General features: G+C 29.2%; 3 protein-coding genes, 1 long non-coding RNA gene and 1 pseudogene across 5 annotated transcripts in view; 1 reads left to right on the top strand and 4 right to left on the bottom strand.

The window, feature by feature from the left end:
* The window catches only part of LOC111042933 (ATP-binding cassette sub-family G member 4-like), a 23,975-nt gene extending 13,137 nt beyond the window's left edge, over positions 1-10,838 (top strand). Inside the window, exons 4-11 of the mRNA XM_022327675.1 lie at positions 2,993-3,138; positions 3,904-4,142; positions 7,981-8,100; positions 8,158-8,303; positions 8,531-8,699; positions 8,780-8,880; positions 8,970-9,125; positions 9,861-10,838. Coding sequence (XP_022183367.1) covers positions 2,993-3,138; positions 3,904-4,142; positions 7,981-8,100; positions 8,158-8,303; positions 8,531-8,699; positions 8,780-8,880; positions 8,970-9,125; positions 9,861-10,259 — 1,476 coding nt within the window. The 3' untranslated portion in view covers positions 10,260-10,838. The remainder of the gene's footprint in view (positions 1-2,992; positions 3,139-3,903; positions 4,143-7,980; positions 8,101-8,157; positions 8,304-8,530; positions 8,700-8,779; positions 8,881-8,969; positions 9,126-9,860) is intronic.
* Positions 10,839-10,973: 135 nt separating this feature from the next.
* Positions 10,974-21,470, bottom strand: LOC111042961 (cytoplasmic dynein 2 light intermediate chain 1). The gene is made up of 8 exons (XM_022327722.1): positions 20,872-21,470; positions 20,043-20,145; positions 18,279-18,380; positions 16,210-16,446; positions 16,032-16,100; positions 13,922-14,079; positions 13,712-13,856; positions 10,974-11,292 (listed from the first exon to the last, which is right to left on the bottom strand). The coding sequence occupies exons 1-8, from the start codon at positions 20,889-20,891 to the stop codon at positions 11,125-11,127; spliced, it is 1,002 nt and encodes a 333-aa protein (XP_022183414.1). The 5' UTR covers positions 20,892-21,470; the 3' UTR covers positions 10,974-11,124.
* Positions 21,471-32,744: 11,274 nt separating this feature from the next.
* On the bottom strand, positions 32,745-50,418 carry LOC111042959 (elongation of very long chain fatty acids protein 6). Of its 2 annotated transcripts, none has more exons than XM_022327719.1 (2): positions 49,527-50,325; positions 32,745-33,912 (listed from the first exon to the last, which is right to left on the bottom strand). In XM_022327719.1, the coding sequence occupies exons 1-2, from the start codon at positions 49,844-49,846 to the stop codon at positions 33,393-33,395; spliced, it is 840 nt and encodes a 279-aa protein (XP_022183411.1). In that variant the 5' UTR covers positions 49,847-50,325; the 3' UTR covers positions 32,745-33,392. The 2 variants fall into 2 exon arrangements, with proteins under 2 accessions (XP_022183411.1, XP_022183412.1); XM_022327720.1 differs by lacking the exon at positions 32,745-33,912 and adding an exon at positions 40,861-41,425 and having other exon boundaries at positions 49,527-50,418.
* Positions 50,419-53,182: 2,764 nt separating this feature from the next.
* On the bottom strand, positions 53,183-55,136 carry LOC111042957. The gene is made up of 3 exons (XR_002605517.1): positions 54,947-55,136; positions 53,833-53,873; positions 53,183-53,734 (listed from the first exon to the last, which is right to left on the bottom strand). It is a non-coding gene; the product is annotated as an uncharacterized LOC111042957 (long non-coding RNA).
* A 15,337-nt stretch (positions 55,137-70,473) lies between these two features.
* On the bottom strand, positions 70,474-71,795 carry LOC111042926 (annotated as a pseudogene).
* Between the last annotated feature and the right edge of the window lie 294 nt (positions 71,796-72,089).

The raw sequence follows: 72,089 nt of genomic DNA, 5'->3' as shown, positions 1-72,089 counted from the left end.
TATTTTTGTTCAAAAAAGGACTTATTAAAACTAGATTAAAGTTATTTATATTTTTAAACAAGTTAATATTACATTTTAACAATTATATGAAATAGGTAAATATTCAGGAGCATAATAAAATTAAATCTTCAAACCACAATATTGAGATTCATTTACATTTTTCCGAACTACATTTTAGTAAACTACTCACGGATTTTCATAGAAAATTATTCTAGATAACCACCAATTATATATAAACATGATGTCATACAGGAAAATTATAAGCAATTTATTCAATTTTATACTTAATACGATCAATAATTATAATACATACTAATGGACTTAGTTTCGGTACCTATATTATAGGTAAGCCTAAATTATAGATCACTACCTAATTATTATTTATTCACCTTAGAGTGTAATCTCTATAACTGGCGGTCATCATAACCGCACACTTCAAAAAATAAGGTCATCGTTCAAATCCGCACACGTCCATGTATTTAATGCCACACATTTTTCCCAAAATCACACCGTTCAATGCCATACCCGCTGAAATGCATCAATAACTCATACATTTATCTAAAATACGACAAGGCGCCAAATTATAACCGTGGCAAAGGGTGGCAAATGGGGTTCATTCCAAACGGCTCCCTTTGAAAAATCTTTTACGGACAAGTAAATTCCCAAACTGCTGATGTCAATACTGGTATACCGATTTGAAGACGATATACCAGTAATCGGTATACCGTACTTTTAAGTTAAAAATTAATTATTAAAATGGAATACCAAAAATATAGGACAAATTGATAATGTCGAAAATACCAAAACATTGAACATAATTTCTATACCAAAATGTATTATATTATATTATATTATATTATACTCACTCGTATAATCGGCTAGCGCGTCATAATCGCCGCCGTTGCTTGCGTATAATATAATATTATGACGAATTATTTAACCGGAGCCGTTTGGGAATTGACCTTTTTGAAAGACGGGAGCCGTTTAGGAAAAACGAAAGCCGAATGGGCTACGTCCGTCAAAAGTTGTAACACTTTAAAGGGAAGCAAATGTTTAAATATGTATATGTTTAACGGAGGTGCCAATAATTATTACCCTGGAGCGCCATTGAATAGTTAGCACGGCACTGCACCGAAGAGTAAATTAACCGTACACACTACACGTTAAGTTAAAGATTGAGGATAAAGAAATAGCCACTTCAAAATATGTGTAATAATCAATTCATAAACGATGAAATAACTTTGATTGACTATTTGAAAACTCTTCGATATAAATAAATTACTCCAATCTAAATATTAGATCTCTGATACCTATTTTATTTTATCTTATATCTATATTTTTTATTGACTTATATTAATGCAATTATTAATTACGACAATTTATTTAATACTGATAATGAGTAGGTATTTATATGATTTCTAACTATCAATCATCTGATTGAAATGTGTGCGGTATTGATTGTGTATAATGTGCTGTTATGAACGGTATGTGTGTGATATTGAACAGTTATAAACTCTAAAACAGATTATTTCTGAATGGTATTATATTATATTTTATATGGGTAGGTTCTCCCCCAGTTAATAGTATTACGTTATATCTATGTCTAAAAAATTAAGATAATATATTTTTACTTTAATATCTCTGTTTGGCTACAATTAATATAGATAGGTAAACCTACATTTCTATAACTTTTAAATTTCTTGCTAGAAATTATTAGTTCATTATTAGCATTGCAAATAGTACAATTTTAAACAACAACTCGACAAACTCCTAAATCATATACAGCTTCAGGCATATATTGGAGTATAACATAATAATTTCCTAACTTCAACAAAACTTAACCTGTATTATTTGATATTTTAAAAACCTTGTATTTCCTCAATGCCAATAAAACCACATTTTAATTTTGTATTGCTTTAACACGTATGCGGATATTAACATTTTGACAATATATTGGACTTTACGATGGTGGATAACACACGGGAAATAGCCTCGATAAGGATTTAGGTATAATGCACTAAATATATGTAAGCAGATATTATCATCAATTATATACAACAAAATATGTAAAAAAAAAAATTGACTCGCCATTGATTTCGTCAATTATAAATCATGATTGCTAACTATAGTTCAGATAAATAAATAAAATATATAATTATGTATTAGGTATAGGTCAAACCGTAAAAGTAAAATTTGGGAAAAAAGGGCTAAATGATACATTTGTACTTTTTTGTAAACTACTCATAATCAATGAATATAATCGCAAGATCTGTTATTTAAATTTAATAAACAAACATATTGTAACCAATTTAATCATCTCAAATCACTGTAAAATAAACAGATTAAGTAGCTGATTGAAAAATGTAAATAGAAACATAAACCGAAACACGTTGCCCTAGGTCGGGGTGACATGTTAGTATGTTACAGTATAGTTGAGGTAAATCATTACACTTGATTATAAAACTAAAATAATTATTAATAATGTGAATTTAAAAAAAATATATTTATATTTATTATAATTTCTAATCAGTTATCATTATTAAAACCTTTAATTTCTTTAATCGAGTGGGGCGAGTTAACTAACTCTGTAATAATCTAACTTTAACATTGTATTTTTTAGCAGCAGCTCAGTATGTCATATAATTACTATAAATTATTGAATGGTATCTTCCACAGCTCTCTCTTAATCATCTTCTTACGTATATTGTAACTAAGTTTGTTTTGAATTTGTAATTTCTTACTATTAATATACCTATTAAAAAACGTATATTTGACTACAATGTAATGTAAGACTGATTTTGGTGTGTATTCGTTTTGTATTTCATATCCCCCAAACATCAATTTACGCAGTCTTAGATGTAACGCATAGACCATTCCGTACGTGATAATAATTCCGATAAAATAACACTGTCAACTACTAAGCCACATGATCACTTACTCGCGCATCACGAGCTATGTATACACTAAACAGGTAATTAATTCTGTCTTGCAGGTGAACGAGGTGCTGGAACTCTTAGGGGTATCGGTGTGCCGTAACACGTATGTGGAGAAATTATCCGGAGGTCAGCGCAAACGTCTGTCCGTGGCCCTCGAGTTGGTCAACAATCCGCCGGTGATATTTCTAGATGAACCCACCACGTGAGTATCCATCACAAATCATAATAATATTAAAATTTTGTAAACATTAATCACCTACACCGCGTTCCTGAATTTTTTAAAATCCGCAATCGAATATTGTCTCACTACACCATATTATGTTATTCGAATTGGTCGCCTAAGTTACTATATCAGGACAAAATGACAAAATAGTAGTTGAAGTTCGTCGACTTGGAGGTCTTGTGATAGGGGCTATGTTTCGTGCCAAATTCCAACTATAACCTACTTATTACCAGCTATTATGCGCGGTAGTGTATCCGATCAACTCTTGGAGTATGCGAAAATATAAAATATGACTGCGCGAATAGATTGAAGCCTTATTTACATATTGTTAGGTACAGGGTGACTAGAAAGTGTAAAAATCTTTTATATACCATTTTTGCAGTATACGGATACAGTCGTGATTTTTATAATAATATGAGACGCGTAGTACTCGCATACTCCGCAGTAGATATACCTATACAGAACATGCTTCAGACAGCTTTCTAGAGATAGTGCGCAAATAATATAATACAAGTTACCTACATGTGATATTTTCATTACACACTAATGCTACAGCTAAATATTCATTCGACCGCTAAAACAAGTTTTGATTGTCAAGGTCGAAAATCGACAAATATCGTGTGTATACCTACCAATAACTTTAGATATAATAATAATATTATATTTCATATTTTATAATTGTATACTATTTACTATGCATATTATAATATTACTGTGTTTCCTATTCCTCCGTATTATTCATAGTGGGCTGGACATTGTGGCGATAAAGCAGTGCGTCACCCTGTTGGTCGATCTCGCCAAACAAGGAAGGACCGTGGTGTGCACCATACATCAGCCCAGCTCGTCGTTATTCCACATGTTCGACCACGTGTACATGCTGGCCCGAGGCTCTTGTATTTACAACGGGTCGCCAAAACAATTGGTGCCGTTCCTGGCACAGGTCGGACACGTCTGCAAGCCCACACACAACCCAGCAGATTTCGGTACGGTGCCAGTGATTAAATATTTTACTCTCGATTTTCGATTTTTACTGTTGGGCACGGATTTGTGTGCACTAAAAAAAATGACACGAAACACGCGTGTATGCCCCGAAAATGGCCAAATTTTCTGTAAATATAATTTTACATAAGTACCTACTCGTATGCAAACGAGTACAAATCCGAACCCTAAAATGATCGTGGATATTAGTCTACGGGTCTTACTTTTTTATGCAAACATAATATGTTTACACAGATATCGTGAACACGTGAATTTAATAAAATAAGACACGTATGCGATTAATATAAGTGAATTAATAAAATATGCTAAAACACGTTAACACAATAACATGTATCGGAATCTTTTCACGTGAATACGTGAAAGCGTGTACGCGTGGATTACGAAGCCCTATTAATTATACGATTATTTTGTTAGCTCGTCATCTTCGTGTTAATGAACACCAGACCTGGTAAAGGGACCAGTAGGGTGTGGCTTGGAACGGGGCCCACCAAGGATATCGAACAATAATGGGCTCCTGGTGGGTAGTTTTTTTCTATAATATAATAATATAAAAAACAAGTTCAGAACAAGCAGTTCATTGAGGGAAAATTTAATTAATTGAATGATTTTGAGTTCTGAAAGTGATATTTTGGATATAATAAATATCAATGCAAAAATTGAAGATTTTAAAAAGTAAGGACCTATAGCTAAATACAATTTTATTTTGCCTATCTTCAAAATATGTTTTTTGTGGGTTAGGTTCTAATATTTTGATTTTTATATTTATGTGCCCCTAAAAGTTGTATGGTCTATAATTATCTTGATCCGAACTTGATGGCCACTGGTTGAGTTATGATTGGGTCAATCATATAGATAATGGTGAGGGAGAAAGTCGTGATGGATTCTATAAAAATCCTAAGTGGTGTCTACCCTGATAGAGATGTATACAGGCATTTAACAAACATTTGACGAGTTTAAACATAACAATACCTAAGAATTTAAGTGACAAGAACAATAAGTTTATTGCCACGTCTACAGTATTCTTCGAAAACGAGCAGTCTTTCAATGACAAAATGTGTCTTGTCCCACGTCACAAATTTCTGACAAAACTGACTTAGACGTCATATATTTGTACTTTAGATGCACACTGAATCGAATAACATTCCATAAACACATCTCAATGACAATGACTAGTTATTGTAGCCATAGCCCATAATACTATAATAATAATTATAATGTAGCTATTACAGTATGTACATTTGTGGCTTGACGAGTTATCTCGCACGCTGACACCAAAATAAAAATAATAACAACGTCGTATACTGTTAAGGAAATATATTAATGTGTACAACTATCAGATAAAATATATTTTACATTAAGACGAATGATCTTTGATATCTTTTATGGATTATCGCTATTAAACTTTTACCATAATCTAGCTGGGTACGTCAAGACAAAAATATGTACCTGCAAATAATACAGCTCATTATACCTATCGGTAATGTCGGCATATACCTTTTTAGCAACACGATTGGGCATAGAATATTTATGCGATATTTCTACATTCAAATCGACATTTTGAAATGTGTTATTCAATTGTTTAGGCTTACGCCAGGAAAATCGACGATGGAGTCTATATTTTGTATGAGGCAATTTTCGGAGAAGTAAAAAGAGAAGAAAAGCCATATTGTGTGTACTATGTTTATAGATGTGGATAATTCATTGTCGTTAGAGTATTCCTCCAATTGAAAACGAAAACTCTGGATAAAATGAATTCAATTGAACATATTATTTTCATAAAATTACTAACTGCTAAAGAAATTAAATTAAATATAAACAAACTTTTATTTAATATTCAATTATTATTCCATTTAAGATAAATTGGAAACAGACACCAAGGTATAACAATTTAACAATTTTAACTTCGCGATACATTCACACCTATCCTGATTATTTATGTATTTATTATTATTATTAACAGGTCAACAATACGTTGCATATAATGATGAAATCGTGTTATTTTTCAACTCGTATCATATTTGTATTTTTGTAATTATTTAAATCAGTTTTTTTTTTTTATCATGCATAGTTCAGAATTGTTTGACATGTCTTATGGCAACATTGCACAATTTGTCATGCTCAATCAAGAAGGTTTTTTTTATATCATAAGAAAGATGCTTTATGCTCAATCGTGTGATAGCCAATAATGTCGCTCGTGCAGTAGCGAATACGATACTTTTGTACTTTATGATAGGGACGGTGAATAAGAATCAGTCCATGTACAATAATTGACATTTTAAGATTTATAATTCTCATATTGTTATATCTTTTTTATTAAAACGGTCAACGCCATCAATCCAGTTTAATTCATTAGTTTTAACGCACCTGCTTTAATTACAGAGAACCAATTTATGATTATTGTAACAGTCGTATAATATACTAATATAGTCGTACTTTGCTCAACTATAGGCAATAATTATAATTTATTGATTAAAAACAATTACATTTTAAAAAAATCTCAGTAGTCATGATAGTTATACCGATTTCATTATTACATCAGATGGCTGAGAACCGTTACAGCCTTGGAGTAAATCGAACAAATTTGGATTTTTTTAAAATCTTAAGACTTACGTTATGAACTAAATGGCCTTGAAGTTCAACTACTAGTTTTTCCTTTAAGATTATTACCCAACTAATAAAAATATACAATAATAGTAAGAATGTATTTATTCTTTTAAAGCGCCAACATTTATACATAATTTACAATCAATAATATGATTGTTTAGGTATATTCGTATATTATTCATACCTAAATAGATTTAATCAACATTTATCTATCATCTAAATAAAATGTTTAAGTATTTTATGAAAAATACCAAATTTTTTTTTAGATTATTTAAAAATGTAATACAATGTTTTTCATAAGTAGTTCGTCTTAAGCAGTCCCCTTTTTTCATAATGAGTAGGCAATATGTTAGACTTATATTTCATATTGAGAAGACAAGCAATATAATAAATGTCTTGTAGTGTATTCTTATGACATAAATTTCATTGGCAATCACAAGGCACGAGGCATTGTGTTTATAATATAAGGAACAGATAGTAAACTCCATTCAGAATATTATTTCGGATGTTATTATTTAAGTAATTAATGAATTTCTTAAAAATGTTAATACTTCTCAAGAAAAGTTTCGATGCAACTGCTAATGGTACATATTTATAATATGATTTTTATAATGGGTTAAGAGTTTAAAAGTTCTTAATTTCAAATTTAAAGCATGACTCAATTTCATATTTTATATGCCAACTTAATTTTAATACTTTTCAACTAAACTACTGCCAGATACATCTTTAGTGAGGAAATATTTTATACCTAAAATGATGGATTAAAACAATTTTTAAAAAAGCTTAAAATTGTATTTTTTTCAAAGGCATAGTATTATAAAGTTAGAGATTAAAATATTGAAAAACGAAGTTCAATACGGCCTGTAGAATTATATTATCCACTATAAGAGCAGAAAAAAAAGATCAAATTTAGTTTATCCTACAAAAAAGGATCATTATTTCCAATAAAGTGTACTTTGTTAACAAAATTACATTAGCATTGGGCGCTTTAACCACAGCTGGCTAAACGTATTACCCATAAAACGTTTTTTGCTAGTCATGCATAAAGCTATCTTGTCACTTTGCTCTCTATTACAATATTATTTATTTAATTATAAAATATGAAAGCCAGCAAATGGTCAAATACAGTGTATGGAAAACAGTGCTGTGTGTGCTTATATTAAACACAACTCAGTGTCAGACAGAGTATAACATTAAAATAATGTAATTTTTTCACAGTTTTCGAGGTATTAGACAACGATACAATTGTCGACTTAACGAGAGAAATTCAAAATGGAAAAGTAATATTATGTGACGATTTAGATGAAATGGAAAATGGAATGGCAACTTCCAAACTTTGTAAGTGTAACCCCAACTCTTAACGAACTATTTTTTTATACATAACTTATTGTTTAGGTCGTACCGACACGCTTATAACATTACCACCGGTATTTGATGACGTGGACGAAGTAGATCAATCCGAAGCGGAATATCCATCATCTTTCAGTACACAGTTCTCTATACTGTTGGCCAGGAAAACCAAACAATTCTGTAGGAATACCGTAAGTTAAAACATACCTGAAACATTTTCACATCCTCGAGTATTTTACCATTTTCTCACTTTGTTCTTGGAATTGCCAATACAAAACCCCTTAGAAATCGTTAGCATTTCACATTATTTTGATCCCAGATTTCATATTCTATACCTACGCGATTCATTGAAACAATCACGTTTGAATTTTTACCTTCTACCATATTTATGGATTCTTTTTAAATATTTTATATGCAGACTGGACTGTGGATATCTTTTTTCCATCATACATTCTCGGCATTGCTTCTCGGAAGCATTTACTATGGAATCGGATCAGATGGTAATCGACCATTTGAAAATTTCAAGTTTTGTATCAGTGTAATCGTGTTTTTTGTTTATACTCACGTTATGGGTCCAGTACTTACATGTAAGTAAACAGTTCAATATTATTAATTAATAAAATATTATAATATAACGGTTGTTGATTTTAATTATTTCATATTATAGTCCCGTCGGAAGTTAAACTATTGCGGCGAGAATACTTTAATCATTGGTATAGTCTCAAATCGTACATTATTGCATCCACTATTACATCATTACCAAGCATGGTAAGTAAATATTTTTAACTACCTATGTTTTAAAATATTAGTTGCATACTTTTATTTTACATAGTGCTTTCTTTTACATTTCTTTGCAGGTGATATTTGGATCGCTATTCCTTTTAATTGTATACTTTATGTCTGCACAACCAATAGAGTGGATTAGATTCAGTGAGTTTATGGCTATAGGACTATTTACTGGTTACACATCCGAAGGATTGGGAGTTCTCATTGGGTCATCTGTAAAAAATTCCGTAAGTAAAAATGTATACAACGTATATTATATGTATTAATATAGGTAACAAAACAATTATTAAAAAAAAGAAAAATCGTAAATCGTATAGAAAATTATTGCTTTTTAACATGTTTATCAATATAAAATGTCTATGATTTTTAGTGAAACCAACTTTGGTTCCAGAAAATAAGCAATATAAATTAAGTGTAAGTGTATAACTGCGCATCATTGTTATAAATATTTTATTTTATTATAACTGAATAAAAATTGAAATATCTTTAAAATAAGTAGTAGAACAATAATATTGTTCAAGATACTATAAACTTAAACTTAAACGATTATATAGGTTAGGATAATAAATAAAAATAGTTTTGCTTTCTGCTTCATATTTTAAGAAAAAAGGGTGATTCTCTTAAGTAAAACAAATTATTTATTTTGATTACTAGTTACTACTACAAGCATTTTGCTCAATAACAGCATTTAATATTCTAATATAATATTTTAAAGTTAGAATCATTCAAATTTAGAACGAATATAGGAAAGATTATAAAAATTAAAAACATAATATTATACAACATTAAGAAAAAAAATGCATAAAAAACTCAGTCTTACAAACTATAATTTAATTTAATAAAAATATAGAAAGAGGGGTAGGTACCTGAATTAGCGATGGACATACAGCGTACCAAATTTTAATGGATAATGTATCAATAAATAATGAACGAAATTGTTGTTACATACTCGCAACTGGCAGACCGGCGCCGTGATGACGCCTGCACTACTGGCGCCGATGCTCGCGCTGGCCGTCTACGGAATGGGCTACGGGCTGGCCATCGAGCCCATCATGGAGTCGCTGATGGCCACCAGCTTCCTGAGGTACGCGCTGGTCGGCGTGTGCACTTCGCTGTTCGGCAACAGTCGAGCGGACATGGCCTGCCACAACGACGACGTTTACTGCCACTACAAGAACCCGGAACTGCTGCTCCGGGACCTGGGCATGAGCGGCCGGTCGATCGTCAACCAGTTCATCGGGCTGGCCCTGTTCGGCCTGTTCTTCAGGCTGGCCGCGTACTACATCATCAAGCTGAGGATGATGAACAAACCACTCCGCAAGATACCGTTGTACTTCAAGAAGTTCCTGCGAGGACAGTGATCCCGCGACGACGGCGGCGGCGCGAACAACTTTTCGCGCGGTCCACTCATCCGTCTCGTCGTCATCATCGTTATATATTGGATACATAATATTATAGTACTCAGGCCTAAGTCACGTCATCGAATGTGAGTCCTTCAAAGTGATTCGACTTAGGCACCGCACAGTAGTCCTGTCCATATAGTAATATTGTAACAACGATGACTCGCACGTTTAACATTATATTATTTAAACGAGACAACTCGATCGCTCGTTCTACAGGACGTCCGACGAGTATAGGTAAAACGATTAATATTATGTTACCAATATTATTTTATAATATATTTTTATTTATTCCATCGATTTCTATCACGTCGGTTTCAATTGTACGTAATCGACATGTTAGGTTATATTCTGTAAGTTGTATTTATGTATGATATTTATGTGTACCTAGTGCCTACGTCTTGCCTTGTTTTGTTTTGTTTTTTTGTACGTTTTATACCTGTTACGAAGAGTTTTTAGTATTTTCAGTGTTCAAAAACTTTTCATAATTGTCCACAAACAGCTTTAGCTCCTAAAACATTAATGTTTTAATCACGAAAATCTTTCTGGTTTACAACAATATCATAATAATATTAGAGTAGGGCATTATTTGAGTACATTTTTATTTATATAAATAACATTTATTCGAATACATTTTTTGTATTGTTATTCGAATAAAAATGTACTAGAAATATTTTCAAATATTTAACGAAATATTTTTTTAAAAAAACCATTGTGTTCAAATAATTTTTCGAATAATCATTTATTCAAATAATTGTAAAAAAAATCAATCAAACCATTTTTATTCGATAACATGGTATTCGAATAATTGTTTATGTAAAAATTGTCAAAACTCTAATAATATTATATATTCGGTCATGGAAATATTTTTATCACAAACCTCTTGTTTTTTTTTTAACGATTCGTCTATCAACGGGTCGGCGTAATTGGGGTCGTTTAATGGATCTGTATTCTCTGTACTTGGTGCTTGTGTGATACCAGATTCTAATGGCATCTATAAATGTAAAAAATAATTTTAAAGGCTAAAATAAATAAAACAAACATAGATCAGTAATCTATGTTTGATAAACACATTTATTTATCAATGCAACATATAAACAAACTGTATATGATAAATGTTTTTTATTTATGTTAAGAAAACATTTTTTAGAAAAGTATAATTATTATTTATTAATTTATTATATTATATATTATAGCTCTATCCGATCTATATTTATTATAAAACATTAATTTTGTGTCAGATGTTTGACGATTATTGATATAAATAATATTAATTTAATGTATTATTAAATTTAAATAAAACCACAAAATTAGTAAGATATTTGAAATCATGTCGTTTAATTGTAACCCCTTGGCCTCCATTAAAATAAATCAATATGAATATATGTTCCCCTTACTAAAATTCTAATAGTAAATATTTGATAATGAAATTAAATTTAAGTGCAAATAGAATATTAAACATGTTAATAACTTTTGTTATAATGTATATGTTTTTGAGAAAGAAGTCTTCAAAGTGGGCTCGATGATTTTTTTTTAAGCATTTGAAGTTCAAATTTGGACAAAATTAAATATTTAGACGAAGGATAACAATTTTAATTATTTTTATGTAATTCAAAACTATCATTCGTAGGAACTTCAAATTTTTGTGTACATCATCACATTGTGTATACCTACACAAAGACATTATTAAAAAATTTAGATTAATTTTAAGCTATTATCGCCTACTTCTTCCACGAATCTGTTCGTGTCGTTTTAAGGTAAGTAGACTAAACAGTTAATAACAATAATAAATCATAAAAATATATACTATTATAATAATTGTAATTAATATTATTGTAAAGTTGTGTTTACGAAGTTAAAAAAATGTAATCAAATCAACCAACCGTAATAGAAATAGTGAAACGAAATTACCTTAATAGAAATATCAAAAAAACATATTAAATATTCTTAATAGTTAGTAATACAGGCTGACAGACGGTCTTCGCACAGAATGGTTTTTCGTATGTAATGATCAATCATTGAAGTCTCAAGTTATACACATACATTACAGTGAATTACTGAACAACAAAGTACCACTCGACACCTACAGTAGCTACAGCAGACTGGTTACCTAATTTCCTACTTTCTCTACATTTGAATTTATAATACTTGTATGTAAGCTGTAACTAATACTAATTTGATGTTTATTTAATAAAAATATTACGTTCATGTACGTGTTCATTACATTATATTTCCTTAAAATATAATATTAGATTCTAAAATAAATCAACTTTACGATAACAACTGTACCAACACCTTGACCTTCAATTTCAAACTCATTGCTATAGGCAGTACCCTATCTTCTAGATTAGAATTATATGTGCCATGATTTTATAAAAGCTGTTTAAGAATACTAATTTTCATAGTCGACTTGACGATTATACCATTTCAATAATTTATAATTTAAGCATGGCCTATAGCTTAAATGATTAATGTGTATATCAAGAAACCAGTTAAACGCCTTTAGTACCTACCTGCCACCACCTTTATTTCCATAGAAAAACTCTGCGTCTGCGCTGAAACAATAACCTTCTGGATGTACATACTACATATAACATCATATTTTCATAAATCACAAGCAATGTGTTACTTTCTTATAGCAAAAATGCACAGCATTGTATCATATTAGTGGATTTATATATTTTAGAAAACAATCCCAAATTTCTTTTTAGTAATGTTATGGTCACAATTACCTTGACTTTCAAACAAATTAATTATTGATTCATTTAATATTTTAATATTGTGTATACCTAACGATATATCATATACATAATATATATTTAATATTCAAATATATTATTATGAGTGACATAACATTTGCATGTTAAACAGTTAAAATAACTAATAAGTTTAAGTAAATTTCAAAAATCAAAAAAGTATTAGTTATAGGAATACATTTCAAGTTAAAATAGGTACCTAACAACGATTTTCAAAGCTATTTTTAAGATGTTTTCTGAGCGGAATGATGAATGTATTCATAGATTTCTCTAAAATAATTATAAAATTTAAGATATTATGTTATAAAACTTGACATGTAGCTCATAACAATAATTTACTAAACATAAATGTTTCAAATTTTAAGTTATAAAATCTTAAGTTACATTGCTTCAAGTTGCAAGCACGAAGCACCTCCAATCAGCTCAGATAAACCACAGCAGGCAAGATTTAATTTCGAAGGTACCTAAATCTACTTGTGCAAATAAGTTACTCCATAATATATAACAAATCCGGGTTTACTTAGTTTAATAGGTATTAGGTATTGGTAGTAAGTGGTAGTATTGAATTGTTTTTTTCATGCTAAAGTAATTGTATTGCTACAACTATTTAACTTAGTATAATATAAGATGTATTAATGTATTAATATAGTTATTGACCTGTTTAAAATTAGAAGCAAATACGCTCTTGTACTTATGCATTGACCTAATACTTCCAGCTTCGTTGAGGTTATCTATTTTATCAAAACAATCGGAACCTGCAGGCACTAAGAGTGGTTTATTTGAATCATAGATATGGTTCTTTCTGAAATAATAATTAAATAAAAAAATGTGTACAACAAAACTTGAAGGTCGTGTTAGTTAACTTACGGATAAGGTGTTCCAAACCCGTAATGTGACATCATCTCTTTGGATATCTTCACCAGAACTGCGTCGTTTACACCGTAGAAGATCAACGAGGCTCCGTAAGTGTGTGCCACGTATCGTAGACACTGGCATAGCACGCGTTTTTTAGCAGGTTCGAAATTCTAACAAGGTTAATTATTAATATAAACAATAATTCGCAAGTATCACCATTTCATTATAATAGTAAAATATACCTATACGCTATGACCAACGACACCAAAAAATAAACGAATAGAAATTCATATTAATAATAATTATTGTATAATGTTGTATATTGAAAATTTTAGTTAAAATGTAAATTATTATCAATTTCTCCGTTTTACTTATTAGTTGTTGTTCGACTCCCGACATCATGTACAAGGAACTACTGACTAACAAACTACCTGTTGGCTACCTATACTTCTTTTTCACAACGTCATTAAATCGTCTTTAAATGCCTACATCCCGTCAGAAGTGTGCCCTTCCCTACAATCATAAATTGGTGGACTCCCTTTTCCACCATATGAACAACTTATAGAATACCATTCGAATAGTATTAAATGATTATAGCTATTATAAGTGAGGACAAATTATTAATTTGACTAATAAATACCTAGATAAAATAATATCACTTACGAAATTAAATAGACAAATTCTTGATTTTTTTTTTATTCATGTATGACATTTTTTTTGTTTGTGAGTGAAAAATATTACAATTTGAATACAAGGTTCCTCATAATAGTTGCAACGTGTTCTTACCGCAATTAATAAATATTAATAATATAGATATTGGTAGTAACTTTGCTATTAATTATTATTAAGTCATGTACATAAGCTAATTTAACGAAATTCGCCAAAAATAAATATTTTTTTGTAAATACATATATTAATTATTTCTCAGTCAGCAGTACCTACATTGAAAAAACAGTTTAGAAAAAAATAATCTGTATACCTAATACATATAGGTGTACATTATATGAATTGCGATTATGATTTTAAAAGTTGTAAGATACTTCGCAAAAGTAAGTTTGATGGTTTTGCAGAAAAAGGAATCCACACATTTATGATTTAGCTGAAAAGCGAATTGGCTTAAAAGATGAGGAAGGTATACTTTTGGCGGGAACTGACCGTACTCCTACATAATAGTCATATTAACCGACACTTATCTGCAGAGTTAAGTTAGATTAAACAACTATCAATTCATACATTATCAATTAGGTTATATTTTTAATCATTTTTTTTTTACTTTTACTTTTAACATTTCAATACCAATATGTACTATGATGGGTTTTAGATTCTGAGCGGAGCTATGAATGTATTGATTTTACAATTATGAGGGATTTTATTTATTTTTTTATGAGTCTGAATACACTTTTTCTAGTAGAAAAAATGCTCAGGTCATCAACTTTGATAGAGGTTTCTGGTAAAAAAATCTCGATAAATTCTTAGTACCTGCTATTTTAAATAATAGGGGAAAAAACCAAGTTCACCAAACATTTATTTTAATAATAATTTTGAAATTTCAACAAACGTTCATAATTTTTGTTAGTTAGGTATATTTTGGTAATTTGAATAAAATATTTTAACGATTTTTAGTGCAATAAGTCTCAAACGCAAGTTATTATGCTATATTATTATTACTGATGTTATTTTTTCGACGACAGTGTTGCGCCGTTTTATCACATACTAGATTACTTATCCTACACTGGGACAAGTTAATTTAACGCAACACAATGCGTCATCTAATATATTAAATTTTAATAGCCACTCGCCGGTGTAACAGCTTTTAAATTGTAACTATTTCAATATCAATAATAAAAATTAGTAGGTACATCTTCTAAGGTACTGTTTGTGAACAGCATCCTCCACGGGTTATTCATATAAAATTTGTATCATTTACCATTTAACAAATTTCCCTATTATTTTAGTTAACATATTGTAAATATCTTTAAAAATAAAAATAAAAAAGGTACAATATCTTACTAAAAATATTTACATCTGAGGAACATTAATAGGTTTCTATTGGTTATAATTAGTATTTTGTATAAATTAAAAACATTATTTTAATTATGGAAATTTAAATTCATTTACATACTTGATATACATCGTATTTACTTCCAACGATCATTAATGGTATGGGCAATGGAAACATAAACTTTTTATCCTAAAATGTATACAAAAACTTCTGTTACGGTTTGCTTTCGTAAGAAGTTATGCAAATTGTAAATTACGCAAATGCAATATATTTACGTATATTATTAATTAGAACAAACCTCGACATTTTTGACATTAATCTGATTATACTCTTCAATCTCTGGTACATCATCTAAGTGTTTCTTAATTTCTTCTAGAAGCATTTCCATAGTGTTCCAAAGAATATCAGGCTTTGATAGATCCAATACTAACACGACGCTCAAACGTCGGCCTCTCGTTTTTTGTACTATCACGGATAATAGATCTTTGAAAACTAAGCCACCACCCAATTCCCAAACATGACAAATATCCTTTGTCTGAAACACAAAACAAAAATTCTTATGTTTTAACTAGGTATACATTTACATTTCAGATTTCCACGGTCTACGAACTTTCTTGTTTTTCACCAAATTAAATAATGATAGCGAGGTAAAACAATTTTAGTAGTCATTAATAACCTGCACGGCTACATCTAACCACACGGTAAAGTATTTGAATAATTTCAAGAATTTATATAAACTTATATGATCATAACGTGTTAACCACACGGTCCACACGGCTTACACGAAAAACAGTAAAATTGTAATACCTATAGTAGATACCTTAAATAGGTATAAGTACCTAAGTTTAAAATGTAATTAAAACTCCATATTATAATAATTGTAATAATTGTATTTATTGTTACATTTAACAAGAAGTAGGTACCCTCTGAAATGTTGGTACTCCATGTCGCCACTCATCGTTTTAGTTTTAAATTATGATAAATACAAATTATTTATTCAATAATCAATATTGATACAACTTCACGGGTCATAGTGCATATAACAATATGTTACTTCCAAAGATCATTAATGGTATCGACCAGGGGTGACCAGCGATAAGAGAGTCACGAGCAGCACAATATAATCAAAAATAATATGAAAAGTAAGAAAAGGAATAATAGGTACTTACCTGTTTTATATCACAGTAAAATGTTAAGAAGCAAGACACTCTTAGTATAGATAGAAGGAATACATGTAATTTTTATCTTGAAATGTACACAGTAACTTGTGTCACATTATTTTAAGTTTTGCTCTAAAGTAATTGGCAATTTTATAAAAAAAAGTGATGCCAAAATAAGGAGACGGCGTAGTTGGGGGAGCGATTGCCTCGAGCGGAACCTTTTTATTCAAACCGTTTTTTGGATCAAAAATCTAAATGGTAAAATGCAATCTGGATTCTTGACTCTCTTCTTAGGTTATATTTATGAATTTATTGAATAATCATTAATTTTGTTAAATCGTATACAGGTACCTTAAATCTAAGGTTAACACCGCCATACGCCTTTATCATAATAGAATATTATTATTCTGTGTCAGTTTGAATAACTAACTAAACACTGGACAGTTATATGTTTCCCCTCTAATTTTATTGAATATCTACTTAAGAGGACGTATATCAGTAGAATTGGTTATATCCGTCTATTTCAGTATACTTCCAATAGTATGAGTTCCGAGTCAACATTCTATCAAATAGACATATTATACATTTATACAACAATTAATTATATAATGGCATCCTTTTAAATAAAATGCTAATTATAGTTAAAATATTAATTAATATTTAAAGCCTTTTTAAATTTTAAGTGCCGAGCGGCAGAAACCTAATCAGTTCACTATAAGGTACAATCCTAATTTATTTTAACTACATTAAACATTGGTTTTACACGTATTTACATTTTCAACTGTACCTTTAGACATCAGTACATCACGTGATAAACCATTTCTATTTTCTTTAGGTAGTACGTGTTGTACACTTGTACGGTTATGTTCAGTTGGTTACTTCAATGCTCACAAAAAATATAACATATAATTTTAATATTAACACGCGTACCTTTAAATTGGATTATTTAATTGTGTTATATAACAATAATATCTATATATTATTCTCTAAAACTTAAAAAACAAAATGGCTTATTTTTAAACAATTTCAACAGCATGGAGACAGTGGAGACACTAGGAATGCTAAATTCCCAATGAGTATCTGCTTTTAAATAATGCTTACATTCATATCCGTCTGATATTATTTACTTGTTTTCAATCCGAATTTCCCACATAACATACCTAGCTATTATTTTAGACTTTTAGTAGTAACAATAAGCTAAACTTACTAAACTTTTTCCAGATCTTCTTGCAAATGAATATTCCAAGGCCAATGTGGGTTTTGGTTTTTCATTTTTGTCAAAAAATGAATGTATTAATGATGTTTTACCCTAAAAAAATAATCAGTGTCATCAACGAATAATTTTCAAAAATATTTTTTATTATAAGAATATCATATTTAAGAATTTCTGAATTAATTTTAAAAAATGATATAACTGCTTATTATTCAAATATTTTAAGTCATGTATTCACTACTCATATTATTGTTTTTAGAAATATAAATTAAAAAATAGTATGATCAAAATGAAATAAAATAGAGATTCGATTCCGCCTGTATATTCCACTAAAGTAGATCAATCGTACGTCGATTTATTGTACCTATTATTCTAGTAATCGAATAAAACTTTTGGAAACATAATACTTTAATTCGTATTGAATTTTAATTGAAAATAACTTTTTAAACGGCCAATAATATTGAACTAAAAAATGTATTTTAAAAGACGGTCGTTCTCTATTATTTTACTTTATGACGAATTCATATAAGTTTCTGAAATCGTATTGGATAAATGGATTAATTAACTCTATTAGCAAAACATTGGAACTTTTAAAGAAAAAAAACTAACAAAATAATTCATATTTTTGTGGTGCGTTTTTGGTCAGTGTGTGCAAGTACGAGAGTTTCCGCTATTTTTTATACATCGCACTGACATATAAAATATAAATGATTACTTATTACGCACAGTGTACACATTTACACAACACGAAGGCAACTAAAAGAAAATTGCCTATCTTGTACTCCTTCAAAACGGTCTTCATCAAACCCCTTAAAACAACAAAATTTACTTTATGTATTATTAAGAATCAAATTAACAATTACATAGGTTACCTATTATACTACTACCTAATATATTAATCTTCGTATTAACCTTAAAAAAATAACATCAAAATATTTGCATAAATTAAATTATATTAAATCACAACGGTAAGTATACATTATAATATATGATGCAATAATAGCTTAACAGTAAAATTAGTAAAATTAGGTAGCTGTATAGAAATTGACTATAAACTTATGAAATGTATAGCGAGTACCCAACTTAAATTAATTGAATCTATTATTACACTTTTTATCATATTACATAAAATAAAATGCGGGAATTCTGTTTTTTCAATGTCAAAGTTAAGCAGAACTAAAGACCAAACATGTTTAGATACCTAGTTGTATAAATCGCTTCCTCCTTATTATTATAAGAGAAAAATGTAATATTATAGGTACGTCATACTTTTCAATGTCAAATATTACCAAAATCTATTATTCATTATTTATAAATAACCATAAACATATATAACATAAATATAATATTATTTAAAATCAATCTGTAAACTGTAAACAGTCATTTTTAAAATAAGGTTATAAACTAGGCCTATAATCACGGTCAACTATATAAGTTGAAAAATAGCTAATATTAAAATAAAATAATATAATATAAATTGTTATTTTTTATTAGTGTAAGTATTGTATCGTAGAAGCTTTTTGTTGTTCTCGATATAGCTTCAACTTTATCGGAAATTTGTTTTTCTACATCTATTCATTGTACAGATAATCATATTAATAATATGCTCAACGTCTTAACTCAATGCACATAAAAGATTTTTGTTTTTTCAATTCCATTATGCAGATTTGTTTGTTTTGAACATTTTAATAGATGATAATAATAATATTATTGTTTTATTGTAGGCACTCGACATATAAATAATGTATGAAAACTTACTGCATTTTTACTCCCAATTACTAACAAAGTTCTCTCTACCGGTACCATGTCGGATGTAACATTCTTTGAAGACATAGCCAATTCAAGTATGGTTTGACCATTTCTAATAATAATATTATAACAAATATTAATATAAATTACATTTAATTTATATTATACACAAATATATAATCATTGAACAATAAATAATAAATAATACATATAATCAGTGGGATATTTTTTTTTTTTGGTTGTTCATGAAGTTAGCAATATTATTGGATATAAAAAGTCCTATATACACGTTTCATATAATATTATTATCAATAGACTCTAGAATATTTGGAGATGATTGCAAATTATATTTCTTTAAGATATTTTGCAGCTAACTGAAAAAAAAGTATACATCTCACTCTAATAGTAATTACAAACTATATTCAATGTCATTTTTAAAGTATTATTTGTCAACTTTTTTTACAAACAGGTAGCTCAAACAATGACCACCGATAAAAAAAAACCATTGTAAATTCGTATTGGCTATCGTATACCTACCTGGATTTAAAAATGTAAGAATAATAATCATAACATACTTTATTAATCGATTAAAAATTATATTTTAAATATATACTATGTGCTATATTGCGCTTTAATATTAACGAATTAATTAACTAGTCTTAATGCTTTTGTAATTTAACTATATACGATTGGCAATCACATTGTATTTAGTTATTACTTATTAGGTACCTAAATTACATCATTGACGGTAAAATAATATACAGGCATACATGGTATACGAGTAGGTACATACGAAAATTGAACTTATCAAGTATTAAAAAAAAACAGTGTAGTTTACCTCTGAGACGTAGACGTCATTGTATTTCACCGAGAACAATTTAGTACTAGCAATGCAATTCAAATTCGTTAGTTAGTGACAATCTGAATTCCTAATTCTAAATGCATTACTTTGTGTCAAACCATATGTTTCTGACACTCTGGCTTTGTATATACACTGGTCGCCATGGTAGCACCTATAAATGCACTTCCTCAGACTTTTTGACGACAAATATATTATACCTAACCTAACCTAACCAGGCACGATATAGTTGTGTGACCTAACCGATTAGAACCAATTTATTTTTTTAATACCAAGTGGTGGCTGCTAGTGAAAATCTTATAATTCTTATGTCTTAGACTCCGTCGACATCAACTACCCATAATTTTATAATATTATATTGTTGAAACCGGACACATTTGAAACTTATTTGTGTTTACTAATAACGGTTGCTACGAAACGAATCGTTGTTATTTTCCAAGTTTCAATCTCACAACTACTGTAGCTTATTATGACTAAGTACGTTAATAGTAATAACAAGCAATAGGAAACTTATTAACTATGTGGGTTGTGCTTTTTGACGGTAATTAGGCGAGTGCGGAAACGTCCTCTCCTCTAGCATCCAGCAATACCACCAACAAAAAAATTAGTATCCTAACTATGCAACAGACATATTATACTATTCAAAAGGGTGTAAGTGGTGAAAAAAGAGACATTGCACAGCAAAGTTTTTAAGTTAAAATTGTAAAAACGACCGTCAAAGAAACTGAATCTGTCCAGGGACACAGGTATAGCAGGCATTTTTTTTTATTTTAACCATTGAATATTTTACAAATGGGTTTTAGGTTACTGTCTTTTGAAAAAAATATAGTTTGTAAGTCAACCCACTGTTTAATTATTTCTATAATAATTTATACTTCCCTATTTACAAAATTGAGGCACAACAAACTTTAACCACAAATCACAATCATAATTAAAGACCGAAAAAGATACCATTTTTAACCATCAATAACGCTGAGGTATATCTCTTACTCATACAATATAATTGTATTTATAATATAAATAGATGGTTAAAATACATGTTGATACAAATTAAACAGTATAAATAATGAACGTACGTCGTATGTAATATGTGTATCGAAAATACATGTTTTATACTTTCCATAAATATAGAAAAAGTTTGATTCCAATCTTAACTCATAAATTTAATTGATGAATATATGATTATTTTTTTAAAATTTAATTGAATAAAAATGTGTTTATGTAATAGGTAGTTACCTAAAGTTAATATTATCTTTTGTAGTTTTGTTTCAGTTACCATATTATATTCAATACCTGCCTTGAAAAACACAATATATTGTATTAATTAATTTCATTTTTATAATATATGCATTAACACGTAGCCTATATTGGTTTGATGATAAATGAGAACAAACAACGACTATATTGGGTTAATTTAATCGATGAAATATAAAATATAAGTAGGTACCTACTGAGTAAAATAACAATCATAATTTTTTAAATATAAGTCTGATCGCACTCGTCATAAGTAGTCAAGTAGGTTATGAAAACACAAAGCAGTGAACTTGACCGGTACCCGATAATCTTAAACAAGTCCGATATTACATAGTTGCTCTTCACGACAGCCAAGTAAAACAATATTGATCATCACTTGATTGTCCGGTTGTCTTGTCCTTAAGCTTAATGCTCTTTTTGTTTTCCTGTTGTAATATTCATATAATACTGATATACATTGGTTTTTTTTTTACTTCCGTAGAAATAGAAATAAACAATACAAAATAAATACATTTACTTAAATTCTTAACAAAATGCAGCATTCTACCAGATATTTGTTCACTGGACTATACCTACTCAAAAACATATCTATGATTCTTCAATTTTCTTTGTAGAGGAAAAATATCTAGTAACATCATGCTGCATTAATAACATCAACATGTTTAGGTATTTAAATAATTTAAAATCAATAATATTAAGTAGGTGTAATTTATTATTGTATCGCTGAGATTTCAAGAATCAGGAGGACAATAGGACATCGGACATCAGGTATTTTTTTCAAAGAAACCAATTTTGGAATTAAAAGGTTAATTTGTTGTCGTCCTATTCGTTCTCGTCACCCTATTTAATATCAATTTCAATACGTTTTAAAATAGTTTAATATTATAATTGATATGATGTGATTTTTTAAAAACAATTATTTACCCATATGCCTTTTTTATTATTTATTTAGTCTTGGCGTCGATGGCCATTAGCTTTTTTACATACAACTATTTCAAAAAATTATATTAGTTTGCATTATTATTTATTTTTTATTTTTAAATTCACAGTTCACAATGATTTTGTCTTATTTTGAGTAGTAGTTAAAGAAGATGATCAACTGTTATGTGTTCTCCAAGTTTGAAGGCTTCCGACAGAAAATTGAAAATTTCCGCTTTTTGTGCATCTTGAATTACTTACATCTAATAATAATTATTATTTGTATTTTTGAACTAATATATTTAAACTTAAATACCTAATACAATGCTTTGGTATAGAATGCTCATTTTTTAAATTCCAATATTATTTATTTATAAAATAAATGTATGTTAACTAATTACGGCATGCAATTATTATATAATAACAATTAGAACATTTTTGTATACATAAAAAGTTATATTATTGTACAATTGGGTGCTCGGTTCCTAAACAATAATTATCGGGAACAGGAATCGTACTGTTTTCGTTTCCAACAAATACGTGCTATGCGTAGTGCGTACAACTGATAACCGGTTTTTTGACGGACTCCTCAACTAGAATTATACACATTACCTACGTCATCACTTGTTGTTTATAAGTCATTTCACATTTTTGTTGAAATAAAATTGCATTTAAATAATTACAGTACTATTATAGATGCTCTGTCAACAGCATACGAACGAACCGTAGTGCAGTTTATTTAAGTGGTCCTTCTTTAATGTCATACATATTTTATGAAAATATTAATTCATATAGGTATACCTAATAGACATAAGACTTATTGCATTTTTCCGGGCAAGGCCAAAAATTGCAATTAAATGTGTTCCATGATTATTATTTAATTACCAGACGTTTTGCATCAGTATAGTACTTAAAGAATAATTTTTATTTTTTAAATGTATTGCGCCAATGTCTCAGGCCTCAGTAGTTATTTGGTCATTGCTTTTATTCTTGTACCTATTTATATTATAACAATAAAGTACTAATAGTACTTACTACTTACATATACGTAGGTGCAGCAGCATGACGTCGTACGTGCAAACTAAACGGAACATTCATTTACGATATCCTTTATATACGATGGATCATTAAACTCTTAATACAAACACCGTTATGGCGATGCATTGATAATATAATTTTTTATAACCAAATGCGATAGACTAAATAATTTAAGTAAACCTTATAATTTTAATGGCAAAGCGCATTGCCGTCATCGATGATGCGATCGCACCTAACATTATAATATTATATATTTATTACAATTTATGATAAATTAATAATAATTGATAACCGTTAATCAACCAACACTATGTTATTGTTTATTAAACGACCACAGCTAGTGTACAGCATGTATACGATGAACCTATAGGCAGAAGTTTCTCAAAATAAAATAATGTACCAATAGGTGTTGATGATAATTTTATGCGACTTTGGTTATTTGGTATAGAGGTTGAAATCTATGCAAATAGGTACGCACAAATACTATGTATATATATATATAGGCCTTGTGAAATTATATTTGCATACCTACTAACCAATATTTAAATGTATGTTGAAATTGTATTGGTGACCATCATACGTTTAATGCTTTAAATCTATAATCCTATTCCGTTTTTATAATCCCCATTAAATTTTTGCCAACTTTCAACCAATCACTATCATTAAGACATAATATATATTTTAATAAAATTGATGCACGGGATATTGATTTAAAGTTGTTCCGATTAAACAAATAATAATAATTGTCTTTTAATTACATTTAGGTATATCTACCTACCGAATCAATGAATAAGCTACCTTCCTAATTATAATATTTTTGAAGAACGAAAGTATATTATTAGACGAAAGATCAAAGTTCTCTAGCGAAGTAACTTAAAACTATCGACATTATTAATTATGCTATCTACACGTTGAATTATGAATATGAACTTGAATTTTTTTATAGGGCTAATGTCGATCGATTTTTCATTGAACTGAAAATATAATAATATGTCACGCGCCATTATATGAAAATGCTAAATTCCATTTCCGCTGTCACAAACAAAGCAATCTACATTGACAAACTATGAATTATTATAGAGACTCATAATCAATGAAATACATTAACATGCTAATTAAATGTAATTTCTTACCTCGTCTTAATAGAAAATGATTTTGGCCTCGTCCCACTTGACTTGTCTAGACTTCTCGCAGAAAAAATACGCTCGAATAAGGAATAAATTGATACGGCCGTTGTATAGTTAATAAAAACTATTTGAAATTTAAATGTCCAATACCCACAAGCACAAAAGCACATGTAGAGAATAAACTATCACATGATTAGTCTACAAAAATATTCATCTCTACCATCATCAGAGTTGAAAATTAACTTTTCTAAGCCAAATAATTACTGTTGGAAACAGCATAAACGTACGTAGGTACTTGCCTATTACCTACATACCTTATATTATTATTAAAGAATTCGGAGTTTCAAACGACCCCTAATCTATAATATTTTTGAAATATAGTTTGCGCAGAACTCAAGACGTTTAAGTTTATAGGTATTGGAGGATAAATTATCATCCAAACATAACACGTGGTTATACATATAATATTATATAAGCACAAGCCACAAACCATCAATTATAAATTCATGTTCTTAATTCCTCGTTGGAAAATGTTGTTTGTGGTTGAAAATTGATCAACGCTTAAAATGGTACATTAATGACCAGCTAGTATATTACAAGTATTGACAATAACAATAATTTGCAATAAGCTTACAAAACCTATAGGTATTCCCGTGTATAGTCATTAAATGACTTGCGCAATTCAAAAACTATTCATTTACAACTCACTTGTTGCCATTTCAGTAAAATATGTTAAAAACATCTATATTTAAGGTAGGTATGTTCATATATATATAAGTATAAAATGTTGCATATACTTAAGTCTTAACTCAGATTACCATTTACCATCCGTGTTCGAGAATAGGTCCTGAAATTGATAGGTAATGTTAATTAATAACAATCCACCAAGTATATGGATCAAGGTTTTCTATTCAACCAAACCATAGGGCATTGCGAACAATTCTTGTGTATAATTTACTACCGAAGATTACGAATAATATATTGACAAAAAAAAAAACAATATATTATTATTATGAATTTTTGAGAATAACTATAATATTGCTGCATTGTCCCCTCCAAACTCCCACTGTTAATATTGCGCAGTTGGTAAAATATATTTAATTATGATATATCTATGAAAACGGTATGTATGATTATAATTTGTAATCATAAATAGGTTCCTACCAACGTAATCAATTCCTCTAGTGCAAAATGGGTAGGTACTTCCTGTCCACGATTGATATATAGAACCTACCTAAATAGTAATCGTCCTGAATATAATAATACGTTATTATTATTATTATTATTATTAATATAAAGCTATAAGAAAAAAATTTAACCTAGATAACCTGCAGGGCACGGAACTTCATGCATTTTTATATTTCTTAGGAATATACATACCTATTCCAAAACTGATTCTACACAAATTGTATACATGGTAGTACATACAAGTATACAACTCAACCCAAAAACTTAATGTTTTATATTTTTACACATATTTCCAGACTCTTAAATGTTTTATACATGTCAACACATATGTTGTTGATAAATCAAAAAAAAATTTAACTACCTACTAATAGAAATCAAATTTAAAGATAAATATTTATGCACCACAATATATTTTTAATCATATTTTAGATTTAATAATTATTTTTAGTGTGCATACATTTAATGCAGAATACTTAAAATGTTATTACATAAAAAATGTATACACCAAATAATAATAAAAATGGGGGACGAGGTGACCGAGTGGTCTGACTCTTCCGCTGCTACTCAGCCGGTCGCTGTTCGATCCTCGGCCACCGGGCGGCATTTTTCTCCGGACAAGTCGCGGTGACCGGAGAGCAAGTGCTGCCATCCCCCACCCCCGGGGCATGGCAGAAACCTACGGGTGCCCCATTCGAAATTCTGCCAAAACAAACACACACGTGTTCCCCCTACCGTTCCAAAAACCTACAAACCATCAATACAAAAACCTACAGTACCTACTAATAGCTAATGGCCACAGTTGCCGGGCTCAGGATCAATTAAAAAAAATAAAAAAAATAAAAAAAATAAAAATGCATACATTTAGGTAGGTACTTACATAATATTATTAAAATGTTTGAATAATTATTAGGCATTTTTGGAAAGTTATTCCGATATGAAAAAAATAAAATAAAATATATAAACAATCGCGAATTATTTAAAAATATATCATCACATATTGTGTCCAATTCCAGCATATTGATCTAAAGCTAAGCATCTAATTTAATAATTAACCACTTTAAAGTAGAATTTAATTAGATAGTTACAGCGGTATCAGCTACTGCGTATTGACTATTGAGGACTGTTCTAGTCCGTACATGTGTTCACACATATTAATAGGTTTCGCATTGGGTTCCGAGCCATGAATTGATAAGTTTTTCCTATTTTTTGTATCAAGGAATTAAAATAATTATATTAATCTACAAAACAGCATTGTATGCATCAAAATACTTTTGATATTTTAACATTGAGATTATTTAGAAGTTATTAAGAATACATCACCTAATACCAAACTGAAAATTTATACAAACTCCACATCCCTACAACTATAAATTATTCGTAAACCTTTAAAACAGTACTAATATGCTAATTTGTTATTTTGCCTCAGCCTCTTATATAAAAGCCAAAAATTAATTATTTAGTGTATCATACTTGTATATGTTTTATAACTAAATTTAAAAAATAAATACCTAGTTATTTAATTAATTTCAACAAAGAATAGCCAATGGGTAATAAATTGAATACAAATAAATTCTAACGGTCAATATTGGTAGGTCGTAGGTGAGAAGTAAAAATGAATTACTAATGATTATCTGACTATAACAAATGATAGGTATAAATATAAAAGGTTAGTATTATATAATAATTATAAACGTAAATGTCAGAATAAAAAAACGACATCAATATAAAAATGACAACACTCGACACCCCGAGTATTTTTATTACATATATAACCTAATTTCAAAATTCTCCGTAATTTATTTAAGCCGGCACTACTCCCGACATTATATCAAGGTGACGGATTTCAACTGAGTTTTTTAATCATTGAACTAGGCATTCTGTAAATAATATAATGCTCACACATCATTATAGCAATCATATAAAATGTAACAGATAAATAAATAACGACCTGCCGCACGTAGAAATCGGAAATCCCAAGACCCCAATAAAACCATTGTCACAGACCAAAAGAGTCTACCTATATTATACGATCACGGATTTAAAAAATTGGCAAGTACCTGGTAACAGTAAAGCGTAGTGCATGTGGCTCTCTTACGTGCAGCCCGAGAAAAGGTATGGTAAAAAAGGTCCTTGCGCCGAAGAGATCTCTGCTGTCGGACGCGCAAAACAACCTTTTAATGAAGCCGTCTACCACCCTCTGGTCAGCATAACCTTCTCGTCCTTTCGGACGGTGCATACGCACCACCCACCCAACACAGTAACAACCTCTCTATATTGAATCCTGCGAGTGACAACTAGACTCCTTATGACGTGTAATAATCAATGTGTTTTATTATTTTGATTCGAGTTTTTTGAGTAATTAATTTGTGTCACCTAAAACTTCTACATTATAACCGAGAGACAGCTGAGAGCCAGGTAAGACATTTAATATAAAATATATTATTATTGACTGCATTATGATTATATAATACATTACACAATACACGCACATATCAGTATATCCACAATCATATTGTACGGCGTATTTGATCAAATTCTCGAATACACGACCTCGAGAAACCTCCGAACACCTGTATTTAGGTAAAAGGGTAATTCTAATATTTACATCTGGTATTATTCACCGGCACTAATAAGTGTAGAGAATCATAGTTACTTAAAATTAACATCAAATTATGATATAATTATAGGCAGGGTCCTCATTTATATTTATCATATTTTTGCGTTGTTATACAATATTATTATATTTTCAAGAACAACTGGATTTGGTCGTACCTATTTTATTCACCAATGTCTGTTAATAACAAATAACAATTCAAATAAATAAATAAAAACAATGAACATTTTTCTTTAACAAGCACTAGGTAGTATAATATTTAAATGTATACAATTCAGATGGATAGTAGAAAATCACGTTTGCCGGTTTAAATACCGTTATGATGCCGCAGCACGCGCTCGGTGAAATACTTTTTATCGTTTTGGTCAAATTAAGGTTTTTTTTTTTAACATTTTATCGATTCTAATAAAGTATACATTTAGGTATATATATATATTTGTGTTATGTTATACTTTTCTACTCATTCATCTCGTATACATAAATGGTTTAAAATATCACGAATCAGGTTCAGTTACTTGTTATTTACAATTAGGTGAACGTTTTCATTTTTAAATAAGGAGATATATGAGGCAATAGTTCGTATAGAGACGTATCTAAGTATCCTTTGTGGCTTTGTTATTTTTATTAATTTTATAATTAATATTTTATTTATTTAATACATATAAGTATTAAAACATTTTACAGATTTAAAATTATTAAGGCGCACAATGGAATATTGATGAAGCTATAGTTTATCCATTCAGCTAATAGGTACTTTGCACCTATAGTTATGTACTTTTATATCATTAAAAATAAAACACACTAAGCATAGGAATTATATTTTTGTTTCTAATGCCTACCTATACATAGAATTAATTATTGTCTTTTAAAAAACTTGGCTACAGTATAACATTGTTTTTCTATGCTAGTTCACAGATATGCACTAAGCATTTAATTGAATAGCTTAGTAGCAACATATAAGTTGATCAATCCATAGTCACATTTTCTATATTGAATGCAAACTTTTTGGGTACATTTTACCAATTTCAAAAATCCTCGAGAGGGATTGAATATAATATTTATTAACATTTAATAACACTTATTAATTATCCTGCCTATACCAAAATGAATAGTTGAAAAGGTAGCGATTAAAAACTTACCAAAATTCCGATTATATATTAATTAAATTAATTTTTAACAGGCACATATGTCAAGTTGCACATAAAATGAAAATTGAACAGTTGGATCAATGCAATCAACCATGAGCTATACTAAATCATGTTTAAGGAACTACTATTGATTCATAAAATGTTCAGTCGTTCACGCGACCTTCAACCTACAGTCATATTAGATGTTTATTAAAAAAAGTTGTTATTTTTTCTTAAGTTCAATTACAGCACGGTTACAGAAAAAAGACAAGTGTCCTCTTTATTTTAATATTCCTTATAAACGGTTTCCAGTTCTATTTTAACATTTAAATCACACACAGATACGATAAGTGATAGCTGGATACACAATAGTATAGTATTACGTGGTACGAATTTTAAGGTAAACCCAAACTAGTGTACCTATATATTTTAACTGCGTACAAACTTGATGAAGGCCGATGACTTCTTTATTATGGTTAATGGTATTAACCATAGAAATTATTACAGAATTTATTCTATGGTTAATAGTTATATTGGGCGGAATCATTTTCTTCCAAAATTAAGATACCATTTTCATTCACAGGTAATTTTTCTCAAAAAATATAGGTAGGTACTTCCATCTTCTAGAATTGTTTGGACTAGTATCATATCTATATTCCTTTAAATATGAAAATTATTTAAACTACACTATAACCTTTATGTATGAAATTATTACATGAATAATTTTATTTTGTACATAACACTCATATTATTAATACATAGTTTATAGGTAGGTACCTATTTAGAAAAATTGACTATAATTTGAATATTTTATTTTAATTTGAAGTTATTATAGTTCTAAATTATTATAAAATTATATTTCCCTATATTTTATCACAATGATTTTTCGTTTCGATACATCATATAATATTATATTTATAATGTTGTAAGTACCATATGGTATTAAGGTATATATCATGGCCAGAAATAGTCCTACCAAATTTTAATAAATATATATTATAATAGGATACTAATTTCTTATTTTAATAAAGAAGGGGATGTTTATTGTTTTTTTTTTTTTGTAGAAAAGTGGAAAATAAGGTTTATTGCATATGTATTTATGGTAGGCCGCAGCGGTAGTTGTATTCCTATCCGTACCATGTACAATACAATTCGAAATCTACGGAGGAAATAATCGTGATTGCATCACTGCAATTCTATTTAAATAGAGAGCCTTAATGTTTATATATAAATCCTAAGGCTCTCTAGATTTAAATATATGAAGGTGCCCTCTGCAAAGGTCCGCGGCACGAGTCGATTGAAAAATTCTGTCCGCGCCACAAGTTGACACATTTTAAACATTCGACGGTACCCAATACCTATAGTATAAATTGTTTAATTGTCAACCAAAATATAGCCACGCTTTGCAGGAAACAGTAAGCCATTATGTGGAAAATTACAGGAAGGCCCGGATAAGTATTTTTGAGGTCACAATATGGAATACAATTTTTTTTCTACAATTGTATTTTTATTTTCATAGAACATTAAATATTATTCATAAGTAGGGCTCAAAAGTTTGCATTAGCATGTTTTTTTTTGGGGGGGGGGGCTGCTAAATATATTGCTTAGTGAGCTTGTAATTAATTTTACGATACTACGAAAAAATATTTAAAGTTTATAGGGTGCATATATTTTAATAACTTTGTAGTTTCAAGAGCATGTTCCATAAATTTATCGTTTTTAGAACATATTTGATGATTAATTAAGTTTCAAATACGATTTGAAAATTCGGCAATAAAAAAAATAAGTACCATGATAATAATTTAATGTAGCTATATTAATTGATTTTCACTAGGTATTATTGTATCATGTTTTTCAAATCCCCAGTTAGCATAGAAATTTCTAGTTTTAATAGTAAATATTTAATGAAAATTATTAAGTATAAAAATATTTTTTTTTTTATGCCCTTAAATGCATGAATATTTAGTAGGTACTTCTTAAGTACATTAAGTTCTGAGTCGGAAGAGTATTCAATTTCAATTATTTTCTAGCTTTTGTTAAATGTTTGTAAAATATCGTTTAAAATATTAATGACATAAATATATTATTGTCTGATGGCAATACCACGAGTACAAGTTTTCTAGTGTACTTTTCGTTCTCAATTTGTTTTTAATTCTTCCACATTTTAAAGACACTCCTTTGTTAGAAAAGCTCTTCCTTGGTAAAGTTAAATAAATATTTACAGCAATGTACCTATAATATATTGAGCAAATATGCCAGTTAACGACTTTTCATTAAATCATTAAAAGAATTTTTCAATCAATCAAGAATTTAAACTAATTAATTTGTGATAATAGATACTTTCACTTCTTTTTCATACATATAAATAAAAAATGTAACAATAATATATACACGTAGGTGCAAAATCAGAGGTTCCTAAAAATATCTCAATATACTTGTGGCCAGGGGGCAAGGCCACCCTGGCCCCCTTATCCGGGCTTCCTGCTACGTGGTTGAGTGGAGATGGTCAGTTGTTGCGAAGGTTGGCCCTGAGAAACCTGTAATAGCAGTACAAAGGGAAGGAGCAAAATAAATTAGAGAAAAAAATAAGTTCTTGGAAAATAAAATTTTCTTTTTTATTAGGCTAAGTATTATGTAGGCACACGCAATTCAAACAAAAATGCCTATAAAACAACTTACAACGCCGTTATAATCGATCAGCGACTCGAGACTTTTCTTCGCGGAAGTAAAGTACAAACTAAGTAGAAAATACAAAAAAAATATATATTTTTCGTCTAAAAAACGAACGGTTTTCCTAAACAACAAAAGAAGGAAAGAAAAAAAGAAAACACAGGATGAAAATAATATAGAAATCGAGCAAGAAAAATTATCAAAATAAAATTAGCACATGTTCGTCTCATTCATAATAATAATAATAATAATAATAATAATAATAATAATAATAATAATAATAATAATAATCATAATAATAAATAATGATAATAATGATCTTCTATCGCAACGCATTAATCTCGTAAATAATAGTATTTAATAATATCAGTGCACGTGTTTGAAAATCAATGGCCAGCTGCGACGGCACATCACACTGCGACGGCACATCATACTGCAGCGGCGCATCACGGCAGCGGCGGCAGCAGCAGCAGCGGTGTTTGCGTCAGCAGCAGACACCGCAGCCGCTGCAGCCGGAGCCGCCGAAACCGCCGCAGAAGGAGACGTAACCACCGTCGTCCGGGATCAATGTTGCTTGGACGATTTCTTGGACGCGCTGACGCGGCCCTTGTTGAGGTAAGCGTTGTAGAAGAACCGGGCGAACAGCAGCAAGTAACTAAAGTACATGGCCGACGACAGGGTAATGTTGAGCTTGGACACACGGCACGAGTGCGGGCCGCCGGACTTCAGGTAACCGTAAGTGGTGTAATTGATGAAGCAGCCGACCAACATCTGGGTCAGCTGACTGGCGGTGATGAACATGGACACTTGCTTGGGTGGCCGGTAGCCCATGGCCCGCGATGCGTAATAAGTGTACATCATCGAGTGCACAGAGTAGTTCATGACGATGAACCATCGGGCAGACGACGTGAACTCCATGTATGAGAACCACGTATACAACAACACGGTGATGTGATGATACCAGTGCAGAAAGATGAGCGGCTGCTTGCGGAGCACGATGAATATCGTGTCGCCGAGTTCAGGCAACTTGGACAGCACGAACAGCCACGACCAGAAGCCAGACACAGGATCATCCTCAACGTAGCTGAGAGTGGAAAGGAACAAAAAAACCAAAAGTTAGAGAGAAAAATAAAATGTTCGTGCAAATTGTATAGCCAACCAACAATTTTCTTTCTAATATATCTAAAACTAAATTAAGTGATCGTGATTGGCCAGTTCACGTGGAATACGCCCGGTGGGGTGAAGCCGAGGAGGCCACTTTACAACATTGACGACAAAAATCCTAATAGTGAAACTAACTTCAACATCGATGATTCGATTTGTTTTTCCTATTCGGTTCAGGTTAGGTTATGACGCATTGGTATATCTAGACGCCAAGATCGGCGATAACATATTAACATTAAATAAAACGTGTGGGTGTGATAAAAAACTGTAAGTGCGGATCGAGTGGGTATAAGCTCACAGTATTCAGTTATAAGCTAAATGCAACCCTCTACCACATCTGCGCCTATAACTCGCTCACAAGCTATTATTTTTAGTTTTAAAAGTATAATTGGCGTCACTGATGAGACAAAAATATACTTATTTGTCTAATTTTTAAAAATAAATCCATGCAAGTACAAAAAAGGGTAATTAAATTGAAATTTTACTGTGTGGTTTATATTTTCATCACAATTTACATCGTTAATGGCGTAAATTAAAAAATCATTTACATTAGGAATTTTATACTAAAAAGTTCGGCATTGAAAAAATATTTTACTACCTACCAATCTCGATGTACTATATACGCGCGAGTTGATAGAACCTCGATTATGAAATAAATATAATATAATTGCAAAAGGTATAGTGTGGAACTCTTGAATGCTTAGTTTATAATTTAGGAGGATGTCAGAGCACTATTATACATATATATCATGCATGCATGCATTCAGTAGAACGAACCTCGTATAGTTAGCTATAGTATATTAGAATGAATTGACCTATTGTCAAACTTTAAGTTAAGAACATTATTTGTGTTTGTACGTTGGCTTTTTTACGATATGTCAATTGTTATGCAAATTATGAGTATGTAAAATATAAAAATTTAAAAATTAACATAATATCTCACTTTAAAATTGGATTATAAACTGTTAAAGGTCATATTTTTTATTGTAAGCGCATAATTTGAAATTTTATTGAAAATCAAGTAGCACTAGGATAAATATTTTTTGTATATCAAGGTCAACAATTATTTAAAAGGATGTCAGAGTACTGTTTTTTTCTCTCTCCAACCCAAACACAACATAGACAAAACTCAGTTAAGCAGAAACTTTTTTTTATGTTTTTGAGTTATCTTAAAATAAAATCACTCATTAAAAAAAACAATAGAGAATAATATTTTTGATGGTGAAAAGTATGAATTTTTTTAAATCTTGTCTCAAAACAACTAAAACATCGTTTAAGATTACAAAAAGAATTTTTATTTTTATAACGTATGCAAAATAAAATAATAATAAACAGTATAAAATCGATGTGTCATCCCTCCAAAAATATTATCCTATATAATTTTGTAATAGGTAGTAGTAGTAATAGTACTAAGTACATGATTTTACTCTTAAGATTAATAAAAAAATGATAAAAAACGATTTAAGATGAAAGCGTTTTATCTTTGTTGAGCGTAGGTATAAGAAAGAAAACAAATATCGAGCTGACATCCTAATTTCACAATGAATTTGTCATATAAACCATAAAGACTAATATTGTTATCTAAATGGTCAGTGGGTAGTTTAGATTAGAATATAGCGCAACACGCAATTTTCATCAAATCATTTATCATAATAGGTACGTTTGTTTAATATTACGGATAGAATGTGGCCATGGCACAATAATTATTCCAATACTTGTTCCATAAATACCATAAGTGTAAACGGATGTTTTATAGCGGTGATAAAATTTTTTAAATAGTTCTTTCAAAGCTTGGTTTTAACGTTGCCTCAAATTCAAAGTTTAGATGTTCTACATTTTCGTGTTTAAGATTTTGATTTAAAAAAATGTATTGTTCAACATTTTCAATACAATATAATGTTCAATCGTTCGAAGGGCGACCAAAAGTCGATCGTCGAGCATCGGTCGAAAAAGTATTAGGTACCGGACGGACATACCCGACGACGCGAATAATGTGCAGGTCTTCCAAATTTTGTGCGACAATGGTGGAGATATTACGCTTGCTGAGAACATCTCTAATCTCCATTATTTTTGGTACTTAATATTTGTAAGACCAAAACTATTTTCAGATGAATCTTCATTATTAAGATTGTTACTAGTAAAGTTAATTTGCTTAAATTAAAGTATAAAACTTATTATTAGGAAGTTTGATTTATAAAAATTGTATACGAGTTAGGTTAGGTTATTTAAATAAAAATTCTACGTGCATGTATATATAGGCAACAATAATTAGTTTTTTTTATAAGATTTGTTTGGTATTAATTGCAAATATAAAAAGAGTGAAGTTACGATTTTGAAAAAAATTACGGGCCTTCTTTCATATAAATTTAAAATAAAATAATTATTATCAATACACGGTCCCTAACCTATTTAAAATTATCAAGTGGTTACAGCTTACCAGCTCACAAAGTTCGGTTCTAGATTTATCTGTTTGGCAAAACTAATTTGAATAGACTAAACCCAAACGACGACCGAGCGCAGACCTACACAGAAAATTATTCAACAGCTGAATAGTAATCCGTATCCTTCAAATGCGAACCCTAAATTTAATGTTTTAACTTATCATGATATTAAACAATTAAAGTTATTGAACTTAGGAAACCCATAAGTATTAATAGGTGAACACATTGTATAATGTACACTATACAGGTTGATTCTTCTGACAATGATTTATAATTTTTTCTGAGCATTCTTTTTTATTTTGAAAAATTAAATGTTGGCTTTTTAAATACATAAAAAGATAGTTTAGTCATATTATACATATTAGAGCTAAATAGTAGGAACTGGGATGGGAATTAATTATGAAATAGATGTGTATACTGTATGTTGCAAAATTCCAAAAATATATTCGAGTTTGAAAAATTAAATTAAATATGTATGCAGCCATTCAAAAAAGTAAACAACTTAAATATGGTAGGTAATAACAATAAAAATGTTGTTTATGAACTCCAAAAACGCTAACACTATAGAGAAACTTAATATACGCCTTTAAAAGAATACCTTGAACTAAATAATAAATACCATGATTAATTATAATACCATACACAATAACGAAGTATTATGATTATTATTGATACATATACGCACATGAGTACCTACTATCTCACATTACAAGTAGACGTAGCCACCTCACCAATTACTAATCTAGAATGAACTAATAATCTAGAATGAACTAATAATCTAGAATGAACTAATAATCTAGAATTTTCTGATTCTTTTGTGGCTACGTACTTCCCAACGTCACTAATAACAATAACTCATTGACGCATAGTTCTCACTGCTTGCGATGCTCCCGATATCCGATGCGATTATCATCGCTATTGATAAAAGATTGGAAATTAAGACACCTCCTCCTGTCACACAATCGATACCAGTCTTGTAAAGAATATTTACATTTGGTAATCGGAATATGTACTCGAATAAACGAATGAAAATATATTAAAAATACATATTCCAAAAAATATTACATAGGTACCTATTTTTTTTTCAGATAATTCATGACAGTTTTGGAATGGTTGGAAACTAACGTTAATACATGAACATTGAACATAATATTAAATATACAAATAAGTATTGTAAATATATTAATACAATGAATAATAATGCCAGAAATAATTACACAAATAAATTGATTATAGAAAAATCTGTATTGCCACAAATTTAAAACAATTTTTCAATATTTGCAAATTAATAAATAAATAAAAAAAGAAAAGTATTCAGATTACTCTACAAGACTGATCAATGCTAGAATGACTGTACGTATGTAATAGACAAATAATAGTCAACGGTTATTAAAATATAATCGACGCATAGCGAATACCACATTACCACGACCACGCTTGTAATATAACTAAAATCTTCTTCAACCTCTCAAGTTGAAACTTGATGAATAAGAACCGGCTTAGGTTAAAATATTCTCAAAAATAAAAAGTTAAATTCAGAACAAACTACTTCTTGGACTAACTACTCTTTCCCCAGACGAAGGCCTAAAAATCCAAACCACAATTTTAGAAACCTGTTCTCCGACAACGGAAATGCGTCGAACGTCGATTTAGCCGATGCGGCGGCGCTACCATTATACGGCACGTCAATACGTCATTATATTCGCTACGGATTTGAATGGCAATAATACGAATCACATATGTAGGCACCTACTGTCCTACTGAATAATGATTACCTATGCTATCATGGTCGCAATTTTTTTTCCACAGACAACACAAACTGGCTGGCTAATATACTATAATATGACTCCGGTTTTCCCATCGGTAATAAAGTATTATTATAGTGTTTATTATTACGGATTGCGCGGTTAAGGATAAATATATGCCACCGCACAAAACGATGTATTCTCCCGCAACCTTGTCATAGAAATACATATACTTGATGTATATTTTATAAAGACGTAGGTGTGTATCGCTACACCAATTACAAAACATTGCAACCTAAACGTTTGGATGGCCAAATTATACTCTGTGTGTATCAATAACATCAAATAACGTGTGTTCCGTAAACACAACTGTAAACGCTCTCTCTCATTGTACTCACCATCCTACTTATGGTAAAAAAAAAACATTTGCTCCCCAAATCATAACCCATATGCGCCCTATTCAGATCAAGTAAAAATTGTACAACGTTGCCATTTAATGAGTATATTGGAATGCAACTATAAAATCTAAAATAATATTTTTGATCGTTTCCCATGCTAATCTAAGACTTTGTGTTTTGTTATTTTAAATATCAGTAGAAACCCTCTTTCTGGAGATATAAGTTGGCGTTGTGTAAAAAAAACCTGTGGTGCATATGTCAAAACCAATAATTCAAAAACGAAGTTAACCGAAATTAAAGACAGTCGTACCCATGATCCGGAAACTGAAGTAGGTTCAAACTTCCATACTATTTTTATTATTGACTATAATGTGTATTAAAAATTTAGATATATATGTGTAGTATTGTAATTGAATTTATTAATTATTTTGATTTTACGTAAAAATTTAACTATTGAAATTTATAATTTAATGCAATATAATTAATACTTAGATATGTAATATGTATACTGTGTAGTATTTATCATTATTTTTAAAATGATTTTACGTAGATTTTTACTTTTTTAAACGTTCTTATAACTGAACACAACGTTGCATACAAAATTGGCGCATCTCTGCTATAAATCAGAGTGATAAGTTTTTTATTTTAGGCGCAAGTGACCATAAACCTCGGAGCGCAAACGGGCTACAGCAAAAAAAAAAACGTTAATCATTATTCCCAAACCAAAATTGTATCAAAAACATTCAGTATAGCGCGATAACGGACCAAATTATAAATGCATGCACGGACGGTTTACAAACAATATTATTCGACCAATGTAAGTTAACGTAATAAGTCATGCAACTTGTAAGGTACAGCCGTGCAGAGACGTTTGAGTTGTTAGCATTCGTTCTAACTTAATCGACAAATTCCATCCTCTTCGATGATGAGCGTTCGTTTTCGAAATCGTAAGCACACTTCCGGGGGATATTGTCCCAGGGTCACATGTGTAATTTCCGCCAATGGCAAACGGAACGAGTTTATATTTTACAACAAATAAGCATACTTGTTTCGAAAACTGGAATTTTCCTACGTTTAATCATAAAAACAAGCGACAGTTTAATACTAGCAGCACACACTTGTTAAATGAAGTTGATTTAACATACAAACTATATAATAGGAAATCTCGTTTGTTATCATTCGATTAACGGAATGTTGGGAATGTTATTTATTCAAATTGAAACGAAAAAAATGTCAACTAGACGAACGCGAGTTTTTAGATTTTATAACTATAAATCCATAATACACCCAATAAAAAATATATAAATCGACTGCTGCTAAACACTCATAAATTAGTAGGATTTATAATGTCATTATATATGCTCCCAAAAAGGATACATTTAGTTCATCAATGTACCTACTTAAATTATCACCGAATTAAACAATATCGAGTTATTTTATTTAAGTAATATAGGTAGGTAAAATAAAACAGTAGTATTTTAATATTTTATCATCTAAAATGAGTGAGGGTATTTATACCTATGACAATATATTATTTATAGTATTACCAACATACGGATTAATTACAATAAAATACGAATTTAATCATGACTTATTGATATAATAAGGTTATACGCTACAGCGTCATATTATGTTCACTGTTCAACTAACGTCTTAACGACTAGAAAGTAGTAACCTAATATAATAGTTGTAACTTATAATTCTCTACTAGTTCTTTAAAACCAATAACATTAACCAAAATTGATATTATAGGAGAATATTACGACTTGTTACTATAAGAAATTGTATAATTACAACAAATATAAAAAACAAAAAACAACAGTCAATTTAGTACAATTTTAAGAATGTAACAAAAAAAAATGTTAGTACATATTTTTATGACTAAATTATATGGCTTGTACGCTCAATGTCCATCTATCAACAACGCTGTTCATTTGGCGACTTAACTTTTTTTCATAGAATCAAAGTATAGATTAAATCAGTAATTGGTATAGGTACAAATTAAATTTGCTTATGCTAATAAAACAAAACAAATCCAAGAACGAAAAATAATACGTTTTCATAAATGTCACAACAAGAAAAGAAAAATGAAATATAATTAAAAAATAACACAATTAATCTCCCGATCACGCATCGATAAAAAAACTATAATTATTATGTTTAATAATACCTGAGTAATGTATAGTAATACCAAAATGAAAAATAAGTCTATTCTGTAAATAATTATGCCGACGAGCGAATTTATCACTTAAATAATATTAAATAATAGCACTTCATTAAAATTAAAAACCAGTAGGTGTAATAAATAAAAAGTAATAATGACACGTGTCGTCCGCAATCATTGACGTTTGGTCTTGGATGATTTTTTGGATTTGCTGAAGTACGCGTTGTAAAAAAACTGGCCGAACAGCAACAGGTAACTAAAGTACATCAGGGATGACATCGTGACATTGATCTGGGACACCCGGCAAGATTGCTGGCCACCGGCCTTCAGGTAACCGTACGTGGTGTAGTTGATGAAACAGCCGACCAGCATCTGCATCAGTTGACTGGCCGTGATGAACATAGACACATACGTGGGCATCCGGTAACCCATGGCACTGGCCGCGTAGTACGAGTACATCATAGAGTGCACAGAGTAATTCATGACGATGAACCACCGGGCGGACGATGTGAACTCAGAGTACGAGAACCACGAGTACAGCAACACGGTCATGTGATGGTACCAGTGCAGGAAGATGAGCGGTTTCTTGCGCATCACTACGAATATGGTATCACACAGTTCGGGCAGCTTGGACAGGACGAACACCCACGACCAGAACCCGGACACCTTGTCATCTATGAGATAGCTACAAATGGAACAGAAAATCTAGACAAATAGTGTACGTACGGAGACCGACCACCACCTTCGGATGAACCAATACATAGGACGATAGGAATTTGTCCAGTGCCAAACACCGATGATTAAGCATGATGACAACGCGCACCAGTATTATAATATGGTCATTATTATTGCTTTATAACAAACCGTATCCCATCATCGGAAACAAGGATGCGGACAGTGGAGTATGTAGAGGAGGCAGATCTTTTGACAAACTGGTTTGGCGTACCTATTCGAATTTAAAAGAAAACAAGAAAGTTGAGACTTAAGAGTCGACGTTATTGATATAGGGTTACTTACGTTTAGTTAACTTAGTATTGAAAAAAACTCGAAATTGAATAAAATTATTTATAATAATATAATGACCCCTCCCCCTCCGAAACAGTCAAGACAACACGTTTCACCTAATGGTTACTATAATAATGAACTATAATTAGTTAACACTTGAATGCTTTTTGACAGAAAAATTGTTGACTAATCTTTTCAAAAATGTTGTCATAAGAATTTTGCGTTGAAGGTTGTGTGAATATTTCAAATTGTATAGAAACAGGAAATAATTGAATGCTCGAAATTAATTGAAATGATATCACGTTTTTGATACCTACTAAAATAAATAATCGGTTAAAAAGTTAGCCTCAAGAAATATTATTTTTTCATTTAAATGGTTATTAGGTACTTATATTAAATTTAGGGTGGAAAGATTATGGATAACCAATGTATCACATAATTAATCATAAATTTGTATAATAATATGATTACGTTAAACAGTGCTCAGAACCTTACAATATAAAATTTAAATTGACCCAATATTTTTTTTCACATGGTGGAAAAAGTGCAGAAGTTTAGTACCCAATTGAAAGACGCTACTTTATGTTAAACAAAGAACAGTAATTAAATAATTACTTTTATATTTTGTGTTAGTAGAAAAAGGTTAGTAAGTCTTTGTAAGAAAAAAACATGTGAAATTTTAATATTTTGGTACGATACAAAACTGAAAAAACAAAATCTACTAATAAAACTGTACATAAATTTTACAAAATAAATAGTCTCGAGTTTTGTTGGATTTAACAAGTGAGTTGTCTTGACCATACAACTATTTTTGCATTGCTATCTGCTTGATTTAAAAAAAACATGTTATGCTGTGTATCTCAAAGGTCATTTTGTTGTACGAATAAATACATGCGAAAAAGTTCGATGAGCTGAAAGAGAAAACCGTTGTTTAACACAACAGGCTGCACCAGTAATTACATTGCAAGTATTAATTATTATTATAACATTACATGGTGTTATTTGCACGTTTTGACCGTTTGGACTAACTGATAGAACGAGAGCATTTTTCTTAACCCTTAATTTTCCAAACTACCAGATATCGATATTAAATCTATTTTAATACATACGGATTACGGAATATTTAAAGATTTGACTCAATTAAAGTATAATTTTTACATTTTATCCATATGAAATTAATGATACTATAATTAGGTAGGTATTATTTTTAATAGCATACTACATAAACCTATGCTAAATACATAAATACATGATGTTTAATATATTGTGAAAATGAACATTTTTCAAAAGATATTGATGATTAACTGATGACCCGGGTAATGATTATAGTATTGAAAGTATGATACTGTATACTATTTATAGGTTTATAATCAATGGTTATATTATTTTATGAGCCGAAACAGTGTCATATGTCATAGCCCATAACTACTATACAATAGAAAAAAGCAAAATTTTATTTCTGATGTTCTATATACAAAACTATATGTTAAACAATGAATGATTTTCAGAATGACTCAATCTTTGAAATATAATATACAAATTCATTTTTATCTTTTACAGCGTTATAATTATGTATTTCTTTCTAGCGTTTATGATACAACAGCGTCGCTGCAAATCAACATTTTATTCTAAAGAATTTTCTCAATGCGTGAGTCATCAACCCGCAGTTTTTAATCATTTTTTCTTCCGATAAATTGACAAATTTTGGAAGTACCTAGATGGTTTAAGTAGCCATTTGACTATTCAACCATAGTTTTTTTACTCAATGTACTATATTTTGCTCTATATTGTACTGCGTGATAATTATCATCTAAAATAACTTTAAATAGTTTAACAAATTATATACTTTTTACTCTGAAGGTAATATAAAATTGGTCTAAAAAAATTATTTTCGATTCCGTACTATATTTTCATAAAAAACGAAGTAAAAAAATAAATGAGTCATTTATTCACATTCGTAGAAATTTGATTGATATACTTTTTTAACTCGAAGATAAGAATTTTAAAATGATCGAATACCACTCAATAACACAATGCATTTATAATCAAACTGGTAAATTGTTGCGTTGAAATAGTGAAGTGACTTCAAATAATTTGACTATGAAACTGATTACCTACACAATATTTTTTTCTCGGAAACATGAATACAAATATCTTAATAAATAAATAAATTATGGATTTTATATAGTATTTTGCACATTGCACTAGGCTTATTATGTTTTACATTCTATAATTGTACATAATCATGTGAGGTTATAGGTAAAACGTAAGTACATCAAACAAGTTATAATTATTATTACGAGAAGAATTCTTCCGCAAAATTCAATATCACACAAAGTATACATACACACGTTTTATTTGTCAACAATTAGTAGAAACAGGAAGCCATAGAAATATTAAAACATTGACAACAACATATTATCTGCTGATGTGTGCATTCGAATTTATCGAAAGAATTATAATGCAAACCCCATTTTCTATTATTGCTTTTTACAATTTAAGTAAGCAACACCTGTAATATTTAAAATTGGAAATTTCGTAATATGTTATGAAAAAGCACGAATACAAAATAAATAACTCATCTTATTAACCTCGATGAGTACTATAATATTAAAATTTGTTAAAAATGTTTGAAATTTAATTCAATTGGCCGATGCCGACGCCCAATGGATAATCCATTTTAATAACTAGTTCAAACTATTTTCAACTATTTATTTTTAATCTATCAGTGCCATTACAATTAACCATAAATAGGTACCTACATAGTTATAAAGTATAACATCATTAAAAAACAATACAAATGTAAAAGATATTGAGTGCTAATTAAGTTAAATTATCCAAATGTTTTCTTCGAAATGATTAATTATGTTAAGTTAAAAATAAGTGCTATGAGAACATAATTGAATAATAATTTTGTACGCAAATTAGTAATTACCTACCTACCGAATGATCCCTTTTATTACATTAAGTAACTATGATTCGTATTATATATCAATTAATAAAAGCTATATAATTATTAATATTTTTTTTAACTCTGCTCAGCAACTTTACGTAAAAACAATTCCTCTAAATTAGTTTGAATTATAATTATTATAATAATAAGACTCAATCAAAAAGTGATATATACCGTAAGAAAACTAGTCATTGTCCAATCTCGGAGTTAATGACATTTAACTTGGGAATGGAAATGGAAGTATAAATTATCAATTGTAGATAAATTATCATTCGTAAAATCATAAATATTGATTGTAATGAATTAGAATTTAGTCGAACTTTTTTTACATGTTTTTTTTATGACCACTCTCATATATAATTATTTATACAATTAGGTATGGCATTGGTTTTTATTTTTGAACCGCCTCATGAGGGAGGACAGCCCGTATTTTTTTAAGTATTTAGCAACAATATAAAATAAAGTATGATATACAATTGAATATTGATGAGTGACACGTGATAGACAATAACACATTAAAACTGAAGAAAAAACATTAAAATGTATAGTTGCTTTCGCATTACAAAATATTTTAGTTAGATTATTTACTTATAGATTATTACATACAATAATAATAAATTTATGGCAATTCTAAAAATGATTAATCACTTGACCGTTTTAAACGTATTTGATTTCTTGAAAGTGGATATTTATTTCAGTGTTTCAAGTACTAAAACTATTTTGACATACTATTTTGTGAGTTAAGATAAACCACTTTGTACCGTAATATATTTAAGTAAAAACTAGGTAATATAATTAGTTCTGGTAATTTTAATTCGGTAATTAAAATTATCTTAATAAAAAATACATTTGAGATTTGAATATTAATTATAATTGCATTTGAATTGCATGAATGGCGATGCTCGTCGCACGTTATAGCATGTCTTATATTAATATTGTATTAATAGAATCATGCCTGCGGTAGGCTATTTTAGCAAGGTATGATAAACGTTACCTAAATTATTGCCCTATATTTTACAGCATATATCATTACATTCATGATATAAACATATGGCCAATAAGCTAATAAGAAAAATTTCAATTGAATTTGAAATTGTATTATTATTAGATTATGCTAAAATGATATACAAAAGAGACTGAAAATATTAGGATAAAGTTTGTCTAAAAAGTATACACAAATGTAGCAACATACCAACAGATAAATTTAAAACTACTAATTACATACAGTAACATTTTAACAATGACATCCTCATATCAATATTATGTCAATATGATATTAATATAAACAAAAATATACAAATAGGTGCACTGAAAAATTAAATCCTTTTAATTTAGAACTTTCGTTAGTCGCGTGAGGTAAATAATAAAACTCGTACTATTACGAATTAGTATTAGTAACTTATTAGTTGCTAGTTAAGTTATAACCTGCACACTTATTGGTTATTATACTTACTAGTTACTAACATCGTTACGCAAATTTCAATGACGTAAATGACGTCGGCATCATAATTATTATTGGTTTTATTTCTGATATCTAATCACACAATTTTTGTTCACATATTATACACAGCGCAGTCACACTTTAAATATTTTATTGCGAAAATAAATAAAAATATTACATACATTTATTTTATTATTCAAACTAATAAAATTGTACATCGCGATAGGTGAAATCACAGAAGATAAATATAATAATATATTTCCAGTTAAGCAAACTATGAAAATATTATTATTATTATGTATATTTGACCTGAAGCCCATGTATAAATAAAATTAGCTAAGCTTAATTTAGTTGACACCAAACTGTAGAATGCGTTTTAATTACCTATCTAGGGAATAGAACTCGGGTTTTTGTAGAGAACTCATACCAACATAATTATAACATAATATAACCTTCACATAGAAACAATATTTCTGACTCTTATTTTATTAATAAAGGTAAATATACTTATCTACAAACTGCAAAATATAAATTGTTTTCAGGTAAGAGAACCTACCAATATATTTTTATTAGCTTTTAACTAGGATAACATTTTTATGTTAATGAATTTAGAACGAAGCTACGAAAAATGAATTTTTTAAAGGAAATTCAAGTATGATAAAAGTAAAATTCAGGAAAATATAGGTACACAAATTTAAACTCAACATTGCATTTTATGGGAATAATAATAATTATTATTATAACAAGGTAGGTATTATAATAATTTAACAATATAACCAAATTGAAAACTGAGTTTTGGAACACAATAAACATAAAAGTACTAAAAATTCATTTAAAAAATTCATTCAGTCAATTTTAATCAATGATAATTCAAAAACCTAGAAATATTATTCAACTTATGTCATACATTATTTAAACTGTTATCATTTCTTTGAAATCAATAAATAGCATATTACTATAGGTACATGATATTACTTATACCTAAATATTAGAATTATTTATCAAAAATATAATTTTTACTAGGTATTATTACCAATCTATTAAAGAACTATTTCCATTGATTAAAATATTGTATGGACATAAGTAATTAAAATGCAATAGTTTAAGAAATTTTAATAGGTAACACATGAAACAAGCCATTAAGAAAAAACAGATATTGGCTAATTGTCGTTTACAATTTTACATAGAGAATATAGATTTAGGTTATTACAAATAATTTGTTTAAATTGTCAGAAGTTTTATTCAAACCAATTACTTGTTAGTATTTAATGTATTACATGTTATACTAACAAAATCGTACAATTTGAATATTAAAGAATTACATATCCTGTCAATCAAACTATAAATAATATTGTGATATAAAACTTAATTAAATTCAAAAAATAGGTAAATGAAATTCCTATTCCTATGTCTTATTCTTGTTATTGCCTAAGATTAAAGATGAAAGATCAAACTCCGGATCAAACTGATTAGCTGAGATCAATAATAACACTGGCATATACCACTAATAGGTACAGTGATACCTACAAATAATTTATTAGAACTAAAAGAATGCACTTCGGCCCTTAATTTGGCAGCATATATGATATAATTGCATATAGATTAAATAGTAATTACCTAATTATTTTATCAAAAAGAATAGTTGATGACGTCAAACTCTTTTTTTAATTAAGTATTTCCACTCTTTTAATTTGTTTTTCACAATTATATTCTCTTATTCAGGTACTAAACAATTAAATAAGATATGAAAAATCCACGTAATCTATCACAAAATTTAAAGTTTTTTAACACGTGGCATAAACATTGAATTGAAAATTGTATGTAAAATTATAAATAAATAATTTTTATACTGTTAAGTAAATACTGAGGTAAATACCTTTTTTAAAATATGTTATGAGTTTCTTTATATATTTATAATATGTATTAGACATTGAATGTTATAAATTTAAAAAATTGATGAGAATTTATTGTAGACTAACTAGGTACCTACCTATTAAATTGTAAAACTGTTTTGAAGGTGAATTATTAACCAGTATTCCAAGGATATGAGTGTAAAAGAAATATTTTAAGTACTCAATTCAAGTTTGAATATAAACAATTTCCTGTGAGATAATATAAACGTAAAAGTAGATATAAGGATCAATAAGAAGTTAGTTTATCATTCATATTGAAATTAATTTAAATATAAATGACAATTTTCTGGAATCATTATTTACTCTTAATTAGTAACACAATAGCAAAAAAAGGGTTGAGTTCTAGGTAGGTCATTTTATATATTTATAATCATAAAATAATATAAATAATTAATTAGGTTAATCTGAAGAATGAATATCGGAAAATTATTATTCAGAACTTGGTTATGATATAAAATATACCTATTGATAATTAGAACAAATGTAGATTGAATATAAAGATTTAAATCTGTTTATTCAGTGGTTTGTATTGGATACACTACACGCTATGATGAATACAAACCACAATACTCATAAGTACTTAATATGAAGTGTATATTTAATTTATTATTAAAGTTTTTTTTAAGACATAAAACACTAGACATTACCTACAGTGGTAAAGTTGCAATAACAAAAATGTATGGAATACATTAAGACAGTTTAAAATAAAAATATTTATTTGGATACCTGTTAAAATGATTAACACTACCTCTTACTGTGAATTATAAAAAAAGATTCTCAAAATGTAATTTAATTACATAATGTCGTATCTACAGTAGTCAGTAATGTTATTTGAAAACATTAGAATCTATCAAATTTCAGACATAATAATAAATACTTAAAGCCTCAACATTCATCATCTCATGAGCATTTACAAAACAATTTAAATGACAATAAATGACAGATGGTGTGTTGGTGTAAATGTCAGTCATCCATAATTCCCGCCATTCATCGTGTCCAAAACAATGGTATGGTATCGAGCTCGATAAACCTAACACGTTGATTAAGTGAAACCGCAATCCCAAACACTTACAGCTTTCATCCGAACGTACCAATGGTGAGGGAAAGCATATTTTTTAAGCCATTTTGTACAATCATATAATTACATTATAATATTTTATAGGTGGGTATTATTATTGAATTAGGCCGGGGGGAGACCGGCGGCGTGTTATCAGTGAACCGAAAAACGCGACCACTCGCGCGCAAGTCGTATTATCTACTAGTGAAGCAGGGGCGGAGCGGTGGACGCCAGAACACCCAAAAAAGATCCCCACGTCGAAAAAATTTCCCCCGTGTTTAATAGTTAATCACTAATCAGTAGCACAAAATAAATCATCACTACTACTTTAATAAATAATAACAATGCGACAATTTAGCAGATAAGATAAAACAATAACACGCACACCATAAAGCACGTGGGCTGATCGTCGCTTACCTGGTGACGCACACCGAATGGTGTAGTCCGTATTTGTTGAGCACGCGGAACAGCTCGGGCGCGGTCCGTGCGAAGCCGACCAAGCTGAAAGTGGCCAGCATCACGTTCCACAGCACCAGCAGGCCCTTGAGGCGGAAGCCGGCCCGATCGCGCATCATCCGTCGGAGCCCGAACACCAGCATGGCGTATATGGTGCAGTAGTAGAACCCATTGGTCCAGTTCTCAGTCATCCACTGCCGCGTCCATTCGTAGTGGAAGTTCTCCTCGAAGTCGAACACGTACGAGTAGTTGGACTGTTCGGGGTACATAAGGCGGACCATGGCTACGTCGTCGTATTCCGTGTAACGGTGGTCCCGAACGAACTGCTGACGTACAATGTGTAGATAGGTTTAATGAGTTGAGTGGTATTTGTTTGCCACAAAGTTCAGCGATGGGCAAACGGTACCGGCGAAACGTTAGGGACAACGACGACGACGACGACGACAGGCAGCGCGGAACAACGGGGGTGTGAATCGGCCGCGTCGCTCTGTTGCAACCTAACCGACAACCGAGTTAAACCCGAAACGGAGTATGTTAAAAACACTATCAACAGTTGAACAGTAACAACAATATTATGTTATTGTGATTTGCACGAGAGCCGAAATGCGTTTTAACGTACTGCGTCGGCCGCGAGCGTGTGTGAGTGTATGCGAGAAGAGACTGCCGTGTGAGGCGACTGATGAACCGACGTGCTCTCGGCTGTGCCTGTAAACGGAAAGTGTACTCACTAGTCAGTAGTCACTACTCCTGCACCGACTCAGACGTGGTCGTGAAAATGCGATATAATAATAATAGTAAAACACGTATGCGGAACGCGCGTGCGTGCGTGCAGCACTCGGGCAGCGGCGGCGGCACCCGGCGGCACGTCACACCGCGAACCTCGCGACGCGCACGATCCATCCCGCCAACGTGAGCGGCCGCGCCAGTGCGTCACATGGATCGCGGCGCGGCCGCCGCGGCTGGAACGCGGTGACGTCGTAGTCGACTTTTTTGTCGGCCGCGGTGAAGGGAAGGGGCCCGGCTAGGGCCAGCCAGTGCGACAAACATGACGCACGCACAGTGCGTTTACCTGCGGGGAATATTATTTTGCTCATGTACGAGTGACACGTGTTACGCCGCCGCCGTAGAGCCGCTACACCCGGTCCGGTCACCCCTTTGGCTAAAAAAAAATTGTACAGACCGGAAGGCGGAAAGCCGAAACGGCGAAACCAGTAGGTCGGTGGTCTTGACACTATCGAGTTGTTACTCGATACATTATTTATATTCGAATCGACATACCATATTATCTTGCATTCTTGAATAAATTATACAATTTATATCCGACACAACCATATTGCTCTGTAGTGATTAGTGATTATTAAAATAATTATAATGCAACTAATATTAATTGTTACTTGTTTGCATGACAAAAAATGTATGCTATTCGGCCTATTATTATATAATATTAATATATGGATATTTTAAACGTAACAGTTGCTTTAATTTGTTATTCGATACACACAGAAAGATTCATGTTTATAACTCTTCGATTCGACAGAGTCGACCATGTTCATGTACGACTATAATATTATATATTCATGTTTTATGTTTGTGCTTGGGCGATAATAATAATTATATAATACCAAAGACTTGTCATGACTTAGATTTGTCATTTTCTGTATTAATTATAGAACTGTAAAAGTATTATAATTTAAGAATGCTCATACCTCGGCATCTCGCTTTAAAATTGAAGTATCGTAAAAATCTAACTTACGAAAATGTTCTTTACTTGAAGTTTAACAATAAGAACCATTCATTTCAATAGATACTAAAGCTAACAATACATTACACAAGGTTATTTCTGCTCAACACAAATTGCCTATGACATAGACACACATTGAGGCACGTGGTTCTGACTTTCAGGAAGAGAAAACAAGTTAACATTTTTCTAATATCAAGGTATCCGTCCATCGAGGCCTCGTAATATAATTAATAAGCAGAGTTTGTAGTTATGGCACACAAGACAAGTATTATTGGGATCAATTCGATAGTCGTTACAAATATATATTAAATAATTTAGAATTCGCATAATGCAATATTTTCTAGCATGTTATTGCAGTCAATCCTCCTTTTCCCGTAATTTAATTTAACAAGTCGATGAATGTTTTCAATTTTGTCAAACGTTTTTATAATTTATTTTTATAGGTACCTATACAAATAGTACCTACCTATATTGTATAAAAAATTACATTGTTATACTTAGGTACGTTTTCTAAGCACACGGAGTACCTACATATTAATTGCAGTACTCTTTACTTAGCACATATAGGTAATACTATTATAGTTTATAGTTAGTGAAAGTCAAGAAGAACTTGAATTGTTATTTGATTCACTTTTCCACCCCCACACCAAAACACCGAACAGCAAGTGCATCGACCTACGCACATAATGTGTATTGTGTATACATTATATGTTTGTATAAACACCGGACTCGTGAATAATACGTATCTACTTATTGTCTTATTACAACATTATGAGGAGTGCGAGTTATCTAACCATATTTTGCATAAATTATTTTCTTATACCTAGTAATGAAAAACATGACAGATACCTGGATAAAAAATTTCAAAAATTTCAAAAATAACGATCGCCCAAATACTGGTACCTAGCTATTAGCTTTTATTCAATAATACATTTAATATGAAGGTATTTGATTTTTATATTATGTACTCCGTATAGCATATATGTCCGATAGAGTCCATGAACCCTTACTTGATAGGCTGCAAGAAAACACGCCGCGGTCAATTTTTAAATGAATACCTCTAGGTACCAACTTTTTTTATAATTTTCATTTTATAATTTTTCAAGTCATTTTTATTGATTAACTTGTACTCTAAATTGTGTAAATCTTAGTTAATATAACGTATTGTTGTCATGTACCAAAAAAATAAAACAAATGTATTGTTCACGATTGTTATAATAAAAGAATTTTGAGTTCCTGCTACTTGCAAAAGGTCCATTTTTTGATTATGTAGGTACTTAATAATTAATAATACCTTTATTTGTCTCCCCTATGGACAATCTTAAGTTGTTTCCAATTCATTAATTTTGTATAAAATAAATAATAAAATAATCAATTTCGCCCATAAAATAGCCTATACTTTATAATTTACCTAATTTATAATGCGTATTTAGAAATTAGAGGTGTCGGCTGTGCCTGTTCATCATTCAAACTGATAATGATTTGACACTCAAACAATGATGATCCTGAGTGGAACCTATTACCGATTTATACAACTTATCATATTTCCTAATAAATAAAAACTTACAAAGAATTATTATTACTCACGATTTTCGTAGATGTAAAAAAAATCTTAAATGTGAATTTAGTGGATGATTTAATACCAACTTATACATAATATGTTTTATTATTCCTTGGTCAATATATCTACAGTTAGATTGTTATCATTTTTTTTCCACACAGATAGGATTTAAATAATTATTCATGTCTGTACTAGTTTTAATATTTTGTGATATTTAATAATTTTGAAAAAAATTATTTATTTAAATTTTTATAGTTTGGTGATCTAATATTTTAAAAGTAATGATAATTTACACATATAGGTACCTAGTAATGAAAAAGTCCAGAACGACCATATTTATATATTTTAAATGTAATTTTCAAAGTGAGAATATTTACCACTGACTCGTCTCGTTTTTACCAATCTATGTATATTTATAAGTAGGTTTATTCAACAGTGTTGACTAACACATAAGAAACTGTTCGAGATTTAACTACAGTATAAACACACAACAGAAACTAAAAATAAATCAATTCGGTTTTATATATAAATGGGTCAAATGTATACTATATTTTAATCATCCTCGCGTAAGATATTACAGAATACACTTCTGGTAAGATTGTAAGACGTGCGACTTGCGCGCATATAGTATATGCACTATAGATATAAATAGGTTGGGTTAGGTACCTTCCAGCTAATGCTAACGTAGTGTCTTACCAAAAGGCAAATAGCAAATAGCATGTATAATTATATCATATAATATGAATAGCTATGCATATTATAACAAAATCACATTTATCTCCTGTTAGCCATTTGTAATCTATTTATACATCAATGAAAATTTGTTATTTATTACGTAGGTAGTCAATGTCCGTTTCATTGTGTACACTGAAAAACAATAGTGTAGAGTGATAAAGTGTTATAAAAAATATATACTTAATTTTTTCTAAAACTAAAAATTAATAAATACAAAAGTGTATACCTACCTAAATATCCTAGCATCTTGTACTCATATACTTTAATTTTCCTGTGTGCAATAATAATGTAAGCATAATAAATATTACATGAATGGGCACAAATCGTATATTAATGCTAAGAGGGCTTACTCTCCTCTACCTTTAAAATAGCCCCCAAGGTTGTGCCTATTATCAAAAGGGAAAAAAAATTTTTAAGGTTTGACATTTTACTACCAATGGGTATATTAAAAATACTAGAATAAATTGTAACGAAAATAAAAATAATGGATCGATGACCAGTAAAAATTCCCCTATTATATTAACTATTTTAAGATAATATTATTTTTAATAAAAAATTAATTACATATTTCAGAGTCATGTAAAAATGTACTTATTGACTCTAAAATATTGGTAACACTATGGTACAGCACTACTCTAATGGTATGAACTATTTATGAGAGTTCTTGTTTTAAATTTTGAATTAGTAGCTATAAAAACGGCATGTCTTATAATTTTTTAACTACAATAAATCTACAAATTGTCAAGTTTATGATGATTTTCTTAAAATTTGAACTTAAAATAACTATAAAAAAAATCACACCTGCGGATCTTTACTTCAATTTTAAAAACTGTATCATGTAAAGAAAATTATAAAATAAACATTCGATAAGAATTTCAAATACCTACTTTTGTTATTTTTTGAATAGCAACAAAATAAGAAAATCGTTGTATGAGAATTTATTAATTTCCAATGTCTAACTTCATACGAGCGTAAAACGTGATGACCGACACAAAAAAATACACATATCATTGTAAAACAATAAATTCATTGATTCATCGCTTCGCTCAGAATCTAAAATAATCAGATAATGTGTAAAAAAAATTTTATTTCGACAATAATAAACTGTATAATAATTTTAACTATAATATTTAGTTGATAAATAAGTAATAACCATTCCAAAAAATAGTGAAATGAGTTACCTACAGATTTACATATACGTCGAAATATCGCACATAACGATAATAAGTACATGCCTAATACTATTATATAAGTATTTATTATATTTTATATTTAAAACTAATTTCAAGTTCATTACTTGGCTATTTTTATAAATGCTAATAAATTAAATAGTAATTAACTTACCTATACTTAATTTTAAGACAGTATATTGTGTACGTACAACGTAGCCACGTAGGTATAGTAAGTACCGTACATAATATCCATGGTGCATTGATTTGTATTGAATTCCAAGTACCTACTTATTAGTTAATTACTACTTATTATTCTCACAATTTATAGTGTGAACTACAAACAGACCTTGATATAATATTAAATAGTTTTGTACATTTATATTACTATTCCTTTTCACAAACATCATATCGTATAGATATCAAAGTGACACAGCTAATTGCTATTATTCAAATGATGAGAATGTAAAAAGTGGGTTGGTATAAATGTATAATACTTGTCGGTTATGCTCATGTCACTATTTGATAGACACTATAGACCTTAACTTTATATGTCATGAACTAAACTTATGTTTAAATGTCAGTAGAGAGCAGGCAAAGATCTAGAAAATGTTAACCCCGGGTGCTCAAAAAAAATAATTGGTTATACCTTTTTATTTTAGATTACTTAATTTATAATACAATTTTTTTTTTGGTGGCTTAGACTCTAAGCCACCAATAAAATAAATTTGATAATGACTTAGACGACCGAAAGTAGAGCACCCATAACTCCCCCGAATAGTCGGAGAATACGTAAACATTAAACATGATACAACTGTATATGTCCCATGTAGGTGATTTGTACTTGAGTCTGCAAGCTGCTATAATATAAATCAGAATAATTAAATGTATACCATGTTCATTTAAAAAATTATATTGTATATTTGTATGGCATATGAAACTAAACTCTCCCAATACAAGTTAAGCGTACAAGTCACACTGTTATAGAGTGTTGCATAGTTGCATATTATTATTGTTGATGTGTTTTATTTTTACTATGTATATCGTATGTGTTACGGACAATGTGGAATACCGGGCAATGTTAACCATACATTTTTTTTTAACCAACTAATATTATTTTTTACTATTATTATAAATTATAATCATTACTTATTTATAGTATTGATTTTTTTTTTAAACAATCATTATTAATTTTATTCATGTACCATAATATTACGAATATTTTGATGGAATAACAAAAAAAAATTAACAAGTATCATCATTTTATTTTTATAATAAATTATAATTTTATTACTACCTATTTATTTGAACAAGATTTAGAAGCATGGCACTTGGAATTACATAGTCTGTCCGCTTTTCTACACTTGATTTTTAAATAGGCAGTATGATAAGTAGCAAAAATAAGTTTATACACAGTGTTTCAAAAAATGCATAGTTTATTGTATTATAATGGTACATGAATAAAATTAATAATGATTGTTTTAAAAAAAATCAATACTATAAATAGGTAATGATTATAATTTATAATAATAATAAAAAATAATATTAGTTGATTAAAAAAAATATTATACCATACAATTTTCAAAATACCTTGACTCATGTGGAACTCTTTATAGACATATGAAATTTTCGATTATTATTAGTTTTTTTAAGCTAATGTTGATAAAATGTATAAAATGTAATACAAGATTCCTAATAAGTTGTTGTTAGTGGAAATTAAAAAAAAAGTTGAACGTACCTACTTGAAACTTTTGGAGTATATTATATAAAGATTTATATAAAGATGCTTTATACTAGGTTAAAAAAATGTATGAAGTCATTCATCATGTAAGACGTAAGTTCTATAATAGTTACATAAAATAATTGTCAACTAGTTTAAAATATAATATGTTGGTTTTTTTTACAATTTGTTATTTTGTTTTATGAGTAGGTTGATCAATGTTAACCACGTTAACCGTACAATAACTACAAAGTAAATACTAAATGGTGACAATATTATTTCCTGATGTGTGGCTATATTGGAATGTAGTGCATTGTGTGTGTGTGTATATGTATTATACCTATACTTATAGAGGCATATGCCTATTGCAAGGCCAACAATTAGTATTAATTAAGGTCCATCGAAAAATATATCAATATTTACAGAAGAATATAGCAACATAGTTGACGTACATTAATTTATAACTAGCCAGTATACATTGAACAGAATATTATTAAAATTTTTATCATAATCTTATAGCCTCATATTACTTATACCAGTTATACCTATAGGCTATAGAGATACTACTCAGTCATAATCAGTAATATCATTAATTATAAATACTTTTGGGTAGTTAAATAGGTTTACATAATCAATATTCTATGGTAATATGTATAAAATGATATTATGTTTAAGACAATAATATAAAAATAGACTATAATCAATGCAGACTTAGAAGAATTTAAAAAAATAATGGAAAATGGGAAATTAGGAAAATATAAGCCCCTGAAAAAATGTAATGTATAATAGTTCACGTACAAAGGTAGTCAACAAAATGTGAAGACCAGACCTAACTCAAGTAAGTATGTATCATTGACTAGTACTGAATTGGTTCCCGAGCTCCAACCGCACCCGCCAAATTGGTTCCTGTTCAAAAAAGGTATTTTATTAAGTTGAGCCGAATCGGTTCCCATTTAATTACGCACATTTTCCTTTTCAATTTTACAGGCTTAGCCGCTTAGGACTGTTAACTTAAAAGTAGTCTTGGTAAAAAATGTGCGTTAACGTGTGTTATAAAAAAAATTATATAATATATACAATTTTCAATCGTTGATTTGGAAGTCAACACTAAGTCACTAAGTCATCACTAAGTGTACAAAATACAAATAATAAAATATAATAAATACTATAGAGTGTAGGTACATTTATATTTTGTACTAACCTAACCTTAAATCACACTTTTAGCCAAGCCTACTTTTAAGTTGACAGTCCTAAGCCTGTACAATTGAGAAAGAAAATGTGCTCACACAAGCGGGAACAAATTCGGCTCAACCTAATAAAATACCTTTTTGTAAACGGGAACCACTTCGGCCAAACGGGAACCAATTCGGTTACTCCCGTATTATTGTTTTTCAAATTGTTTGTATCTAATTATGCGCACAAAGGTTTGAGGTTTCCAATTTAGCTATCATCCATACTTACTTAAAAGTTATTTTGATCTTATCACAAAATGCCTCCAAAAATTAATATTGTATATTATAACAGGTTATCGTATATTTGTATCATAATCATCATCATCATCATCATCATCATCATATGGCGTAGGTAACTACTTTATAATGTAGTATATACCTACTATATTGTAATTATTACATAATATAATAAGTAGAATTCCAAAGTATAGACTACTAAATACTAGTTAATAATATTATCTTAAACAGTGTAAAATGTCAACCACTAACTCCTGAGGGTTTTAAGTTGTATTTTTATTTATGAAATCAATGCACAAATGACCAATTTAAATTTAATCTATTCTGTGGCTGAAGTGCAGGGGTGCTAACCCAAATACTTGCCCTGTAAATTGTAAATTATAGTACCAATCATATTTTTAAGTTCTTAAGTCTTAAGCAAGTATAATTTAAATATATTTTAAACATATTAATAAATACATTTATACTATTATTATTTATTGTAAATTTCTTGTTTACTAGCTAGTCTACATAATAATATTCAACATTTCTGAAGAGGTTTGATAAACATTATTCAATTATTTAAAAGAACCTTTTTATTACGAATTTCTGACCTAAATATTATTATGGTTTAAGATGTAATTTTGGGTCCCCACATATTATCATAGTAAACATATTTATTTATTATCAATATAAAATAAAATAATTTTCATCACCCTAATTTGTATACGAGAAATAAATACTTGTAGATTTGTCCTACATACATATTAATATATTATATTAACATAATTACATAAACGCATATATTAAGTATTGATTGTTTAACTTTGTTAATTAAATCAAACATACACTTATCCTCAGTTAATTATGTAATTATTCAATTGACTCCGAAAGTTGATTTTTTTAGAGAATAGAAACAACAGAATTGTAATGAAATAGAATTAACAATTTTCGAATTTAAACAAAAACGATTTATTGTATTAATCTAATAATTGGTATAAAGAATCATTCTGACCCAATTACATATTTACTTTTATACACTATACATATAGGTAGGTACTGTATATAATGTACCTACTTACATAATATAGCATTATAGCTCATATATTATGAATATTAGTAGGAATAAGTATTATAATGGAAATGATTAATGTGTCTTAAAACATCTTGGTAGATTATTGAAAGAAGTTTTTTTTAAAAAGCAATCATTTTTATTTATTTATAAATTAAAAGTAACGTATAGGCTATAGCTTATAGTGTCAAAGCGTATTAAAATTAAATACGTTTAAAATCTGAATGGTTCACAAAGTTCAAAAATGGATGAAAAAAACAATCAGGTCCATTGCATAATATTTGTATAGTAATATTAATAATATTATACATAATGAGTACATTATGTTAAAAGTTTAAGGCTCTCTACCTAATACCTATATACAGTTACAAATGATTGCAAAAATTGCACAACAAATTGTTGTCTTCCTGTAGAACTGCTTTCAAAAAAATATAAATTTCATATTCGTGTAAAATTAAATAAAAATAGTTCTCAAATTTTAAAATAATAAAATATATTGTTTATACAATGTTTTGATTATAGGTATAATATGTATACATAACGCGCTGATGACTGATGAAGCGTTCACAATATTCACATATATTTCGTGATAGATTGATAAATATAAAATTATAGAATAAATGTCATTCAAATCTCACACAATTAACTAGATACGTCGTTTGTCGTGTCGTGTCGTATCGTATCGTACCGTATGGGTAGTCAGTAGATCGTGGTTAGTAAATGATACCATGATTACCACGGCCAACCAGAATACTAAGCCACACTACACGACAGACGGCATATATATAGCTGCGGTTACGGATTTACTCCGTTAAGGTAATAATAATACTGCAATAAACCCATAGACGTATATACTAAGTTTATACTATACAACTTCCATCCACTGAGATAGATAAGTATATTGTTATCTATCTCAGTGCTTCCATCTAAGAATAAAATAATATCATATTATTTGACCGTTGTTATTCGAAATATGTAAATAAAACCATATTAACAATATTATGTTAATACATAGAGACTAAAGATAATCATTATATGTTTAAAACATACCTAGACCTTATACTAGGTATAGTATAAGATCTATAGTTTAAAATTGAACTCTCAGCCTTATGTCAGTGTATTATTATTTATTAAAATTACTATACACTGTACATTATTAAATACCTTAAAAGCTCATTTATTTAAACTATCTTTATTCATTTTACAACCTGTAACATATCTATAATAATTGTCTGAGAATTTGTTTCGCTTACACTGGCATATTTTTATATGACAGAGAGAGAGAGGATAATTGTGTCAATTTATAGGAACCTCAGTAAATCCCTACATTAAATTCTGCTCGTCTTATTCAAGATTGTTAAAGTGCCATTGGAAGTTGATTTGATTTTGAGGGATTTTGAGGGACTTAGTTAATTTGGTTACTGGTCATTTATAAAAATTATTTTGTTTATTTCAGTTGTGATATGTAGTAATATTATATGGAGGATTTATTAAAAGTTTAAATTCTGATAGAAATTAGGACAGCCTCAGGTAACGTGGCAAGTGACGCTATTTTATAACAGGTCCTTTTGAGGTTTATGAAAATTTCATTTATTATTTATTGATGTGGTACCTAATTTTGAGGAGGAATCAATGTATAATAACTTAAAATTTAAATCATCAATGAAAAGTATAAAATTCTTGTATACCGGATATAGCTCGGTATGACGGTAATCAACATTTTATTTTCCCGTACAAGTATTTATAAGCATATAAGCTTGAAAGTTCTGACCTCTGTAAGCTATTTCTTTGCGTCTAACACATATCAATTAATTATATATTTTTTTTTTCATAATAATAATGGATCATTAAAAATAAAATAAGATATTACTAAAAAAAAATAATAGGTATAGGTTATCTGAATACTACATTACTAAACATATATGCCTAATGCCTATATACATGCCATATACATGTTCTTGTAAGTATAGTTAAACTATTATACAGGGTGGTTCACCAAGTATGATCCGCCTTTTTTTTCTTTAGTAATTGCAAAATTATTCAAAATCTGATTATTGGAATTTTTAAATATACTCTAAGACTATATTTTTAAGTTATTAACATTTTTTGTTCTATGAAGAGCGTCCTGTGGCGGTACAAACAAATGTTTTTCAAATGAGAACCCCCCTTCCTTATTGTAAATTGTGGATTTTTTCTCGTACATTTTGATGTTCCTAATTCAAAATTCGGACGAGTAGTTTCTCTGCAGTTATTAAAATGTTTGTTCCAAGAATAATTGTCTTTAGAAGTGGTTTTACAATAATATAAAACAGATGTAATATATTATCTAGTATTTATTTTATTTGGACTATTTAAAAAAAAATTATTAATATTATATTAATCACCAACATTTTTAAATCCCCAATTTTCCAAACCCATGATACCAGATGCGTATATTATCATAGGTATCATACCTATTATCCTTAGAACACAAATTTAAATAACTCAAAAACTATTCTTAACGTTGAGAAAAATTATCTGGTAAATAAATTATATTCAAATGAGGGGGGGAGGGGAGGTCATTTTAAAAACGGAAATGTGAGTCCCCATGGAAAAAAATTAAAAAATTTTTTAAAAAATGGTCCGAATATGTTTAAAAATTCTAAAAATCAGAATTTGAATAATTTTATTAAAAAATGAAGGTAATCCCTCTGTATATATAATGCCAAGTTGTGACGGCATTACATATATTATTAGATAATCAAGAGTTGAAAAAAAACAAAAAATACAATTTTTATTCCATTTAGAGGGCAAGAGTTTTGACCAAGTCACGCTAGAACTTTATGTCCTGAATGTGGATTGTTCGCATACGTTATACCTACGATTATTCACACGTTTATTTGACCTGCTATATGTCCGTGATGTACTCGTATGACGATATAGGTATGGAAAAAATGTTTATAATCACCATCACACATTAAATTGAATATAATAATATACCTATACATATATAAATAAATAAATTACGTGATGTACTATGCACTCGACAAACGCCGTCTGATCATGTTTTTTACATATCTATATAGCAATAATAATCAGCATAGGTATAATATACGATATCATAATTTTTACACACCACTGTATAAATGTATATAAAAATGACGATGGCGCAGCACAATATTAGTTCCTGCTCGCCCAGACAGCTCAGTCAGTGGTCAATTTAACTTCCCCGTATTTATTATATATTTATATAGATTGAATACACTTCGGTGTTCGGAATGTTCGCTAAAAAATTGAATTTGTTCATGTTCACATTCATGTTTTATTTTCAAACGGACAAGTTCACGTTCTTTGAAAAAAATGCGTAAATTTGGTTGATAATTTAAACTATTTTATTTTATTTTTATGAATCGTTTAAATACTTATACAAAATCACGGAAATCATAATATCATTGTTGTTAATATATAATATACATATTATGTCGAGCCGAGCCCACCACAATTTCACGTATCTAATTTTATAATTCGTAATCAAATAAATATTGTATTAATATTATAATAGAAAAATAATTGTATTATATAATATTGTCATAATATTTATGTATATACATATATATTATATTTATTAAGTGGTAAATAAATTTGAACTTCTAAAAAATCGTTCAAATTCATTTTAAATATAAAGATCCTTCACGTTCACTAAATATAAACGAACTCGTGAATGTGCGTTCATGAAAGACGTTCTTTCCAGGCACTATGTATAACTACAAAACTACATATACATATATGTGTATAGCTTCTGATGTAGTGATGACAATGAGTAGAAAAGTGAGTGGTAGCGTGAAGCAGTAGTCATAAGCCTGACTCGTGCGTGTATTTTGTTAGCAATGGGGCTTGTAAGTTCATATGCACTAAAAAACTCTTGAATTTGTACATTCCTAACTATGCCTCTAAAAATTATCAAACTAAACATAAAGTAAAAAACATTTGGTTATACAATACAAACTGATAAATATAAGAAAAAAATCATGTCAATTAATTTTTTTAATTAAAAAACCGAACATTTCTTTACATTTTTTTATCTCAAACTTCTATGAACAAATACATATTTCGTGTATTCATAGGCGCCGCCAGAAATTTTATCAGGGGAGTGTATCGTGCAAGTATACACTGATTTCTAAATAATTCTTGTATTTAGGTAATAATAATAATAGTTATAACAATAATAATAATATTAATAGTTGAATACGTAAAAATATTTTTTAAAACTGTATAATGATACAAAGTTACTTTAGTTTTTTTTTTCAACGGCTACAATGTAACACAGCCCGCGGCCCGGTGGCTACGATTAGAAAATCTGAAATTCAATTGAAGAATTTGGAAAAAAACTTAGGCGTTTACCTTTATTATTTAAAAAATAAGTATGATAATGCATAATATAAATAATATTTATAGACAATTATGCAAAATAAGTATAATAATAAATAATAGAAATAATGTAGATAATTATGCAAAATAAAACAGTTTCAATACCATTTAATTTTTTTAATTTAATTTAATTTTTTTGTTTTTGCAAAGCCAGGGGGCGCAAGTGCACCTTGCACCCCCCTCGCGGCGCCCATGCGTGTATTATGTATCGTTTTTAAAAGCCTTAATGGGTTGAACATTGTTTTTTATGTCCTATTTTCAATTATTTAATCGCCTACAACCTGTTTTAATTATATATTTAAAATGTACTGAGATAAAATTTACTAACAATAACTTTAAACAATTTTAAAATATCCTCTTTAAATGTGAAAAAAGCATAATATATACAGAAAACCTCAAAGTATGAAGTTATATGCAAAATACAATATTTCATTATACATAGGATCCTGTACTCATGAAGCAAATTTCTATGTGACCTAGTATTTAATATAAATCGGGATTGATATGCGAATGCATGAACTTAAAATGAGCATTTTAAATTAGTATTTAAGGGTTAATGGAAAAACGAACAATATCTACAGCGATATTTAAATTAAATACATCAGTGAGGTACACAGATATGTTCATATTTTTCATATTTTCATAAAAAAAATATCAAGGGGGGATTGAACACCCTTATAACCATAGATACTATTTATTATAAATGTTTATAACTATAATGAATTTTTTGTTAGAAATTTGATTTTTATACACCTGAAAAATATTTTTGGCAAGGAATATGAAATAAAGAGCATATTTTTTTAGTCAAAAAAGTTAAAATTTCAACAAAAGGATCGTTTAAAAATATTAAAAAGTGTCTTTTTTATTCAAAAACTGTGTTCCGTGAGTAATGACTTCAAACAATTTAAGAAAAATATTTTTAATAACTTTAATACTTTTCAAGATAATTAATGTTTACTGTTAGAGAATCTCAGAATTTGTAAGCAGGTATACGATATGGCACAATAATAAAATATACGTACACAGTTGATTTCTTGATAAATTGTATTATACCGTAGAATATGTTAATTATTGCACAATCGATTTTTATCTGAATATTTGATAGAAAATTATATAATATAATATATAATTCCGGCGGATATTGATATTCATTAGGTAATCATTACAATAAACATAATGTTATAAATGTTATAATAAATTGTGTTGTTATCAGCAATTTTGTCTCGCCGGCCAAGTTTCGGGTCAAACATCCAATAATACATTATTATATATATTTAATAATATAAATTATACAATATTACGTAAGAATGTGAAAGAGGACGTTCGCACTCTCATGTCTTACTAATACACGTCTTAACCACCGCCGCATTTAGAAGGGTTGCATCGATGACAACTGCCCCGGGCTCCAACTTTTTGGGTCAAAAATTTGTTAACTTATGAATTAATAAAACTTTTGAAATAGAAACTATTTTAGGTAACACATAATATACTAAATTATGCTGTTTAAAATTACCGGCGATCTTAAATTATTGATATACTTAATAATAGTTCCTTTTTCCAAATTTGTTATGATTTAATAGACATACGTTGTTTAAAAAATGCTCTTAACTTTGCACTATAAAGCTCAAAATATACACTTAATATTCTAAAATATATAAAACCGCATGTAGGTATTCATTTTAACTTGATAAGATAATACACAACATTTTTAATAGTTAATAAAATAAAAATAAGTAGGTACTTAACTTGATCAACAATTTAACTTACTATTAAGATTCTAAACAATAATTGTTTTTAATAAAATTATTTACAAACAGTTATTATAGATATGCTGTGTGTATACTGCAAACATATATTACTAATTTGCATAATTTAAATTATAGTTTTATTACATTTGTTTTTGTTTTGTTCATAATAATATTTAATATGATCCATGAAGTAGTTACCTAAATATGTAAAAAAAAACTTATCATAGATATGAAGAATATTATTATAAGCAGGGCTCGAGTGACATACACTCAATGTATTAACTTCGGTAAGGGGGAAGGGAGTTCATGAAATTATTAAACAATATTTAAAATAAGCAAACATTATTTAAAAATTAAAAACCAATAGATTATTTTCTTTACTCAAAATCTAAAAAGTTCATGAGGATCTATGTTCCATATCCCCCATGGGTTAAGCTCTCGTCGTGGGAGCCAACTTTTTTTACACCGGACAAAATATCATTTTTTCAACATTAGAAAAAATGTCTAATGTGGCACAGGTCATAACACTCCAAAATTTACGGTTTGGTGGTTAAAATTTTGTGTGGTTAACTTTAATACTAGGTTGAATCGACTACTATCGAACTTAAAAGTATTAACATTATCTCCGTTCTTGAGTTTCTTTAAGATGTTGTTTTAATTTTTTTTTAATGGACATATTATGTTCTTACATTTAAGTCTGATGTTATAGGTGAATTCACCATCAAGTTAACTTGACTATAGAGAATCTCTATTTATAAGATAAAATGTTGTTAAAATAATGTTCACACAATATACCACCAATTTGAAAATATTGTCTTTATTAGGTACATAAGAAAATTCCAAAAATCAGTTTATGATAATAACTGCATTACTGGAGAAGAAAGGAGAGGGAATAACTAGGTATAGTAATAAATATATTTCAAACTGAAGCGCAATGTCCATATTTTATAACGATAGTCAATAATACCTGTTCGTTAGTATAAGTTTAGTACTTATATAAGTTAATTGTATTCATTTTTTTTCCAAAAATGTTGTTTTGTAATGGCTTATTACAAATAAAATATTACATATAAATTATGTTTAAAAAAAATGTCCAAAACCAATAAAAGGCAGTCACATCCACATGTGTTGTCTCCGTCTTACAAACGTATATAACATGGCAAATTTTACATTTACAATAATACATTTTACTCTGTAATTGCTAAAATTAGAGTGAAATGACCTCTTATACAATTTAAAGACAAGATCATTAGGAATTTAGATCTCATAGGATTTTTTATTCTAAGTATTTTAAAATTATAAATTATTTGTACATCTTAAAATACTCATACAATCTGCAAAACAGAGACAACACATTCGGGTGTGGCGTCCTCTTAATACTTGTCATTTGTCATGAAGCTAGTGTTAATATTCATTAGAATTATCACCCAATCACTCTGGGTATCATTTCACTAAAAATCTATTACGAAACATTCTAAAATAAAATGAGCGTTGGTTGTGTTCATTATATCGCTCTGGTCGACTGGTTTACGTTTATCTAATTGTAATTCAATTTGAATATTGCAATTAATATGTCTATTGCCTATACATTACAATATTACATACTTATCGATGTATTTTTCTCCGAAATTCTATTGTAAAGCTACTAGACGGTTGAACATTTTTTTATACTGATCAGTAGTCAAGCATATTATTTTCGACTTGGAAGCATTTCGTACATTGTCTGGTTTCCTACTCAGCCCTTTACAATAATTATAATTTATGAATAGGTACTTATTAGTGTATTACAAACATTTATAATAGCATTAACATAAAATCAACACGATAGTTATAATTTACAGTATTCCATGTTTGCTTGCTTTATAGTATTAAAATAAATTATTAAATACATTTACACGACATGTCCACATGTTTATGAAGTCAAACACAACGTGAACTCAACGAAAAAAAGTACACACTCAGTGAATGATATATATGGGTAGTGGGTACATACCATTAATATGTACCTATACAATTGTATAAATAGATATAAACGATGATCGATAACCAAGATAGATACCTAATGTTGTGATGTAAGTAGGTACCCATATTCAATTATATTTACAACAACAAAAAATCCAGGAGAATAGTTACTCTGCTGTATAGTTATAATTTTCGGAATGTATAGATACCTACATCATCATTTAATATGGCACTAAAATGGATGTGTTTAGTTTTAAGTCTTTAAAATGTACAGTTTCAAGAAAGTCATAACTTACTTAAAATAGTATCAATAAAAACCTACGTTGCATGCCCCTGATAATAATCTTACCTTTAAATTGTATAATAGGTAAATTCACTCTAATATTTAAGACATTAGACAACACATCCAAGTACGACGTCCACTTAAAAATAAATATTAATTTTATGACCAAAAAATATTTTATAATAGGTATTTATTTCTACCATTGTACCAACAACAGTTATTCTACTGTAGATTTGGCTTTAAAAAATAAAGTATTAAATGGTGGAACAAAATTGTAAGTCATGAATTAATTTAAAATTCATAATTTCGCAGATAGACACAGGAATGCAATGCTTAACCTAACAAATAAATTAATAAGATAATTTCAATTTACTCTTGAAATATTTAACACTTGATAAATAATAGCTAATATCCATGTGAAGTAAGTAGCAATTTAAATTTATTTTTCAATTGTTCGAAGAATCTATATTATCAAATATTTTTTCGTGGGAAGCCATAAGCATAAAAGCTTCATTTGACGCATATTTCACAATCGAATTTTAATAACTATTAAAATTGAAAATTAACATTCATTGTTCACTATCTACCTAGTTTTAAAATAAATATTTAAGCAAATACTAATAAATTACTAATATAGGAAAACTAGATTAGGTAATTCAAATTAAAGTAGGTCAGTTTAAAGCTTTACAAGAAATCTCAAGAAGATTCTTATATGCAAGGGTTAATAATTGTTGATATACATCACCAAGTTCGACTAGGTACTTCATTAAAACGTTAAATAAGCAAACCGAATTTTCGTAAATGTTATTGTACCATCATTCATCAAAATACCGACAGGCAACAATACCTTATTGGTTCTCGTTGTCATCAAAATTATAAATTTCAATTGACTATTTGTCAGTTGCCTACATAATATGAATATAGTACCTAATAACTTTTTAATTGTATTTTTGAAATAAGTTAAATTTAATGTTTCCAATTGTAAGCTATTCATAATAATACCCACCAAAATATCTTTGTACATTTTAAGTTCTAGGCAAAGCTCAAAAACAAAGAATTTTCAAGTAATACGTTTTAAAAACGACAAGTTTAATAGGTGACAAAACAGTCTAAATCTATTATATATTTGATTATTAATTTTAAACCTCTACCTAGTCTACTTCTTAAATAACTTTATCTATCAGAGTCAGTAGCAGATTTAAGTTATTCACCATATTCGATCGCTCCAACTAAATATTAATTAAATTATGAGTGATGTACAAATTATTGAATTTGTTATTTGAGTATTATTTTATTATTGTGTTAACAGTAATAAACTAATATCCATTGATGATAATATGTATGACTCTAATAAACCCATGTTCCATTAAATGGGCTGTGAATTGTATACTTTTTTAGCTTATTGTTGTAAGCCTTTATTTACATACTAAAATTTTTAATTGGACCGACGACAGCTTGTGATTGATATGCAAACCTGTTTTTCTAAGCAAGGTACCTACACTTTGAAAAAATAGCAAAGATATTGGATAACCTTACATGCTTAATTTCAAAAATAGCATATCAAATGAATGGCTTTAATTTAGCTTTCTAGGTAAATGAAAAGAATGGAAAAGTCAAAAGTGTCTGGGGGAAAGCGAATAGGTAAATGTATTTTAAGAAACAAAAAATAATAAGACATTCTAAATAACTAAAAAAGTATAAGACATGTTTAAATTCATACAATATTAAAGAACGTGAACTTTAACCAATTTTAATTCCCGAATGTTAATTTATGTTAATAACAAGATTTATAGAAATTCAGACATAGCTACGCAGGGTACATTTATTTCTGTTACAGTGTTTCAAACATTTTTAGAAACATGTTTTCTACAAATAATGTAGGCATCCCAGTTTTTGGCACGGACGAAGTCACTAGAAGAGTATTAAGAAAAATTAAATATGAAAATTAAATACAAAAGAATTTGAATGAATAAAACATTTTCATATTTTATAATATTTTATACTTCACAAATAGGTGCGGAATAAAATTGTTGTGGCTTAAGTGTATACATTATTACAAAACATCACATAAAACTAATAGTTTTAACTGATTTTATATCAATTTATAAGGTACCGTCAGGCTTCTTATAACATAGAAATGTTTTATACTTATAATTTGTTTCAATTGTAAATTTCACTGCAAATTTTAAATATTTAATTATTCGGTTCACCCGCTAACCACTAGGAGAAAGTTTAATATTAAGTACCTATATAAATGTAATAGTCAACTTCAAAGTATTATATTTTTTAATTGTTATTTATTAAAGCATTTTTTAAAATAAAGGTTTATTTAATACAATGATACTGCAGATAAATCAGAGTATTGTTGTATTAATTAATTATTGATATTATCTAAAATAAAATTGCATTATTATTATATTTTATTATAGTGTTACGTATTTTATTAACATTATAACAATTGTTGTACTATACAATATACATAATATAATGCTCAATGCACTCATTACCTACACGAATATAAATCTATTGTTTGATAGATTAAGTTAAGTTAAATAATAAAAAACATTAATAGATTATGAAGAACATCATTTTATCTATTAAATGACGCGTATTATACTACTAGATAAAATGTGTGCATTAAATGGCGGGTAAAACTGTATTTTATTTTTAAAAAATACATTTTTACCAGCCAATCGCCATTCCCTATGAACACATTTTCTCTATAGTAGTACCTATAATACGCGTCATTAAATAGATAATAGTATGTTATTCATTATTTATTAATGTGTTTTTATTATTTAATTTAACTAAGTCTATCAAACCATAGATTTATATTAGTTACCCAGCTCAATATAAAACTTGGGTCACAAAGTGCATTGCGATAAAATTAGGATAGCAATATGTAATTATAAATAAAGACACGGTTCATACTTTTAAACAATATCGCAAAAAGTTCTGACGTAGGGCAAAGTACTATATTAAAACAAATAAAAAGCATTGAGGGTAGTGCCTACAAACTATAATCATGTTTTGTAATGAACTGGGTATATTAACCAATATACCTAAATCTATCATCAAACCACATAGATTTATATTAATTATATTAGTTACCCACTTACCCAGTTCAATACAAGGCGCAATAAGATTCTACCCGCAATGCTTTTTACGTGTTAAATAATATTTTGCACCACATCAGAACTTTTTGCGATACCGTTTAAATCAACTGTTTGCATCATGTCTTTATTTAGTCGTACATATCGCTGTTCTGATCTCATCGCAATGTACTTTGTGACCCAATTGTTCTAACACATCGGCAGGCGCATTTAACATCGCTACAGGATTTGCAGTGTTGGTACCTGCAGTAGATGAACCAGTGTTTCTGGTACCTGGCTCAAAAACTGCATAATTATCACCATAGATTTTTCCTGATATTATGCCTGCACCACCAACTAGGCCGCATATTACATTTGACACTATTGAGTCATACAAGTGAGGCATGACCATCACATCAAACTGATGAGGATTATAGACACCAACTGCATGCAACAGTTGTCAATAATCATGCAGTGATCGAACTTGATGTCTGGGTAATTTAATGTCATATTCGGGCAAGATTCCAAAAATAATTCATCTGATTATTTCATAGAGCTGACTTCGTGGATTGCTGTGACTTGACTGCGACCATTGTTTATGGCTAATTCAAATGCATAACGGGCCAGCCTTATAGAATTGCTTCGAGTAATAACTTACATGGAATCGACCACACATTTGACACCTTCGTGTTCTAACATTGTATATTCACCTTAGTATTTTGACGTACAAATGTACAATTGTAACATTTACATGATTGTGGAGACTTGGTACGTTATTATATGACGGCATATTTATCGCATTCGCAAATAAATCGAGTTCATTACGTATTTACGTATGATAACATTACTTGAAATGATAATAGAAATTAAAATCGAGACTTTCTGTTTCAATGTTGTTTTTAATGCATACGCCATTTCTACAAATAGACATAATGGCGTATTTCAGTCTCCAGAATTCCAGATCACCATTATTATCACTTTTTAGATCGATCTGAACTGTCTCGAAATCAACTGGTATGCCACCTTTTAAAAATACTTATTTTACATAACCCGTAATCTCTGGTCCAATGCCTGCACCCGGCAATATAGTGACTGAATTTCTTCCTAAATATCTATAATTAAAAATAAATATTATGCTCCGAACAACAACTCTGAGTAGTATAATCCATCAAGTTTCCATAATATTTAGTATGGATGTTATTATCAAGATTTTAATTTAAAAAAAAATATTTTACGTTTTATCGAGTGAGATAAACTTTTAAACACACTTGAATTTACAGCATTTGACACATTCTAAAAATGTGAAGGATTGTCGTGAACAATATTGTAGGGACCTACTACCTACCGCAGTTATTTCCCCTCCTGCTTGGTAATAATTATAAGAACCATTTTTCTATAAATATTAAAAAAAAATTAAGTTAGGAAAGTTCACTCTTCGAGCGTGCTGAATTCTCGGTTCATACACGTACCTAGGTATTTTAGTACAACGCCGAACGCAATAATTAATAAAATATAGTTAACTTATAACTCCATGTTCAAATTTAAAAAAAAATTGTTTAACCACTTTTTTTTGGTACCAGTGTTTT

This window comes from Myzus persicae, unplaced genomic scaffold, assembly GCF_001856785.1.
Source record: "Myzus persicae strain clone G006 unplaced genomic scaffold, MPER_G0061.0, whole genome shotgun sequence".
Classification (NCBI taxonomy): Eukaryota; Metazoa; Arthropoda; class Insecta; order Hemiptera; family Aphididae; genus Myzus; species Myzus persicae.
Note: the sequence above shows the minus strand (reverse complement) of the source record. Positions and strands in the feature narration are given on the sequence as shown.

Excerpts from the sequence above, each read along its gene's own strand:
- LOC111042961 (XM_022327722.1), bottom strand. The coding sequence starts at position 20,891 with ATGACGTCTACGTCTCAGAG. Across the intron at positions 14,080-16,031 it reads GTAAATACGATGTATATCAA|AATTTCGAACCTGCTAAAAA; the intron begins GTATGTAAATGA and ends TAACCTTGTTAG. Across the intron at positions 13,857-13,921 it reads GGGTTTGGAACACCTTATCC|AAAGAACCATATCTATGATT; the intron begins GTAAGTTAACTA and ends TTATTATTTCAG.
- LOC111042959 (XM_022327719.1), bottom strand. The coding sequence starts at position 49,846 with ATGGTCCGCCTTATGTACCCCGAACAGTCCAACTACTCGTACGTGTTC. Across the intron at positions 33,913-49,526 it reads CATTCGGTGTGCGTCACCAG|CTACGTTGAGGATGATCCTG; the intron begins GTAAGCGACGAT and ends TTCCACTCTCAG.